We start from the raw sequence: 72,089 nt of genomic DNA, 5'->3' as shown, positions 1-72,089 counted from the left end.
GGGTTCACCTTCCTTGGCACCATCAATGTCAATTGGCAATCAACTGCCACTGACAGGAAGATAATCCCCACAAACTCCTGGAGCAACATCCTCCGTAACACTGGCCCTATGTCCTTCATGGAACCCAAAACTATTGAACAACCTCTGTGATAATGGAATTGGCAATTGCTTCTGCACATGGTTCAGCCCCAACCTTCTCAGCAGCCATAGGTACTGAATATACAGAAAATAAATAAATAAATAAACAAACATGTAATAACAAAGTTCCTGGAGTTTCAATTGAAACACAGTCCATAAATCCTTGAAAACAAGGATTGTTTCTGCTTTTCTATTTGTATCTTCAGAGCTTACTTTGAACTACTTTGCACTTAAGAAAAAATTAACTAAATCATCTTCTATTCATTTATAGTGTCAATTGTCAGGAGAAAAAAAAAAAAACAAGAGGATATTCTGAACTTAACTAATTACAACCCTTAACTCACTATGTAATGCCAGACAAATCATTTTACCTTTTGGTCCTCAATAATACAAGAAAACTTCCAGGGTTCATTCTCTTTCATAATCACGATCTCTTCATTCTCTTTCATAATCACATTTTGCACAGAAGCCACTATTTGACAGCAGCCTCCAAAATCCTAAACTATAGACATTCCATGAGAGAGAAGTAGGATAGGCTGGCCACTTTAGAGGCTTAGAAGATGATCTTTAGGAGGGAAGAAAAAAAAGTTCTTATTCTACACAATCCCCTCTACTTTTCACTTCACCTCCAGGATTACTTAATTTGTAATATTAAAAACCAATATCAACATTTATTTATGAAAAACATTTTCTATTTACGACTACAATATTGTTAATGATGAAACATATAATTAAATGTCTTATATGACTTTTCGTAAGTTTTATTTCAATACAACAAAAACAGTATTCAGATATATTCAGTATTCATAGTTTTTTGCTTAGGTGAAATGGTCAATTGCTCACAATTTTTTAAAGATGTCAAAAAGGACTTTGCTTACAACTCCACCTAACCTCTCTAGGGCTCAGTATCAATAAAATTGGCAAGATAACACTACTTATTTTATGGGGTTTTTGTGAAGATCAAATGAAATAAGTTATATTAAATAGTTTACAAAACTGAAAATAAAAATTATATATTGTACTTGTCACCATTATTGCTATTTCCAATACATCTCAATACAAATCAAAAGATTTGAAATTTTCTTGATATAGGAAACTCCCAGGTAAGAGACTCTTTGTATCAGTGCAATTTGCCTTCTTTGCAATTTATGATCCTTAAGATTTGCCAGAGATATTGAATGACTTTCTCAAGGTCAAATGATCAGTTGGTGTCAGAGGCAGAGTGTAAAGCAAGATTTTCTGGCTTCCAGACCAGCGTTCTGTCTACAGTGATACATAATAACTAGGGGTAGGGGAAGATGAAACTCAGCATATGAGACATTAAATAAACATTGAATGTGAAACCTGATTTTTACCAAATAATTAAAATTATTAGCAAATTGCATATAGTCATGATTTTATCATTTACATTCAAGTTACTCATTTTGATAACTGTCCATGCTATTCTTTATGTTCACTGAATTTCAGAATTCAGATGACAAACGGGCTGCCCAAGTATGTATGAATGACAGCAAATTTATTTTGTATTATCTGCTACTTTGGATTATCTATATTAATGGTCCTTTCCAGGAAAATAAAGAGGAAAGGTTTTCCTTTCCAATCTTACTGAAAGAAAAGTTTTTGTAGTCTACAGGAGGATTGGCTGATAGAGTAGGAAATTCAACTATAGTCTTGAGACTGAAATCTAAAGGAAATAAAGTAGAAAGAATGTAGCTAGCAGCCAAAAGAAGCTTTAATGTATACTGTGTCTACCCACACACACATACACACCCCTCATCTGTCTCCTTTCACTCTTTAAAACATTCTCCTTCCTATGCTTAAAATAACAAAGTACAAGAGAAATCACTAGAAGATTGTAGACTGAAAACTTTAATATTGGGTCTCCCAAACTTCACATTCTTGAAGGATAACAACCAAGCCAGAATGAAAAAATCCAATTCTTCTCTTCCATTTGTGGTAATCCAGATAAACAGGACAAAAACCTTCATGGAAATTCAAGTAATCCTTTCTTTAACCTCTATAGTAGCCTTGTCTAAATACATACTGAAGTATCTCCCCCCCCCCCCCCCACACACACACACACAAAATCTCCTTTCTCTTGCTTAGAAAACACAATTCCACAACTTCAAATATAACCCTGTCAATTTGCATTAGTTTATTATCTAAAGAACAAGTAGTCCTTTCACCAAAGCAAATAATGTTATGTAAGAGAGCAACTAATGCATATGAGGACTTGAAGATTCCAACCAATCTTCTGGATCTACATTAGACTTGAGAACTTTTCAAGGCTCTCTAACATCTCAAAAGTTTTTAACCCACTACCAAGAACACAATAATATTCAATAAATATTAACTGGTGTGGATGGAAAGAAGAACTGGTTAACAGATTAAAAAGGTCAATTTAAGAGACATTCTTTATGCAATCCATTATTAATGGATTGTTGATGAATAATGCAACTTATCTCTGAATTTGTAGAGTTGACAAAAATCCATCCCCTCTGGGTCACTCTCTTGATTTGAATTCTTCCTCTAACTAAACTCTTCCTTAATTTGTCACTGATGTTACACAGAAAACTACCCAGCAAAATGTAGCTTTAATTACTTCCTTCCTTATCTTTAGGCTATGCCTTTGTACCACCACCTCCATTCCAGAACAGAAATACTGTTCAAATAATATCTGTGGCTGAAAAGATTCTTTTAGGAATATAAGAAATATAATTCAGTGAATTGCATCAATCACTCACTCTGAAAAAAACAACCGAAAACTAAGGAACATGAATACAGCCATAACCATATAGCCATAAACAGATAATCTAAGAATCACAGAACCATAACTAGATAGGATCAGTAAGGCTTTGTCCCAGGATGCTAGGCAAACTCACTTGAGGCACATTTTATACCAACAGTATTTGTACCACCTAATCTAAAAAGCACAAAAGACAAAAACAGAAAAAAAAATACTATTTCCACATTCTAGATTTGTGGAGAAAGGAACCTTGCAACTCAACCTGAGTGGGGAGCAGTGAAAGAATATAATGGATCTAGAACAAAAGAGATCCCAACAGTAGCAATAGTCTGTCCCAGTCAAGATATATATATATATATATATATATATATATATATATATATATATAAAATTAAAGGACATAACATTTTCTGGTCTACTATGTGCCAAGCATTCTGCTAAGAGTGAGAAGTATATATACAAAAGCAAAGAAAGCTCCTGCCCTTAAAGAGCTTATATTCTTTTTTTTAAATTAATTTTATAATTATAACATTTTTGACAGTACATATGCATGGGTAATTTTTTACAACATTATCCCTTGTACTCCCTTCTGTTCCGAATTTTCCCCTCCTTCCCTCCACCTCCTCCCCTAGATGGCAGGCATTCCCATACATATTAAATATGTTATAGTATATCCTAGATACAATATATATGTGCAGAACCAAATTTTGTTGTTGTTGTTACTGCAAAGGAAGAATTGGATTCGGAAGGTAAAAATAACCTGGGAAGAAAAACAAAAAATGCAAACAGTTTACACTCATTTCCCAGTGTTCCTTCTCTGGGTGTAGCTGATTCTGTCCATAATTGATCAATTGGAACTGGATTAGCTCTTCTCTATGTTGAAGATATCCACTTCCATCAGAATACATCCTCATACAGTATTGTTGTTGAAGTGTATAATGATCTCCTAGTTCTGAAGAGCTTATATTCTAAAGAGAAAGTTAACCCAAATAGATGAGTGGTAGCCAAGAGTGAATATTTTGGTTTAGAAAGATAAATAATGAATGGAATCATTTTGTTGTTCATTAATTTTGTTGTGCCACAGTTCTCTTTTAGTAGCCTGACTCAGTTTCCCTAATTATCCTGACCCTTTTCCCTAAATTGTCCTGCCTAAGTTTCACTAATTGTTCTGCCTTAGTTTATAATTGTTCTGCACAATTCTGGTAAATCTTTTAAATAAATTATTAAATCCCTAATCTCCATCATGCCTCAATTCCTCTGGCATTACATTTTGGAGGCTTCCCACCAAGATTTTAGAAAATGAGAACAAAATTAAAGATTAGAAGACCTCCAAGTCTCTGCCTTGGGCCTCAGAGCAACTGGAGATCTGAGTTCTTGGCTGGAGAGGCTGGCCCTCTGGAGATTTTTTTTCCAGAGTCTCTGGGAAAGAGAGCAGTTTTCAGCCACAACCATGCCTGAAGCCGGATGGTGGACACTCCATTTCAGCCATGGGAAAGTAAGTCTGGATGTCTTAGGACCTCTTCTGTTCTGTCTGTCTGTTCTAGCATCTGGATTCTCAGAATAATGAAATGCTGATGGGCATTAAATTCTGAGAAGTAGTGTCAAACTGGATGCAGTGGGCACTACCTGGGTGTCTCCTAAGACACATCTGGTTCTGTGTGCCAATTGGCACAACCCTGGGCATTCCAGAGTATAAACCTGGGTGTCTTTTTAAGACACCATTTGGATCTGGTTTTGATGTTAATGTCTTATTGAAAGTTGAAACTGTGCAGTCTATCTGTTCTGTGTACTGTGTTCTGTGTGACTTGTCTGTTTTGTTGGTTAAAGAGCTCTCCTAAAGGTTTAAAAACAATGATTAAGAATTGTGGCTGATAAGGCCTCTGAAAAACAAAGGAGTTTATGGTTATACGTAATCATTATATCCAAAATACTTGAGCAAAGAAGTATTTTATCTGATCATCTATCTGTTACTGGATATTGGGTTTGGATATTCAAGGTTTTTTTTTAAGGTTTCTAACTAATGAAAGGACAAAAGCCTAACTGTTGTTTTATCTGTTGGGACTATGGCTGACAGACTGTCCTGTGAAGAAAACCTATTAAGCTGCTGACCAATTCATCCTGGCCTCTTCACATTTTGTATCAGTCTGGTCTAACCTTTATTTGTTAGATTTGTGTTTTTTGTTCTAGATTTTGATCAAATTACAGGTTTCTGTAATTTGATCAAATTACTTGTTTCTGGGACCTAGATCAGCTTTGATTGCCAACACGCCAGGCCATACCACATGTATCGCCTGCATGGACCGAGAGTCTCTACCAGTGCCCAGCCTGAAACAGTTTTGAATGAGGCTTTATCCCTTACCCCTTATGGAGTGATATGGGGGAATTTAGGGACCCTGATTGGGTCATCAATTACTGTGTATTTAAAATTTGGGATGGATTTGTTAAAACTGTGTACCTATTGGTGTATGTTTGAGGGATTTTTAGGAAACTTACTGTACTAGTCTGTTATGTATAGGGATTTTGATTCACTCTTGGGATTTATATGTAGTATGGTTATTTGATAATTCCTTTCCATGAGAAAAAAAAAGTGGGGAGGAAGAGAGGAAAATTGGGGAAATTTATGTATTTTTCTAGAAATCCTTTAAACAACCCTTTTTGTTTTTACTCCTTGCTTAAAATTATTGGACTATGATTTGCTGGCTATGTTTTAACTTTGAAATCCTTTATTCTGTTGGAATTGCCCTGGCAGATTCAGTTTTGGGGATTATTTTTAGGAAACCCAGAAGTCAGACAATTGTCTTGGGACTGGCAGTATCTCTGATCTATTTCTCCATTCCTGTAACTCCATTTCCTTAATTAGTATTTCTGCATTCTCAAAGGACCTTGCAGTTTGGTATGAGGAACCTAATAGTTTGGTGTTGCCTGCCTTGGTCTAACTGAATAATCTGCTCAGAAATCTGGATCCTAGTAGCAGCTCCTGTTCTATTGATTCTATCTAGGTTACAGGTGGAGCTACTCCAGGCCTCACTTTTTCCACCTGTGAAGTCGCTAACAGAATTGGGATGCCCCTCTTGGGATGTGCAGCAGGACTGTCTTGAGCACTGCTACTCCCTATATAATCAGAGGCTGAGTTAAATGCACAAATGACCACAGACCTAACTCATGGTGAACTGTCCATTTCAAACTTGATTCTCTGGCAGAGATGCCCCAATTGTAGAGAACCTGACATGATTGCAACATGGAGCCTTTTGTAATGCTGATTAACTCTGGGGTTATCAAGGAGAGACTTATCCTTGCCATAAGTCCTTACATTTTTTTTAGTTTTATTTTGATTTATTTGCTTTACAGAGGGTTGGCCAAAATTATGAAGCTAACACCTGTCTAGAGGAAGGTAATTCAATAATTTGAATATTCAAAAAAGAGAGAGCTTGGAATGTTGTGCCACAGTTCTCTTTTATTGTCCAGACTCAGTTTCCCTAATTATCCTGACTCAGTTTATAATTATTCTGCTCAGTTCTGCAAAACCTCCCCTCCCTCTTAATCAGAATATTTGATAAGGATAAAAGATCTTATGTTTTAGAATATCAGAATGCCTCTCCCCATCCCAAACTATCAGAATATCAGATACTGTCTTATCAAGATGCCTCTCCCCACCTCTAGGTGCTTCTCACTATTATGTCATCCTCATTTCTGGTGGCTCACCCCACCCCCTTCAGAGTCCCATTCCCTCTCTTAGCACCACCTCTGCCTTGGTCTACCTCCTATCTCTGAGCCATGTGTATATAGTGTATATATGTCATTGAGAACTCAGATTGTTTGTTGGATTGTTGGAGACCATAGTTTCATTCAGCCCTGAGACCAAACCATGAATCCATTTTGTCCCAGTAAATCTCTTCCTTTAAATAAATTATTAAATACTCTCTAATCTCCATCTTGCCTCAGATTCTCTGACATTACAATTTCAATTGTGTTCTGTTCTTCATGACCCCATTTGGGTTATGCCAGCTTTGGCAAAAATACTGGACAGTTTGCCATTTCCTTCTGCAGATCATTTTACAGAAAACTTAGGCAAACAGGGTTAAGGGATTTGTTCTGGGTCACATAATTAGTAGGTATCTGAAACCAGATTTGAACTCACAAAAACAACTTCTTGACTTTAGGTGCAGCACTATCTGTTGTGAAATCTAGAGGCTCTGAGGGCAACTGTTATCAGGAGAAATGACAGTGTTGATTTGATTATGATTCCAGTGCTCTAACAGCTGGTGAGTAGTAGTCTAAGAGGGGGCATAAAGTAAAGCCCTACTGGAGAGCAGATAAAAAAATCAGTGTGTTACTAAGGCAAACAACTAACAAGCCTTTCTGAATGGCACTAAAGTGTTAAGTCCTTCAAGGCTATATTTCTAAGCGGATTTCTGGAATATGTTAGATTTCTGTGCTCAGAATCAAATAAAACACATATGATTTTTTTTTCAAATCTTAAAACTCTTTTTAAATGTCAACTATTTGAATAATACTATTCAAGTCCAAAATGTTGGCTGGAACCTCAGTTTCTCATTTTAATAAATAAACTGAGGCCCAGAAAGTTGGTTCACACATACCAGAATGATTTGAAGCCAGGACCTCTGTCTCTGGAATCAGTGTGGTTTAAACTGTACAATAATATTATTACCTCACAGAATAGTTGTGAAAATCATGAGTGTATACTATTTCTAAGACTAGACTTGAAGCAAGGCTGAAAGACAAAGTTCTTATCTTGGCATTTCCCTCTCCTCACCAATTCAAGACTGAGGAAGGGCAAGAACAGGTCTGATTTCAAGGCTGATTTCTCCATGCTCATTTGGTAATGGCCTTTCCTTCCTGGACTTGGCATAACATTTTTTGTGTGTGTTTGTGTTTCCTTTTAATGCCCACATCTTGGATTTTTTTGTATTACGCTGCAGCTATCATGGTTTTTTATATTGTCTTTTATGTTGTTTTTATATTGTTTATAAATTGCAAAGTTTCTGAACAGAGGGACTCTGTTTTATCTCACTTTGTATTTTCCCTATTGCCTATCATAGAATTTTACATAGAGTAGAAATTTCATTTTTAGTTGAACTGAGTTGAATTGTAAAGTGTTATAGAAACTTAATTTATCATTATGTGTAATTCTCTACATGAACTGAATTTTCATAGTGAAATCAAGTGTTGACTATATACAACTTGCAAATAGATAAAAATATAATAGTGTTTGCTAGATGAAACTTGGGTTTGGTCATTTAACAATTAATGGAATAAATGGGTCTAGGTTTCAAATTTTGTCTAAGCCAATTCTATACCATGAAGGAGAAAAAATACCAGTTACTAAAGAGAAATATTATCCTCTTCTAGATAAGACTTTTCTAAATGCTTCCAATATTTCTATTCTAGATGTGGAGTGTAATAGTGGGGAGTAGTCAGTGCTTAAGCCTCCCTGGGACCATAGAGAGAACACTTCTAGACTAGAAATATGGAAAATGATTTAAAAAGTCTCCCAAACCAAAGCATTTTAAAATGGAGTGGTACGTAAAAAGGAAGAAAGTATATTTGAAGGATCTTCAATTGGGCCTCATGTTAGAGCATATGGAGACTTTCCCCTGATTCCTCTTGAGGCATTTGTGCCAGTTCAAATGATGGGATAGAGAATTGGGAGATTTTTTTCAGTTATTTATGACTATTGGAATGCTAGTTTGTGATGACAAAATGTCTTATTATCATATTATGAGCTAAAAGGATGCTTAAAGAGGTACTAAACTAGAATTAAGAATGATTCACTTTTCCACTGATCCCTTTTCCTTTCTTCTTTCCATGGCTGTCCTCCATACATAGAATGTCCTCTTAGAATTCGTTATGGCTCACATGAAGGCTTCCCTGATTCTCTGAGTTGGTAGAGCTTTCCCCAAAATTATTCCATGTCCATTTATGACATGGAGGAAGAGGAAGAGGAAGAACTTAATAAAGAAGAAGAAAAAAATGAAGAAACAAGTCATTATCATCATTGTAGTAGTAGTAGAAGAAGAAGTAGAAATGTAGCTAACCTTTAAATAGAACCTTCTACTTGCTAAGGGCTTTGTAAATATTATCTAATGTGATCCTCAAAACAATACTGAAAGGGAGGTGATCTTATTATTGTCATTTTGTAATTAAAGGAAACTGATGTAAACCAAGTTTAAGTGATTTTTCCAGAATCACACAGGCAGTCTTTGAGGAGAGTTTTGAACCCAGGTCTTTGACTTCAGGCCTAGTACTCTTTTTACTATGGCACAATTTCAGTGCTTCATATTTGCATATTGTAATATGTGGTTCCTTATCTCCTATCATTAGATCATAAGCTCCTTGAGGTCAGTGTCTTTTCTCTTTATGTTCCCTAAACCAGTGTGTTGAGTGGAGAATTGATTGAATAAATGATATTTGGTTGAATGGCTTACTGAACTCATATTTCTAAAGTAGACTAAGGAGCATGCATATTGAGGAACTCAGGAAAAAATTACATGCCTCTGTCAGATATAGCTAAATTTAAGAGGCTATATTCTTTGAAAAGGTCTTAGACATTTAGAAAACTCAAATGATTATTTGTTGAATTAGTACATAAATAAATGAAGTATATGAGTTTGAGTTAATAGTTGTCTGACTTGAGACCCATTCCAATAGTGGAGGTAGATGTTAGTAGGGTGAAATATGACTTTCTCATCAAAAGTGAAAGTTTGAAATGCTTATATATTTAAAAGTCATTTGTCCTTCCTTACTAGGAAATACTATTACTGCTAAGTACTAGTAAGACTTCAATCCAAAGATCTCATTGTTCTAGTGTACTGCTACATTCTATCAATTTAGAACATTATCATATAAAAATACTACTTATCCTTGAAGTTATATTTTCAACTTAAATGAGGAGTAATCAAATAGCAGAATCACTATGGAGTTCACTAAACAGATCACTAACTTTTTACTATATGTCAGCCATCTATCATGCATGGCCCACTCATATTTATTTAGCTTCCTCAGCACATCAACTTATCTTTCCAAGTCAGCACTGCATTCCTTCAGAGCTCTATTTTTCAAACAGTGCAAGCAACAAAAATTCTGTCATCAACAGACTGAACAACCGTAACTATACAAGAGCATTGACTGGCTGGTGCATTAAATTTGTGCTTTTCTCCTAGTTACTGAAATCCTTCTTGCTGACTATATATCAAATAAGTTGAATCAGGAATTCATAAGTCACTCATTGAACAAATATATGTTGAACAGAGTTTTGAATAACAAATTCAATTCCACAAATATAACTCAAGAGCCTACTATGTGTAAAACATATATATAAATTCCCAGTTAGAAATATAAAGATGAAAAATTCATATATCCCTTAACTTTCAAATGCTAATGACCAGAAAGGACATAAGTGACACGTATTCACACCATAAAAGAAGTGGAAATACAATTATAGAATCTCAGATTTGAAAAATATTCTGTATCATCTTCATAGCATTCTAGATACTGCTCACTTACTTTAAAGTAAGTCTTTAAATATCATTACTAATGAGGTCACTATAATATAATCAAAGCAATAATCAAACAAGATACATTTTATTTAACATATGATATATACTAAATATTGTGCTAAGCATTAAATAATATCTTGCATGCAATGCATTTATATTGTAATAAATTAATTCATTCTACTTCCAGATATTCAAACAATCAGAAAGTTTTCTAGATGTTGCCAAAAATCTGTCACTCTACAACTTTCACCAAGTATTCCTAATTCAACCCTTTGGGTCAGTAATTGCTAATCTCCCTTCTACATAAGAACCCCTCAAATATTTCTATAAAACTATATTTTACTTATAATATATATGTAATATATATATAACATAATACATAAAACTATATATTTATATATAATATGTTATATATTATCTATAAATTATATTGTTTTGAGGTTGAACATCCCCAGTTTAACAGATTCATGTATGATATATTTTTAGTGTTTTGATTATTCTTGTTGATGTACTTTACACAGTATTGTTTATTTTTTCAAATTTATACACATGTTTGTAAAATATTTTGCAATCCTGAAAATGTTATATAAATACTGGTTCTTATTACCAATAACAATCATAATAACAAATACTGATATTTAAATGACCTATAAAATTAGTAATGAGAAAAGTTCAGCTATAGAGAAATATACCTCTATTGCAAGTTATAGTACAGGAGATCCGCCTAGGCTATGAAAAGGCAGTGTGACTTTAATTCTTATTTTTTTAAATGCACTCAATTAATACTAAATAAAACACTAAATATTTTCATATCCTCTCAGATTGTAAGGACCTTTTGTTTCTATATCCCAGGATATCTTCTCTGGATCAGGAATGAATGAATGAATTAAAAAATGGGTTTATAAAATACTTGATATGTTCCTAGGACTGTGTTGAGCACAGGCGATACAAAGTAAAGTAAGCAAAGGCAGCCCTTATTTTCAAGGAGCTTACATTTTAATGAAGGAAACAATACTGAGGGAACTGAAAGACAGGGAAGTGAAGTAAAACAAAAGAGTAATCTATTAGCAAGCTCTTTCCAGATAATTATTTAATTATTCTTTTCAAAGAAAGGGATGGGAAAGAAAGGAAGGTGTCACTGTCGAGGTTAAGTACCTGGTAGGTAGCAGGACAAAAATTAGTCTGTGATGATGAGGACTCACGGTTCCATAAAATATAGAGAAAAGTGGCTTAGCTCCCTCTGTACTTCCCAAAGTGCTCTGATCAATGTGTGAAAAGCAGAAAATTCAGGGAGAAAAAACACATTGATTAGCCATGTTTTCAAATAAGCCCCTTCAGCAGTGCTACATTTGCAAAGATAGTATGTAAATAGCCACAAAAAGAGGGAATAGAAGGTATAAGTTTTTGCTTTTTTTTTTTTTCCCCAACAGTTGAAGCAACCTTCTTTTGCAAAGTGACTTAATAAGATGGTCATAAATTCTGATAATAAGTAACATAAATGCTGCAGCCAAAGGACAACTATAGGTAAAGAATAAATTTCTTTAAAAAAATTCCAGGTTCAGTGATTATTTTATCCATTAATCTATTGATACTTGTCTTCCAATGTCATAGGTAACATGTCAGCATAGATTTACTAACATTACACAAAATATATAATGTTTTTGATTAATGTTTTTAAGTGTATAGTTATAAAACCTGCAGGAAGGAAATATTAGATAATTTTAATCTTCAGCTGTAATTTAATAACTAACTTAAATAACTTCCTGGGAAACTATATAAAACATTACTTGATATGAATAAAAGTTAAAAATTTTAGTTACATTTAGTTAACTTTGGAAAGTTAAAAGTCTCTTTGATTTCTAGAACATCTGGAATAGATGTTTGTTAGTTTCATCTATAAATGGAGAATGAAATCATATATCCCTTTGATTATCATAACTTACTAGAATTATGTTAGAATGTGATAATTTCTCTACTTGCTGGATTCATCAATTACATATCCAGTATCAATCAGCCATAATTAAATCACTAAGCATCAGACATAAACTAAATTTTGTTTACTAAATTATATTATCACTCTCTACCACTAAACCTGATTCTTTTATAGGATATAGATTTAATCCTAGAACTAAAAGCAAAAAAACGCAAACCAAAACAACAACAACAACAACAAAGAACCTTAGAGATCACCATTATAATAAGTGCAATCATTTCTTTTTACAAATAAGGAAAGAGAAGTGCATAGTTGTTAAATAACTAGTAGTGCCCTGGCAATGAAGTTACAGTTTAAGCCAAGAACCTTTGACTTCTAAATCGACTGTTCTTTCTAGTATAATATTATTTCAATTATGGGGGGGGGGAAGAGAGCATAAGGAGGGGCTAAAGATGGGAGAAAATGCCCACTCAAATTGAAAGCAATACTAAATTTCTGAATAACAATTAAAGTGACTCACTGGAAAAGGAAAATACTGATCTATAATCTAATACTTGGCAGCAAGTGATATAATAACTACTTTCACAGCCATGTTATTATTAGTAAAATAATGGATTATTTGAAAATATGTGCATGATTTTCACAACCACATATAAAAATAAGCACTTTTGTATGATTTGCTTTTTAATTTTTTTAAGCACATGTGGTTTAAGAAAAAAAAAATACCTATGTTTAGTGTTTTTTTTCCATCTTTCCAAAACCATGGTGAACTATCATTCCAAAATTAAAAATAAAATAAAATAATGTTCAGCTTATTTTAAATCACAAATGCTTTCTCTTAAAACAAATCTAGGAAGAAATGTTATTTTTTTCCTTTTTAGTCCACTAGAGGGTAGCCTTTCTAAACTAGGGCTGGGATTCTGCTTTTGACCTGTTGATAAACTGATTTTTACATTCTATTCTTCTCTACAGAATCTTTTTTTCCTGACAAAACAACCATACAGTTTTAAATGTATTCTAATTATTGTTGTCTATTTTCAGGAAGTATGTCAGAAAAAAATTGCTAACTTTCACATATTTTTGTCTTCTAAATGAGAAATCATGTTTTCTAAACTTTCTTGCAATTTAAAAGCACTTCTTATAATCTGCTGAATTTTCCATTATGCATAAAATAAATTCATAGGTATGATGATATATATTTGTTTACATATACACCTATACACTTAGATTTGTAATATTTGCTAAAGTACTAGAGTCTACATTCTAAACATGCACATACATTACAGTTAACAGGTTCCTTATACCACAGAGGCAGAACAGGACAGGAACAATTAGAAAACAAGGTTTAAAAAATATCTTTTTTCTTATTATATGTCAGTGGTGTGAATCAAAGGCTAGAAAAGAGTGGATTACGTTAGTTGGTAAACCTATATAGGAAAGGGCAATGTTTAAAACAGTAAAAACACAAGAAAGCACAGCACTACAAGAAAATACCCGTGCTACATTAAGGAGGGTAAGTAAAGAACCAAATTCCATCCAACACAGCTTCAAGCTGTTTTTGTTGAATCAGATAATCTTTTGTTGAACTTCAGAGAGAGGTGCTCAGATGCTGTATCTATGAGGTGTTCTTTCTGTTTGGGAATCTTGATAAATTATAATTTTCCTATTTCAGAACTGGAATTCACAGTGTCTCAATGACTGATAACTTTTTTTTTTTCCAATAGAAATCTTCCCCCAAAGCCCCCATGCCAAAAGGGGAAAAAGACAAATGATCTCCAGAAAAAAAAAATGTAAACCAGTTTCATTTATTTGTGCCCTAAGCAGCAGTGTCATATAACAGACAGGTTGCTGCAGCCAACCAGACTCGAGCAGTTCCGAGTGCTACATCTTGGCACTCTGAAGCGATTGGCTCCTCTCTGGGGAGTGGAGGGTGTTCGGTTATTAATGACCGCTGAGCAGGCAGCACCATGTCAGTGTGACAACTGATCGGGTGAACGATGCACCACTAACCACCATGGAAACAAGGGGAAGTAAAAAGAGCTAGCAACATCTCTCTTTCCTGGATCGCAAGCATCCGCCAGTCTGACAGGCTAAGCGAGCTGCCTGTAAAAACCCGGGATCTCACGTGCAGGCTGCTGCTTTCCTTCATGTTGTAGGATATAGGAATAGGACGCATATGCATGTCTGTGCATGCAGTGTCTATTTGTTTATTCTCTGTCTACCCATATACATATGCACCTTTTCACACCCGGGGAAGAATGCAACTCTGTCATCATCACGCCTAAGGAACTAAGGAGTCAACGGTCCAGAGACACAAGAAGTCATCTACTTGCCGGAAACTGCATTTGCAGGGTAAGTTTTTTGTTTTGTTTCACTTTGCTTTTAAAATAAAAATCTATAGTATAAACATATACATATATATGTATATGTGTGTGTTAATGTGTGCTGTTTATCATTCATTTGGTTCTTGGTTTTGTGCTTCAAACCTCCTGTTGGAATTTTCTTCTTGCCTGCATTTCAATAAGCTTTAACACCAAATTTTACTTTTAGAGGAAAAAAATTCAATACTTCCATTCCCCCACCCCCTTTTATGTCTAGCAGTGCTTGTGGAATTCTCCAACATGCATTATACAAGCTTGAAAGCCCATCAAAGGAGATGAGAGGGAGAAAGGGAGAGGCAATGATAAGGGGAGAAAGGGAATTTTTTTTTCTTCCCTTCATGTACTTAATGTGATAAGCAAACTACACAGACACTGTCGGGAAAACAACAATAACAACAACAAAAATGGAGCGGAACCCTGCTAACCCCACCACCACTACCACCATAGATGGATTAAGGCAAATGGCGTTATATGTCAGGACCCCAAACCACTGAGCATAGAGGCTGAATGAGCATATCACAATCAGTTATTGAATTTCTGCCAGGCTACATCTTAAGGATTGTGGTAAATGACTTCCCTTTAATAACATCCCCTCACCAGTCAGAAGGGACAGTGCAAACGTCTGATTGCTAATGCAGCTGAAACTGTACAGCTTAGGTAAAAAGGATCCCATGAACCAGAAGAGTTCTCATCTTCTTTGGTAATTAACAGGGTCACAGCAGGTTGGCTCTCTGATACATTTCCTATTTGAGAAGACTGTTCCAACCAACTGTTATTATATTCCCCTGGCTCAAACCAAGCTGGAAGGCTCAATTGTATTCCAATGTAGTTATTTGAAACAAAACCAATAAACCTTTTTTTTTTTTTTTTTTTTTTTTTTTTTCCTTCAGGGACAGGTTGTATGAATAGAACACTTTTTTTTTTTTTTTTTTTTTTTTTTTTTTTTTTTTTTTTTTTTTTTTTTTTTTTTACAAAGGAGAGGGTGTTGGAATAGTCTGGGAGAGGAAAAGGAGATGGATGTTAGACAGAAAGGAAGAAACGAGTATTCAAAAATCACTACTACGGATACATAAAACACAGATAGCTAGCTATAAGCATTACTTTGTGTCTTCTATTTACCCTCTCGTATTTCAGAAGCAATGCCCCTGAGACCAAAACCATGCTCAGTCAAGTCTGTCAACAGCCCTGTAAGAATGATTCATGTAATACAGTGCTTGGCTAATTGATGCTTTTAAACACTGCAAAGGGCACCTAACTATTTAATGCATGTTTTCAAATAGACAAGACAAATTTAGGATCTTGTTAGAAACACTTTCTACTCTTTTAATGGAGCCTCTATAGACATTAACAATAAGTAAAGCATTGAAATTTGGCCTCCTGGAGCTCTTCTTCAATTCCTCCATCCTTTCACCATTCAGTTATATTCAATTCATTAATAACCAAAGGAAAATGCTTTATAGAAAAAAAATGGTTTGTTTTTACAATTGGAATTTCAGAATTTGTATTCCTTTGCAACATAAAGAAAACCTAAGGGATAATTTCCTCTCAAAGCCTGCCACTTTCCCATAAATGTGTCAAAAATCGAGTCACTTTACACTAGGTGAGGTAAGAAGTCAATTAATTCAGGTGACCTTTGTAAATGACAACAATAAAGCAGCTCTGACAATATGCCACTGTCTTCGATTTTCCCTCTGGAAAATAAATGAGCTTAAGAAGAGGTTTCCTGCTCACAGTGAAAAATGAAAGGTGCTGAAGCATTAGCTCTTGATATTGGCAAGCTTAGTTGCTCAGCTTCAAATACTACGTGCAATCTGTTTTAAAAACAACATGATTTATTATTTGGAAGAAAATATACTCCGCAGCTATTTTGTTATTCATTAAACTACTGTGTTAGCCACAGAACAGTTCTGATATTTGGTTCAAAAAAACCCAACCCCCTTCGAGTAAACCTGCAACCTTCTGCTTCCAAAGTCCTGTAGACTGTGTGGCACTGCAGTATTGATCCTAGATTACTGTGGACAGCTTTAGGGCACAGTTTTGAATAAACTTTTCATGCAAAATGTTTATTCCCCAGGTTTGCCAGCTTTTGTTTTCCAAACCTGCTTCTGTATTGCAACCTAATGCATTTAAGAATGGCAAAAATCCTGCTCTTTCATTTTTGAATAATACTTTCATACATATTCCATGTGCCCCCAAGTGCCACAATGACATGTCCAATAGATTCTGAAAAATTAAAATAATTTCAGATATCCCCATGCTTGGATTGCCCTGGCAAGCTAGAGTGTTTTGTCTGACTATGCCATTGTCAAATGATAAGAAAGCCAGCAAAATTTGAAGCCTTCTCCATAGTCTCCCCCAATAATGTAATGATGACAGGAAAAAAAAAATGATTGTCTATATTGATGGCACTCTTCGAAAGACTAACCTTTCAGAGGTAAGGCATGTCAAGCTGCAAGCCTGGTTAGAATGCCAAGTTCACACAATGTGGGTATTTTGATTATGTGGTTAGTGTCCTAATAAATTCTAGGACCTGCTTTGCATGCCGACCCGAGAACATATAACAAAAGGGCCAAACTTGGGATGCCCAGCAGGTATCTGCCTGCTGTATGAATGCTGATTAAGATGATTATTAAAAGCATTTATTTCATTAAAAAAGTCCAAATAACAAAAATTCAACACATTGTTATTGGGAAAACTAGATCCTAAAAATTATCCCCAAAAGAGTATAATATTGGTTAAAAACTTAAATAATATCATTAATGGAAACTGAAAGATTAAGTGGAGAATAAATACCTCTCTTCTTGCCTTGGTAAGGAAACCCCTATTAACCAACTTAAAACAATGTGTCTCACTATGGAAAGACACTATACAATCAGTAATATTTTAAAATGTGCTAGGTAAACTAGGTTCTAATAATTCATTCACTCTTGTGTCATACTTCATGATATTAAATACCAGAGGATATATTGCATGCATCGCATGAATGCTTTCAGTAAAAATTCTTCATAAACTTTTATGATGGTGGTTCTGCAAAGAATACTTTGGGAAAGTTGACAGTATGGTAATGAAAAAGAGAGCTTCTTTAACATCTACAATCTTAACACAAGCACACGCACACACACACACACACACACACACACACACACACACACACACAAAACTGCTTTAGTTAGTTCTTAATTAAAAAAAAAAAAAAAGTGATATTGACCCAAGAAGTTACTAGCTAAATAACAGTCATTCTTCTGGTCAAATTTTTCACAACAGATAACCTTTGGATGTGGAAAAAAGTTGAAAGGAAAGATTAAGATAATTTTAATTGAGGGAGAGATAGTGAGGGATTAAAATATGATATGAAATTGGAATTAGCATATGAATCTAACAGGTCTTTAAAAGCATTGTTATGATAGAAGATGAAATATTACTAAGCATAAGTCTTTGTGAAGAAAGACAGTGTTCCATGCCATACACTGAATCTGAATAATTGAAAAGTTTGTTAATACTACCTTGCTATTATTATAATTCATCTTTTAATATTAGGGTAATAGTTACTTTTTTAAGGCATTTTGAAATCTACTCAGGACTGCTTTAATGTGAATAAATTGAAACCAAAAATGGATTAATGAGATTTCTGTGAATCTTTAAAGTGAATGCCACCTTGTGAATTCTCAGGTTCACCCCTCTCATTTTACATGCATCACTGGTACCCCAAAAGGGTCTGTGATTTATCTGTAGTTGCAAATCTAGTTAGCTGTAGTACTTTGTTTTCTGACACTGGGGTCTAAAGCTCTATCACATATTCCTCCCCACCAAAATTTTGAATGTCAAGCTAAAATAAAATTACTGTTATTTTTAAAGTGTTTATAGATTCTCCAAAATTGGAAGAAACTTCTACTACCAGAATAAAGCACCATAATAAATGAGAACTACGTAAAAGAATAAATTCAATAACAAATTATCTCATTTCATGAGTTACATAAAGTCCTCCCTGGACTCTCAATATATTTCCCAAATATGGCATCAATTATTTAGCTATATTCTCTTACTTTGAAATGAAGTATGTCAACAATTTTACAAACCTTAAAATGCTATATACATGCTAGCTATTGTTATACTTTCAGAAAATTAAGAGTTTTGCTATTTGTAGTCAATGAATCATAGCTATTCAAATAAGAAGCTGTTGGTCTACCATTTTTAGATTTGAGCTCTGTTTTCAGGAGTAGTAATAAGGTTTACTCTCATTACTTTCTTCTATACTTTCTTGGGTAATTTCACAGAAGTCCACTTGTTAAAGGCCACACAGTCCTTCTATAAATAAGTCAATATCAGTGCTCAATTGCATATAATTTAATCTTCATGAATAAGACAATAAAAAACTATTGTAACATAGGGATTTTGTGTGTAAGTTGAGTGCTAACACTTTTCTTATGACTTTCCATCTCTTTCTGAATTTTTAAAAAATGTATTTCTAAAATCCCCACCTGGCCTGACATAATCTGGAAGGGAGACCGTCTAAAAAAAAATCATTTCTCAATTATAGCTATGATCAAGTTTATTTCACAATGTATCCATAAAAAATAAAAATAAATAAACCACATGGAGTTGAAAATGAACACAAATGGGGAAAACTGAAAATTTATTAAATTACCTACTGCTCACTTCCTTAGTCATAATTTAAATTGAATGAGAAAATATACAGAAAGCACTTTGCAAACCTCAAAGCAAGTATAAATGTGTAAATGTTATCTGTTAATCTTATTGTTGTTGTTATTGTTGTTATAAAATGCATTTGTCAGAATTAAGTTCTTTTTTTATATTGTATATAAAAAACATGGCACAGAAATCTGTCCTCAGAAGCAGGAACACCTAGATTTGACACAGCCTGCTTGTATGATACGAAGAGTCATTTAACCTATCAATGTCCCAGACAAATATCTAAACTATTCCCCTCTTCATTGGTAGAGGAGATTTATTCAGGAAGAATGTATTATTGCCCCCAAATCATGTCTGTACTAAAAAGAAATTATGTTTTAAAAGATAATTTAATAGGCACAAATGACCAATAAATCACAAGTCAGAAGAGATAAGTTAAATTTTTCTTAAAGTGTTGATGGTAATTAGGAAGCAAAGTAATGTGAGTACTGTCTCTGTAGTCAGAAAGATTTGAATTCAAATTTCACCTCAGATGTGTAGTGGCTGTTTAGTCCTGAGCAGTCCATTTAAGCCTAATTGCCTCAGTTCCTGATTTGTAAAATGGGGACAATGGCGAAGGAAATGGCAAAAACAACTCAGGATCATTGCCAAGAAAACCCCAGGGGATACCATGCATGGGGCCATGTAGAGTAGGACCTAATTGAACAATTAATGATGATAGCTTCCAATAAGAGTTGCTATTCCATGTACTAGATACATGACCTAAAAGAAATCCCTTAATCTTTCTGAGTCTCAGTGTCCTCATCTGTAAAACCAGTCCGTTGGTTTAGGTGGTTTCTAAGATCTCTTCTAGATAGTGTTCTATAATCCCACATGAAAAAAGTCCTTTGAAAACAATTTTGCTTTACAATTCACCCTATGACTATGCTTACTGGGAGGGAATAATTAATAGCACTATATTCAGCTATTTGACCATTTGTTTTTGTTGTTATTTGATGTCACTTACTAGTCAGCTTAGAATAATTTTATAAAATAGAGAGTAAAAACTTCTCCATTGTTTAGACCCCAAGCACAACAAAGTGATGAGAAATTGTCACACACACACACACAGTTTCTAGAGGCACTAAACAAGTGGCACCATGGCATCTACATAATTATAAAAAATACATATATTAAGGCAGGAAGAGAGGCTAAAACACTACAAGCAAAATCACTTCAAAATTAATTTTATTCCAAGATTCATTGAAAGGGGGAGGGAGGAATTTTGTTATCATGTCAATAATAGCTATAGTATGGAAAAATAAAAGTAAATCACTAAAAATATGTTCTAAAATGAAAACACTTGTTTTAATTTTTAAACTGTCTTTGGATGACCAACTCTTAGGTTCAGAAAGAGGAAGCTGAGGAAGTGAAGTCAACAAGCATTTTAAGTACCTACAATGTGTTAGTGTTAGTGCAATAACAGGATTATCATTTTTACAACATTACATCAGAATATCCAACAGATTCTGAAAATTCTGGCTGGCTACATTATAGACTTGCACTACAAGCAAAAAAACATGTATCTGAACATTTGCAACATTATCCTCTGGATAATTGAATACCTGAGGTCTGTAGAAGAAGAAAAGACATAGATGACAGACATATAAAATGGAAGATGCCTTCATCAGAAATCAAGTTCACTAATTATATTCACATTAGTTTACTAATAAGTGACAAGCTCATAAATGATCTTTTAGGAAGTTCCTTCAGTTTTCTGAAGATACATAAATTCCCAAAGGGTATAATACTTTTTACTTGTTTTTCCTTTTGGTAAATAGACTAGGATAGTTCCTGGAACTGGTGATTTAATTCGTATAGGGAATTCCAGGGACAGGACACTCCCTCTGTCTACATAGTTTGGTAGAGTCTTAAAGAGATACCTAGAATAGAAACATCAAAAACACAGTCTGAGGACTTTTGAATGAAGCCTGAAGCTAATGTAATTGAGAAATAGCTAACAAAATAAGTTAAAACACAATAAAACATAGATATTATATTTTTAAATGTACATTTTAGGTCACAGAGATCCTTATCCTTATTACTGGTCTTGTTTCTATTTGAGTTTGATACCACAAGCCTACATCACTGAGAGGTTAAGTGCCTTGTTAAAGTCCACAAAATCATTGTGTTTCAGATATAAGACTGAAGTAAAGATCTTTCTGGTTCAAAGGCTAGCTTGCTATCCCCCAGTGTCATGATACTTTTATACAGCCTAGATTATGACTACAGATTGATGGTGTAGTTTTGTTTTTTGTTTGGCCTCTTTTATTTATAATTATTATTATTATTATTATTATTATTATTTGCAAAATTGGTGACAACTTTTTTTTTTCTGCTTTAACTTCTACTGGGATAACATTTAGTTTTATGACACTTTTGTACATGTAAACATGTTATACTTTTCAGGCCAACAAGCTTGAAATTAAACTTCTATATCATCTGAAACTTACTTTTCAGAGAACATTAAAATATCACAAATTAAATGGAGGAAATAAATAGGTAGTAGATTTATTCAACTTTATGATTCACATTGGTATTAATATTCTCTGAACTTCTTGCTTCATCATTGACTTCAAAGGGAGATCTCTTTAATTTGTGACAAAGTTAAATCCTAGGAAAACTGAACTTAACACAATTTGTTAATAATGTTAGAAGTATAAACCACAATCCAGGCTAATCCAAACTCAGTTTCCTCAATGGCTGCAAAAGTCATATAGAAACAGCAAATCTTAGACAGAGGTATTCATTATTTTTAGAACACTGAACCCATCAACTTTTATTTTTAGGAATTTAAATAGTTATAGGGTGTGAATTCAATGTACACTCAGGGAAATGATATTTTGATTTCTGAAAGGGCAAAGAGGTTAATGGTTTTACACTGTACTTGCCTCAGGCACCAAGAACAAGGAAAAGAGCTAAAATGGTATTTAGTCTAGCTTGCAATTCTGCAACACAATAGAAAGTGTAGTCAAAGAAAAGGCAAAATGTTACCATCACTTCAGACTTAGGAAGAGGGAATCAAATCTAATACTGAACACAATTTGATGTTCTGAGTTCTATTCCTAGCAGGCCTTGAATGAAAGACTTCTGCACACAAAGTACTATATTGTTATGTAAGATTAAATTACACTCATTTGACAAGAAAATTTGTTTTGTGAATGACTGAACTGATTCACCTACCAAACATACTGTTTATATTCTTCACTATTTCTGTAGCTTGTCACCCACACATTTTTTAATATCAAACATGTCTCATATTTTAACTTCACACAAAAATGTCATGAAGTGATACAGCCTTCTACCCCACCCTTTTTAAAAACAGTGTTGTGTTTGATAACAGTGTTTTGTTAGTCAACTGTTTTACTTTAATGAGTAAGCATAATATGTGACAATTTCTTAATTCAAAGAAATTCCTTTTTTTTTTTTATGCCATGATTGTTGTCACATTTTGCTTCTGTTGGAAAAAATAATTTGCCATCCATAGCCAATTTAATAATTACAAAGAACATATACCTTAGAGTCACATCATCCATATTCGTCAACTACTTTACAGAGGAAGTGATACAGCAGACACTGATCCATCTCCTTTTTCTCTCCCCATATCCCCATAATGAATGAATGAAACAACTGAATGAACCCACTGATCATTTAAATGTTGTGTGGGACAATCCTTCTATTCATATAAAGGTAATAATACACACATATTATTCAGTTTACAATGTAATGGAATTTTTTATTTAGACTTTCTTTTCTTGCTTTTTTGAGATAAAGGCAATGAATTCTAGTGCATTTCCTTTACTCCTATCCTTCTAACTTAGTTCTATAGAAAGCAAAATGTGAAAGAAACCCCAGTATTATTCTCCACTTGATTAACTGACAAAACAATTTTTACAGTCCCTCACAAGTGGCCCTTTGAACTGGCAGCTTATATGCTCTTCTTTTCACCATTTTCCATCAAGAAAAGATGAATTCAACATGCTGCTTTGCTTGAGGTCATGCAGTGCAATCACTGATATAAAGGCATAATATATATAGTTTAACTCATAGGTCTCCATTTTCATTCTCCATAACAATCTCTGTCACTTTGGGTATACCCTTCCCTAGTCAAGCCTTTTCTTTTAAACAGGAGGAAATTGCTGACAGTGTTTCATCCTACTGTTACTAGGATCTTAAATCCTAAATGAAGAATCACTAAGTCTCCTCAATGTTAATGAGCTTCTAGCTTTGAAAACAATTCATGAGTAATATAATGTATCTTTCAAGCTTGGGATCAGGTGTAAAATTTCGGTTATGTAAATTTAAGCAAATGTAAAGATTCCACCTATTTTTACTGTAATTAAAGGATTTTTCATTGCTTGCTTTGTAGTACTCACTCACATTACATTACAATGAACATCCAGATAGTATCATTTACACACCTAGGGCAAAACTAAGAAATAGAGAGTGAGGATTTTGTAAGTAGTCACATAATCACAGAATTTTAGAAGAGAAAGGTACCTCCAAAGGTTATTAGAATGTTAGAAATGGAAAGGGACTTAGGAATTATCTAGCCTAATCTCTTTATTTTACAAATTGCAAGAGGTATTTTTTTTTTAAATTTCAGTGATTTTTTAAAAAATAGAATATCCTAGACTTCTCAGTTCTCTAAGCCAGGGGTTTTCCACACTAGCTGTTTGTTGAATTTGAGGGTTTTTAGGTTAGCAATGTCCTTAAAAGGCCATCAATAGAGCTGTACTACATGAGAAAACTCTGAATGAGGAACTAGGGTAAAAAAAAAAAATCACTGGGACACTTTTCTAATGGAAAATAAATGGACAGTAGCTTGGGGTTTATATACCACATAAGTTTCCTTTTCATGTTTAAATAATCTTTCTTTTTTCAAATAATTAATCTTTTTAAAATAAAATACAGATTTAATTCAGTGATTAAAAACTAGTATACAATATTTTAAAAGCTATACAAATGTGTATTTTCACATTTCATTTGATATTTTGCTGTTTCAAGGGTTAGATAACTAGTTCACTAATAACAAATTTTGTGTGGTTTTCCTTTTTTATCTCCAAAATATAACACATACAATACACTGATGCTATGACCATGTGATTCACTAATTCTGATTACAGTCGTTAATATCTACAAAATGAAATTTTAAGTCCCTCAGCAATTATAAGGAAATTTACATAGACTACCTTATATATTGTCATTGTATATAATTTAAATAATACAATATAATTAATAAAACTATAGAAAAGTAATGTAACTGTCAATGCAAGAATGCATGCTAATTATTATTGGATCTCTCCTCCACTTAAGTATTCCAATAATCTTTGACCATATATAGATCACATGATACAGATAGAAAAAAATCTATTTTAAATTCAAAAATGTATCTCAGAAGTTAAGAAGCATATCTCTTTCTAGCACACAAGGAAAAGACTGACATTTATTGGTTTCTATTTTCTTTTACCATAAATATCCTGCAATAGTATATATAAAAACAAGGGCTAGATTTAATTAAATCAACTATCTAGCTAAATATTCTATTATATTTAAAAATGTTGATCACCAAAATTGTATTACTCTAATCAGCAATGTAAAAATTTACTTAAATATTTCTTTCTTTGAGATGTGAAAGGAAGAAACTAAGGTTCTTCTAAATTTTTCCTATCTTCTAATAGGTTTCCAATAATCTCTGCATTCCTCTAATGTGAGAAGCTTTGCACAGGATCTTGGATCATGGAAATTTACTGATATTCTTGGGTAGCAGTAATTCACACAGGCTATATACCTCATTAACCAAGTTAATGAATTAAAGTACAATTATTTAATGAGTATAATAAATCACCATTTTCACAATCCCAAAAAATAGTAGACATTTTAGAAGAAAAAAATAAACAAAAGAATTTGTACCTTGAGTTAGTTTCCTCTCTGCTATTAGAATTAAAGTTGTGACAAATGTATATTTTAGCCCCCAAACAAGATTTTAAGTTTAGAATTATAAAGAGATTTGTAACTGCTTAACTACTTTTATGTAAACATTGAAATGATTGGAACTGGAATTCTTGACATTTAGTATGTCATAGACTCCTTAGGCAGTCTGCTGGAAGCCTATATACCCCATCTCAGAATCATGTTTTTAAAAAATAAAATTAAATGCATAGAATTTCAAATGAAATTCTTTATATTGAAATCATTGTGAAATATTAAAAACAACAAAACAACAGCAACAACATCCACATAAGATTGGAGACCCAAGATGAAGAAACCTTGATCATGGAGCACCACAGTTCTATGTAATACCAAGAAAATGTTAATGTTCAAGATAGGGACTTTTACCTTAATAAATCATTTGAAATGGAATGGACACATCCAATGGAAAAACATAATCTCAAAATAAAGTAACAAAAATTCCAAGGACAATAGAAAAAATTTATAATGAGCCTTAACAAAGCACTTGACCAACAGCGATTTGAATGTAATGTGGTATAACATTCATTATTTAGGAAATGCATAACCAGAAAATGAAGCAGGTAACACAGTGGTGAAGCCATTGAGAGACTGTAATTTATCTCTATGGAGAGAATATATCACTGGAGAAATTATTTATTCTTTCAAAATGCCAACAAAAAATCCCTAATTTATAGTTTTTATTAAGTCCTACGATCATAGATTTCAGTTGCAAGGAGACTGAGGAGGCCTTCTAGTCTAAATTAACAGCTATATGGCTCTGAGCAAGTTAACTTTTTCCAGATTTCAGAAAGGTTAGGTGATAGTAATACATACACTTCTTAAGTTTCAGAGGAAAGATTTGAACCCAGACTATGGAACCCAAAGTCATAATTCTATCCACTATATCTTACTGTCTAAATCTATAGTATTAAGAATGATTCAGAGTAAATATAGGAAAAAACATTTCTACTTGATTTTAGACGAAAGCTTCTTAAACTGTGAGTTGTAAGTTATATAACTTATTGAGGGGGTCACAAACATTTGGCAACATTAAAATGTTTCAGAACCAAAAATTAATTCAAAATCAAACACATAAACAAACCCAAGGTGTTTCTTGTATTCTTGTCCATGTTGTATCTGATGACTTCATTGTGTAATGCCAGAGAAACTGAGGCAAGATAGAGATTAGAGAGTTTTTAATATTTTATTAATTGGAGAGTTTAATTGACTGGACAGGACTCTCATCTCAAAGTATCCAGTGATGAATGGGGGAATGACAAACCCTTTTATAGCTTTCAAAGAAAAGAAGAGCAGTAAAAGTTCTTACAGAACTCTCTCTCACATAAAGAGACTCTCTTTCTCTCCCTTTCTTTCATACACACACACTTTGTAATTGTAGAAATGCAATTCTTTACTTAAGGTAGATTCAAGTATCATGATGCAGTTCAGTTTGGAAATTCAAATTACTAACTTTTCTTGTTTATGTGAATCTATCTGGCAATCAAGTGCCCATTTTAAGAAGGAAATATATACTACCACTACTACTAGTTAACTCTTTTTCATCTCTTTGATGAGGATTATGGGTGAAAGGAGCCTGATTGAGTCAATCCAGATAAGAGGAATTAATGAGGATCAATTCTAAATGCTTTAAGAATAAGATGAGGTTCTTATCAATGTCTTCTCACAGATACCTGGAGTACATTTAACAATTATCATAAAAATATACAATCATTATTGTTGTTGTTTTTCCTTCCAGCATTCTACTGATATTTGGGTTGATTAGTCTAGAGTCCATGTGTGCTATCTAATCCTAAGAAGAACTTTTCTTAGACATAGACAAAATGCCTATAACTCACACATCTGTGACTTCAAGGAATTACAAGAGCACTAACATTAACATACTATCTATGTGACACTGGGCAAATCATTTAATTTTCCTCTGCCTCAGTTTCTTAATTTGCAAAATGAAGTGGTTGAAAAATATGGTTTGAGGAGCCTCTTCCAGTTCTAGATCTGTGATCCCATGAATTAATAAACAATTTTTCTTATAAAGGAATCTGTGAGAAGACCATTCATAAACCATAGCTGATGAAGAATGCAGAAAATTAACTAAGTATGGCAAAAGCTTATTATAATATATTTAATTTACTACTGGAACAAGTCATTAACCATCCCTGGACCTCAGTTTCCTCATCTATAAAATGAGAAGGTTAGATAAAATTATCTCTTAAGTTCCCTTTAACCTTTAAGTCCTATGACCCCAAATATGCTCATTTCCAAGTAATTCAATGAACCAAAATGTTACAAATGCAAATATATACTTTTTTCATAGCTAGAAAAGACATTTAAAAATTATTCCTATAATCCATTTACTACAGGTCAGACCAGTCTATGCAGATTCTGATGAAATAGCCCACCTGCCAGACTACTTTTTTTGTCTAAGTACCATCCTAACAATTAAGAACAGATGACAGTTTCTAAATTCAAGTGATTGGGAATAAAGGCAGGCTATTTTCTATGAAGGGCTCTCATTTACATAACTCCCTGACTGCTGTGATTTGGCAAGGGCTCAACTTCCTGGGCCCCTGCCAAATGTTATCATCCAGTCACATATCAAGGTGTAGCTTTATAAATTGGCAGTTTATTTAAAGTAATATGTTTGTGTTGCTGTTAAGCATCATGCATGTTAATTACTTGGGATCAGTGGGGTTTTTTTTTTTAATATTTTGTGCTTGAAGGTGACTTTTGTTAAAGCTTACAAACTAAAAAATAAATGAAAAAAACTAAGTAAAATATTAAAAGTGAAAAAAAGCAGATTTAGAAATAGCAGATTTCAATTATTTTTTCAAATCATAAACACAAATGCAACATCACTACTAACCTCTCCAAACTGCTAAGCAAGCAATTTTTATGATTCTAGATTAATACAAAACATGGGACAATTCAATCTTGGGCCAAAAATAATCCTTAAGACATTTAACTAAAAATGCTAAATTAACTCATCTCACATATGTGTTAAACAGTGAAATTCATTTTACTATTTAGTTTATAAGTCTAATTTTAAATACAATCTGCTGAAATTAATGTTATTAGCATTTTTCCCATTTTCATGCATAATGACAAAGGGAATAGCTTGAGAAAGTTGTATATAGTGACTCTGAGTTGATGAGTTTTTTTGTGACATCACATTACTTTTTTTTTTTTTCTCCTGAAAAGTTCACTGATAATATTAACTGATTTTTTTTTAATTAGCTTGCTTTTGTGGAGTTTTTTGGGGGGGTTATTTGTTTTTGTGTGAGGGGATAACTAAAGTTTAAATAATTTGCCAAGTCATCACATTAACCAAATTTTTCTTAGATTTTATTAAAACATAAAATACATTCTCCACTTTATTTTGTTTTGTTCCCTAATCTTATGAGAATGTATAGTTTAGAAAATTCCTTCAAAACTTTTATGAACTCATAATGATTAGCAAATGGTCTCTGAGTCAAAAAGATATGGTTTTGTGCCCTACATCTGATATGTATAGACTATGTAAATGGACAAGATATTTAACCTCTCAGACTCCTTTCCCTCCCAAGTTGCCAAGTTTCAAAGCAGGTACTGATCTTCATTGCTAAAGGAAATTTTTTCATTGGGAATTTATCAATCACACACACACACACACACACACACACACACACACAGCCCCTAAAACTTCATTCTTTCTTTAAAATACAAATATATTTCATTGGCATTGCCTATAATAGTGCATTGCCATCTTAGACAATTACAATGATTAATAATACTAATAGATACCCCCAAATTTTCAATTTCTCCCAAAAAAAGTCTTCTCTCTTATTCCTTCATCTTACATCCTGGCCTTTTGTCACCAGTATACTAACATTAAAAGCAGTTCTGTAACAATCTGAGTTCTTGAAAAATTGTGCCTTTCCTCCCCTTGAAGTAGACAAAAAATGAAATAGGTAATGTTCATGTCTATAAAGCACTGTTACGTTTAATGATATTAAATATAAACAAAATTCACATTACAAGCAAATACATTGATACAAAATTATGTTTGTAAAATGAATCAATGCATTTGTACTATTTTCTTAACTTTTCTCATTTTTCCTCCTCAATACAAACTGGAAAGTAATTTCTGCACTCCAACCTTAGAGTATCACAGAGAGGAATAGATTCTTAGAAAAGAGAACAGAAAGAAAAAGAATGATGTGTGGAAAGAAACAAATGAACATGGGGAAATAGGATAAATGGGGGAGAGAGAAAACAAATACTATAATATGGAATAAGAAAGGCAAAAAAATCTATACACATTCACAAAGAATAACAATAAAACATTCATCCTATAACAACTTTATATTTAGTAACCTGATATTTGCAGTTGGAAATCTGGTGTTAGAAGAATAATGGTATTTAAAAGATTTTAAAAGTATGCTAAGCATGTATATGTATTATCTCATTTATAAAAAATGACATATCCCAAATTTCCCTCTAGCTACTGAACCACCTAGCTGCCCCCAGCAATGTGTTAATTCTTTAAAACTTCTCAAGATTCTTTTAAGTAAAATAAAAACAATAACAAAAAAAAAAAAAAAAAAAAAAAACAACCATAAGAAGAAGAATAATGATAGCTAACATTTATAAAGAATTTTCAAATTTGGAAAGATCTTTACATATAATATTTCATTTATTCCTAAAATTCTGCAAAATAGATACTTTTAATCTCCTTTTACACATGAAGAAAATTTCAAAAAAATAAAAAGTTAATGAACAATTTAGCAAATCACTTTCATAGAGTATTATGCTCCACCCTCATATGCTCTTAATCTTGTCCAAAAGTCTTAATGATGTTTTAAGTTTTAAGACTTTGGGGACACCATACTTATTTATTTGTATTAAAGCTTTTTATTTTTATTTATTTTTTATTTTCAAAACATACGCATGCATACTTTTCAACATTCATCCTTGCAAAATCTTATGTTCTAAATTTTTTTTCTTTCTTCCCCTCACCCCTCTCCTACATGGCAAGAAATCCAATATAAGTTAAATTTGTGCAATTTATATATATATATATATATATATATTTTTTTTTTTTTTTTTTTTTACAATTATCATGTTGCACAAGAAAAATCAGATCAAAAAGGAAAAAAATGCATGCGAACAATAACAAAAAAAGTGAAAATACTATATTGTGATACACACTCAGTTCCCATACTCCACTCTCTGCAGATGGCTCTCTTCATCACAATACCATTAGAACCGGCCTGAGTCATCTTATTGTTGAAAAAAGCCATGTCCATCAGAAATGATCATCATATAGTCATATTGTTGCTGTGTATAATGATCTCTTGGTTCTCCTCACCTCATTTAGCATTAGTTTATGTAAGTCTCTCCAGGCCTCTCTGACATGATCCTACTGATCATTTCTTATAGAACAATTAACATTTGTATACCATAATTTATTCAGCAATTCTCTAGCTGAGGGGCATCTACTCAAATTCTAGTTCCTTGCTACTACAAAGATAGCTGCCAAAAATATTTTTGCACAGGTGGGTCCCTTTCCCTCCTTTATGATTTCTTTGGGATACAGGCCCAGTAGAAAAACTGATGAATCAAAGGGTATGCACAGTTTGATAGCCCTTTGGGCATAGTTCCAAATTGGTCTCCAGAATGGTTGAATCAATTCACAACTTCACCAACAACACATAAGTGTCCCAGTTTTATTACCTTCTCTCCAACATTAATTATTAGCTTTTCCTATCATCTTAGCCAATCTGAGAAGTATAGAGTAGTACCTCAGAATTGTCTTAATTTGCATTTCTCTGATCAATAGTGATTTAGAGCACTTTTTCATATGATTAGAAATGGTTTAAATTTCCTGATCTATCAATTTTCTATTTATATCCTTTGAACACTTATCAATTGTAGAATGGCTTGAATTCTTATAAATTTGAGTCAATTCTCTATATACATTAGAAATGAGGCCTTTATCAGAACTCTTGAATGTAAAAATATTTTTTTTCAGTTTATTGCTTCCCTTCTAATATTGTCTGCATTGGTTTTGCTTGTACAAAAAAATAATATAATCAAAATTATCTATTTTGTATTTAATAATGTACCCCAGTTTTTCTTTAGCCACAAATTCCTTCCATCTGAAAAGTAAACTATTCTTTTTCTAATTTTCTTATATGACTCTTTGTATCTAAATCATTAACCCATTTTGACCTTTCCTTAGTATAGGGTATTGGGTATGCGTTAATGCCTAGTTTTGGCCATACTAATTTTTAATCTTCCCAGCAGTTTTTGCCAAATAGTGACTTCTTATCCCAAAAGTCTTGGGTCTTTGGGTTTGTCAAATACTGTATTACTATAGTCACTGACTATTTGGGGGGACACTTTTTTCAGCTAGTGGCTTGTAAGTTTGCTTAATGTTATTTTGTCTGTCATAAATTTAGTCACTAATTGTAACTCCTTGAAACATATTGCCAGTATTTTCTCTTAGATTTTATTTTTCTTGAATGGAAATGTGTGTGTGTGTGTGTGTGTGTGTGTGTGTGTGTGTGTGTGTGTGTGTGCGTGTGTAAATTTGGTAACATGTCATCATGAAATAAATGAAAAATAATATACAAATTTTAGTATCCCCACTCTCTAGTTAATGGCTTGTTTTGCCTTCTAGCTGCAGATACAGAAGTAATAAGGCTTTTATAATATAGGAAAAAAGGAATCTAATAATTAAGATGGAACTTTATTTTTTATCTTTTAAATTTTTTTTATTATAGCTTTTCATTTGCAAGATATATGCATGGGTAATTTTTCAGCATTGACAATTGCAAAACCTTTTGTTCCAACTTTCCCCCCCTTTTACCCCACCTCTTCCCCAGATGGCAGATTGACCAATACATGTTAAATATGTTAAAGTATAAGTTAAATACAGTGTATGTATACATGTCCAAACAGTTATTTTGCTGTGCAAAAAGAATCGGACTTTGAAATAGTGTACAAGTAGCCTGTGAAGGAAATAAAAAATGCAGGCAGACAAAAATAGAGGAATTGGGAATTATATGTAGTGGTTCAAAGTCATCTCCCAGATTCCTTTCACTGTGTGTAGCTGGTTCAGTTCCTTACTATTCTATTGGAACTTATTTGGTTCATCTCATTGTTGAAGAGGGCCATGTCCTAAGATGGAACTTTAAATACTTCATATATTCAAATGAAAATTGTATTCCCATCTTCCTATGTAGTCAGAATGTTATCTTTGTAGTAGTATTACAGTCCTACTTTTCAATTCACTTTTGGCAATAAGAGATTTCTTTGAACTGGTCTAAGGACCTATTCACCATTTTAAATTTTGATTTTATAGAAAAGTGTGAGAAAAATTTCCAAACAAATAATTCCCAAACATACCTGAAAACTACTGAATTCTTACATAATGGAGAATCTTCTCAATACTTCTTTCCACATTTTTAAGGATTAAAAAAATATTAATAGACTTAAAATGAAAGAAAGAAGATTAATGCAGATAATAGGAATTACTTCATTATCATGAGTGGTCTGTGCCTACAGAATTTATTCTAATAGAAATTGTAGCCTAATCATTTATTTTTACTTTTAACAAAGTGGAGAAAGTGGATTTTTAAAATGACGTGTTTGTTTTGATACAAAGAAAACTGCAATGATGTCAGAAGCCTAAGTTCAAATCCAACTTTCCCCAATTATTACTAGTATAAGCTTTAGTAATTATTAACTTTCTTGTGCCATTGTTTTCATTGAACTAGATAGCCTCAAAGATTCCTTCCAACTCTACTTCACCCATTCCATATATGGCTTTTAAATATGAAAAGACACTTCATAGTGGGATGGGAAAGAGATGGGCTTTCAATCAATCAATAAACATTTAAATGCTTACTGTTATAGTTACCTATGCTAACATATACATATATATGATATAATAAGAGGCAAAAACCAGTCTGTGCCCTCAAGAAATTTATACTTTTATGAAGATAAAAAGCATGCAAACAAATATGTACAAAGCAAGTTATGTTCAAGATAAATATGAAATAATTTTAAAAGGGAAAAGCACTGGAGTTAAGAAGGGCTAAGGAAGAAATTTTGTAGAAGGTAAAATTTTCTTTGTAATATAGGGGACACCATAAAGCTCAGGTGTTAGACCACAAGAGAACAGCATTCACTGTAAGATGGGGAATAGCCAAAACAATTTCCTGAAGGAGATATGAATAGTCTTTTTTTTTTTTTTTTTGTGGAACAGCCAAGAGCCTAGTCTCACTGGAACACAGAGGAATAAGGTATGATAATACTGAAAAGGAAGGGAGAGAGTAAATTCTAAAAAGTTTAGAATGCCAAAGAGAGCATTTTGTGGGGGAAAAAAAAGAATGTTAATACAGTTTATTGAGTGGGGTGAAAGGGATATTTTATGATTGATTCTTCACTTTGGGAAAATTATTTTAGTAGCTGCATGGAGGATAGATTTAAGTGGTGGTGGGGGAGAACTGAGGTAGGGTAGGCCCAAGACTTTAGGTGATGAAGGTCTGCATAGATGATGGTAGTGTTGCAAAAGAAAAAAAGGTCATATTCAAGAGAGAATGCAAAGATGAAATAGGCCTTGGCAACAGGTAGGGTATGCGGTGGGGATTGTGAGAATTAGGAAATGACATCTAGCTTGTGAGCCTGATGAATAGAGAAGATGGTGGGCAGGAGACAAGGAGAAAGTTTAGGGGATTCTTTTGTTGAATATGTTGAGTTTCAGGAGTCCAGGCAAGGAGAAATTGGAGAAAAAAATAGAATTGAAAATCATCACTATAGACATGTTCATTAAATCCATTGGAGTTGAAAAGATCACTAGGTGAAATAATATAGAAGGAAAAGAGGGCCTGGGATAGATCTGGAAGAAAGGCCAATAAAGGAGACAGAAAAAGAATTATCATATAGGTAGGAGAAAAATTAGTAGTGATCCAAAAATTTAGAAAGAAGAGTATAAAGGAATTATTGACAGTATCAATGATTGCAAAAAGATTAAAAAGGGATGAGAACTGAGAAAAGGAAACTTTTAGTTTAAAAACTAAAAGATCATTAGTCACTTGGGAGAGAGAAGATTTGGTAGGATGAAAAAGTCAGAAGCCAGATTGTCAAGTATTAAAAGAAGAATGAGAGAAAAGAAAATGGAAATATCTATTATAGAAGGTGTTTTGGGTGAATTTAGTTACAAAGAATGGAAGAAATACAAGATGATATCAGGGTTGGAAGGAACAAGTGAGAGTTTTTTCAGAATAGGGGAGAGATGTGCATATCTGTAGGTAGTATGAAATGAGCCTGCAGAGAGGGAGAAATTAAAAATAATTGAAAGAGTAGAGAGGACAGAGGTGACAATCTGTTAGAGAAAGTGGGACAGGATGGAATTGCTTAAACAAGTAGAGGGATTAGTCTTTATAAGATCTAAGTCTAGTTCATCATGCAAGACAGAAGTGAAGGAGAAGAAAGCAAAAGGCACCTGAATGATAGGAAAAGAGAGAGGTGGGAGTCCATGGTCTCATTTTTTTCAGTAAAACATGAGGCAAAGTTCTCAGCTTGAGAGCATAAAGGGCAGAAGAGACAATGGAGATTGAAGGAGTATTAGAAAGGTTTGGGAAAGTTGCTATGGAGAATTGCTTAGGGAGATATAGGTTGTTTGGCCAAGCTTCAGGAAGGACCCAGTTGAGATGTGTCATTTTCCCCTCCTTTGTTCAGCAGAACCTGTGAAATCAGTGAATGTGAAATCAAAACTGAGGCTTGACTTGGTATAACAAGCAATATGATAGGGGACAGGATTACAAAGAAAAGAATAGTAGACAGTTGAATTGGTTCACTAAGGTGTCAAAATAAAGGAGGAAAGAGTGACTAGTTCAGAAGAGGTTATCTGGGAGAGAATTGATGGGTCAAAGGAGAGGTGACTAGTTACTTTCAAATTTCTTGACCATGGAGGTAATTCATTTGTGAATGATGTCTAGATCAAGAGCATGGCTATGACTGTGTGTGGTAGAGTTGGAATGGAGTAGTAGTTTATGAGGGGTTAGTAGGATGAGAAACTTAATGACTAGGGCATTTGAGAGAGAGAATGAATATATCTGATGAAGCCCTCTAATATAACAGGAGATGAGGAGGAGAGGGAAATTTTCAGCCAGTTGAGGAAAGAAGAAATATGTCTAGGGGAGTCTGTAGACAACAGCTGCCAAGAATTTGATTGGGTTGTAGATCTGCATAGCATGAAGATCAAAGGAAGAATTGTTACTGAGTGGTGAAGGAAGGAAAACAAACCTAGAAGTATCATCAATAGGGAGCAAAGATTATTCCAAAAATCCTGCCTTAACCTGTGAGCCAAGGATAATAAATGAAGATGTAGCCTGTATGTAGTAGTACTGGAAAGGTTGGTCAGGGAGGTAGTGTCATCAGGGGGAAGCCAGGTTTTAATAAGAGCTGAAAGATGGAAGAAGTGAGAGAGGAATATATTGTTCTTGTCCTTGAGGAGTTTTACAGATTTTCAACATATTGCAAGTTATAACTACTGATCAAATTGTAACAAAGGGTATACAAAAGATTTCCTGTTTTAGATTAAACACAATGGATTCATAAAAGACCAGGATATTTTATAACATCTTTACATTACAAGTAATACTACTGAATTAATATGCTACCAATTGTTTTATGTGAATCACTATTTTAGCTTGAATTTGATTGTCATAATTTTTAAAGTGATATTATTCCAAAAACACCAAACTTATATTGCTAACCTTTTTCAAAAAACCCTTCCCTAGACTGGCAGTTAGCCCAGATAATTTCAGAATTATGTAACATTGAAGTGTGGAATCATTATCCAGGACTGTCTACTGAAAACAAGAGATGAGAATAATCTATAATAGAAGTATACAAATTGATCAAATTAGGCTGCATATGTTACCATTTTCCATGACAACAGTAACTTATTGACTGACAATTTACATCTGGTTTACTCTCTTATTCTGCAAAAAACAAAAAAATAGGTTTCCCTAGCAACTACCACGTTTTACTCAGCTTACTAGAGACACCCACACAAACACACACGCATACACACACACACACACAACCACTCATACTCATACAAATACCTCCTTCTAAGAGACAAATACAGAATATACTTTTCTTGTTTCTCCTACCTCAGGAGAACAGATCTCATGATGGTAGTTCATTTACTCATAGTTATAAAATTGAATTTCTTTTTCTTTTTAATGCCCTTTGCATTTATATTATGTATCCCACCATTTTGAGTAGAATTGAGAAAAGGAAAGATCCATGCCACAAATGGAATGGAAATAGATTATGTAAGTCACAGGTATCTGAACTTTTGATGTAACTATTGTATTTTATTATATATTCACATTTTAAATTACTATCTTATCTAAGTATATTTGCCCTTTGTTCAGATTAAAACCCAATGATTTTGATGTTTACTGAATTCACTGAGGGTTTTTTGTTTATTTAGTGTTTCTGTTTGTTATTTTAGATATACCTTACTTGCCTAGGCTACCACCATTTCTCTGTCTCTCTGTCTCTCTATCCCTGCCTCTGTCCATCTCTCTTTCCCTTCCCTTCCACTGCCCCTCTCCCCTTCTCTCTCTCTCTCTCTCTCTCTCTCTCTCTCTCTCTCTCTCTCTCTCTCTCTCTCTCTCTCTCTCTCTCTCTCTCTCTCTCTCTCTCTCCTTCCCTCCCTCTCTTTCTCTCTCTCACACACACACACATACACACCTGAACACTGAAAATGCTAAATACAAAATAAAACTATGGATCAATATAAAGGCAGTGCCTAAGCATATGATTTATTAAAAATGAAAAATAAAATTATAAGTGTTTTTGAAAATAAATTGAATTCATAAATAGTCCTATATCCCATAGTAGCTGATAACATAGTCTATTGGAAAGAGCACAGGTTGGAAATCAACAAATACATATCTCCTGTCAGTATCTATCTTTGTGACTCAAGGAAAGTTATTTAATGTTCTAAAAGATAGCATAGCACAGGGGAAAAGAAGTTATAGGACCCATCTTGGATTTTGAAAAGGCTGAATTCAAAGCCTTCCTCTAAAATACTATGTGACCAGGGACAAATCTTTTCATCTTTCAGTAACCTCAAATAGCACTCATAGAGGATGGATTAATGGGTTGTTGATCTGCACTAATAAAGGAAGTCCCTATAGCAAGAGTTCCTGTATCAGTGAAGTCACATGTCTAAGATAGATAAATAGATGAATAGATACATACATAGAGAGATAAATAGACAGACGGATGGATAATATAATTCATTGACTTTTAGCTTGCACTGTGCCATTTAAAAGAGAACAAATATACTCAGGTATTACTTCTTGTCAATGCTGAGGAAAAAGTGGGATGATATGTGATTACATTTGTGATTAAAATATATGAAGAAACATATTGTTAGAAAAGTTTTCAGAACTGAATATAAAATAGTCTATATGTGAATCAATTATGGAGAGGTCATTTGAAAGATGGATTGTTTTCCAAAGAAACTAAATTTCTGTTCTTCTCAAAAACATAATGATAAAAATGTTCTAGGAAGAAAAATATCCCTTTTTTTGTTGCAAGTACTCTACTTACTACCATCACTGATATAATAAAACCATAATTGGATGATCTTACAAATTAAAGACTTTTAAAAACCTTATTTTTCATTCAATATCTTTTCACAGGTACAATTTATACAACATTTTAATTTTATATTTTATATAACTTTATTATTATAATTTATATAATATACAATTATAATAATATCAAATGATAATTATGTTATTAAAATTATAATTTTACATTTTTCACATAGAAGAACTCATAAAGACCTGAGTTCAAGTTTACTTGTGACAGACACCAGCTGAGTGAACTTTCACACATCACTAGACTCTCAGTGCTTCAGGTAATTCTCTAAATATTAAATTGTCAGTCAACCATTAAAAATGTATTAAGCTGACTATGTGTTAGACATTATGCTAAGCAATGGATTTACAAAGAAAGGCCCTCAAACCAGAATTAAGTAAAATAACAAAACTTCAGTCTCTGGTCTTAAGGATTATACATTCTAATTGGGGAGATAGCATTAATAGGTAGAGAGACCATGCACACATTGTAGTGATCTGGCATAGGCCACTGAGGAGACCAGAAGAGATTCCTGTGGAAGGTGAAGTTTAACCTGAGATTTGTTAGAAATCAATGAGATGGTGTTAGAAATCACCAGAGATAGTGAGGGAGCAAACTATTCTAAATGAATAAAAGGAGGATTAGAGTAGAAATAAGCTTGTAGTAAACTGGTTAAGGAGGAATGAGGGAAGGAACTAAGGTGGTGGGTTTACACGTGGATGACCCTAAGGTTACAGGTCTGTGTGGGGGAGAGTATTATTTTTTTTATAATAGTTTTTATTTATCAGATACATGCATGGGTAATTTTACAACATTGAGAATTGCCAAACCTTTTGTTCTAATTTTTCCCCTCCTCTCCCTCCCCCATGGCAGGTTGACCAATACATGTTAAATATGTTAGAGTACAAATTAAATACAACATATGTATACATGTCCAAACAGTTGTTTTGCTGTACAAAAAGAATTTGACTTTGAAATAGTATACAATTAGCCTGTGAAGGAAATCCAAAATGCAGGCGGACAAAATTAGAGGGATTGGGAATTTTATGTAGTGGTTCAAAATCATCTCCCAGAGTTCTTTCTCTGGGTGTAACTGGTTTAGCTTATTACTGCTCTATTGGAACTGATTTGGTTCATCTCATTGTTGAAGATGGCCACATCCATCAGAACTGATCATTATAGTATTGTTGTTGAAATATATAACAATTTCCTGGTCCTTCTCATTTCACTTAGCATCAGTTCATGTAAGTTATCTCCAGGCCTTTCTGAAATCATCCTGTTGGTCATTTCTTACAGAACAATAATATTCCATAATATTCATATACTACAGTTTATTCAGCCATTCTCCCACGGATGGGCATCCACATAGTTTCCAGTTTCTGGCCACCACAAAGAGGGCTGCCACAGACATTCTTGCACATACAAGTGGGGGAGAGTATTATTGCTAAAAAGTATAATAATAAAATTATGAAGGTATTCATGTGCTTCAATTGAAGGAAGTTCATTACTTGGCACCTCCTTTACCAATAACATCACAGACCTGGTTTTAAAAGGTTAGAAAAGAAAGGGAAAAAAATACAAAATAAAAAACAACAACAATAACAAAAACCGTTTAGGAAGAAATCAGAATCTGAAATAAAAAATTCTTAATTCTGGTGCCAGACTTGCAATATCAGCTATGTTACCTTTAGGAGATCTCTCTGAGCCTATCTTCCTTTCAGGAATCACAGTGAGCCTTATACTATATGATTACAGGATCACAGCTTTAGTGATGGAAAAGGCCCTAGATGTCAAGTTCAAGCTTCTCATTTTACAGGTGAAAAAAGTGAGCTCGGGCGTGTTTGGCTCCTACCCAGGGTAAGTGGCAGGAAGATTTAGAATTTCACTCTCAGGCCCAGGACTCCAAACCCTGTAATTTCTTTTGCTTTCACTTGCTGCCTTAGCAATGGTTAAGATTTCAACCTGTTCTAATAAGTCAATAAACATAGACCATAGTTCTCTAGATCAAAGCTTCAAATAGATATGAGATATAGAAGGTATGGATAGACTCATATAAATATATATATCATAAATAACTATCTTGTTTGCAAAAATATGATACATTCACAATATAAACTCATATTCCCTCATGTCTTGGCTTTAAAAAAGTGTTTCCTCACCTCTTATGAACATAAATTAATCTGCTCTTCAACTTAATCAGACTAAATAAATGGAATGCATGACATTGGATTTTTTTTTTGGCATTTCCTTAGGCAACAATATAGAACAATCAATTCTAAAATAATTGGGGAAAATTGTTGCTTTGTTAGAACAGAAAACAAAACATTCATTCAATAATACCATATAGGATCATTTGCTTAATAGCATTTCTAATATGCTATGCATTTATTCAATTTACTTCTTTCTATATTAAAATGCAAAAATAATTATACTGGATGTAAAGCTAAGTAAAACTATCAAACATTCTATTAAACAAGTATAGGCAAAGTTAAACTATTCTGTGATTTGCCTTTTCTGATGAATAGATAGTACTATGATTATTCTCTGTGGATACAATAAAGAAAGGAAAAGTTTGGGGGTTTTAGTTTTGGTTTTTTATTGTTGCTTTTAAATAGAAAACAGGAAAAATGTTATTATTATGTAACTTTTCATCATTTAAAATCTAAATAAATAAAATCATAAAGTGAAACCTAATACAAGTAGGATTTTCCTTTGAAATTTGTAAATAATTAATATTAAAAACCATTCTGCGAATATGAATAAGGAAATTTTTGTTGCTTTCCTATTTTCCCCAAAGATCCCTTAAAATTATTTCCAACTCTCATTTTAAATATGTTTTCTTGTTTTCCTTATGCATTCTCCATTGCATCAAAGTGGCACTCTATACATGTTATTTCATTTCCTGCCTCTCTGTGTGCTTTTGCTGATACTATTTCCTCCACCTGTAATGCCCACTTCCCTCTACCTTTCACCTCTAAGGTTCTTGAATTTTCTTCAAGACAACTCACTTCTACCTACTAAATGAGGCCTTTCCTGATACTCCAAATTGTTAATGATTTCCTTGAAACCCAAAATTACTTTGAATTTATTTTATATTGATTTTGTGCATATATAATCCACCGAAATTAAAAGTTAGTTTTTTAACTAGTGAGGTTCATTTAATTTTTTCTTTGTATATCCAGACTCTAGCACATTGCCTTGTAACTTGCAAGTACTTAATAAATTCTTGCTAAACAAATTAAGTTAAAGAAATAGGTATAACTTCAATATTTTATTCCTGTATAGACCATTTATGCATGTATGTATAAAAATTACATAATCATATGGATGGTTTATAATGAATATTGATTGGTCCTCAGAACTCTCATATTAGGACTTCTCTTCATTAAAATCTCAAAGTATGTATGTTTAAGAAATGATACCAGCATGTACGAAACAAGAAAAAATTTAAATAAAATAAATATGTATTTTCAATTTTACTTCATCATAGAGAGAAGAAGGGAAAAGTGCTTTATTTGATTATTATTGAATTATTCAATTATTCAAATATGAATTATTGAATTATTAATGAAGTAATAATGTTAAATATGAAAATCAATAAATATGTTTCTTGCTCTGATTAAAACCAGAGATTGTTATTTTGGATCTAGAGAGCAATAATTTTATTGGATAATAATTAATTCACAAAGATTTATTGGCAACACTCTGCTGTCCACTTCAGAGCTTTGACTCATATTCTGTACTTCCATGCTTATGGATAATACAATTAGTTTGGGGCCATAAAACCTCCTAGACTCAGTTCAAAGCTTTGAACAAGGTATCCCCATTCTCTGGGTTCACAAGCTGAGGATCAGTACAAACAATATTGTGCAGTCTCAGATTAGAAAATGTAAAAATCCGCCTTTTTTATTTGTTTACATTAATTAATACAGCCCTCATTACTTATTTCCAAACCAGTCTTAGGGTCCAACAAGTCTTCAAGAAGAGATCGTTTTTAGGGTTCTGGTAATAAATAAACAACCTTCCTTCACCCTCAGATTTCCTAGGAAATTCTTTTCTCCACTCTAATACTTAGGCTCTTTTCCTAAATTCAATATCACAGATTGTAGTAGCAATGATTGCTTTCCATTTCAATACCATTGGGCTTCTCTCCAACAGCATAAATTAGCTAGAAACAAGCAAGGTCAGACCTGCATCTATACCAAACGTGGAGACCACAATGCTCTCTGGACACTGATAAGAACAGAACACTGCATTAAGTTCCATTGTCGATTAGTAAAACATGTCAGATTTTTCTCCAGAACTTTTCTCAAGGAAACTTATGGTTTAATTATCTTGTTGGTCAGATTTCTCTCATCTTAGATATAAGGAGAAAAATGACATTACATTCTTTCAACAGGAATGTGTGTTATGACCAACTTTCCAAAATGCCATCAGTTTTATACTATTTTCTGTATATATTTTCCAAAAGAAATGATATGAATTTTTTAAAGTAAACTTAGGACTCAATTCCTTATCTAACATAATCCATTCTTCAGATTGTATCTTTAAACAGCAACTGGCAAAGCTTATCTTAAAGTGGAAAGGTGCACACTAGTAGGGCAGAGAGGTCATATCTTCATTAGTTCCACCACAGCAGATTTATTTAAGTCTGTCTCATAAAGAAGATATTTCGTGGAGTTACTTTTATGATTTTCTTGAGAATAATCTATATTTATTATTGGATTTTTAACCATGCTGTTATTTTAAAGTGGATGTTTGTCACATTTCTGTAGTCCCCAAATAGCATATCTTTCTTCCCTTGGTTTTCAAGATTTATATATTACATTTATAGTCTGTCCATAAGAAGTGATATCAGGTGCCAGGCTTTCATCAGCAAGTCCAATAGTACTAATGATGTGAATGGCACATTACTTGGTAATCTAGTAAAGTCACAATTCACAATAAAAAACAAATGTTCACAGAAATAAATAGCATTTGCTCATGATCCCAAAAGGAGTTTCAATCTATATGTTTTTATTTCTAGTAACATTTAACATTTTAAGTAAAGTAACTGCTTTGTTCTATATCACCCCACTTCACAGGAAGCATAATTCTTGACTTAAAAAACATTTTTCCATGGTTTGTTCTACATTTTTAAGCTGTCCTGATTTCCTTTAAGTATTAGCTATAATGTCACGATCTGTAAGAAGCCTTTTTCAGTGTGCCTTAATCTTAATGTATCCTCTCTATACCATCCCCAGTTATCCTGTATCTTTTTTGCACAGTGGTTTACATGTTATCACTTCTACTAGACTGTGAGCTTCTTGAAAGCTGGGATTTGGTTTTTGTTTGTCTGTTGTCTTTCTTTGTATCCTTAATAGTAAGTATAGTGCCTAGCACTTAGAAGATGGCTATGTTTTGTTTTAATGTTAACTGACTGGAATCATACATATATGTGCACACACATGTATATTCATGCACATATACACAAATGTACATAGAAATTACAGCCTCTTTATTACTACAGGCAACTTTTAAACAACTGTCTGAGACAAGTCTCTAAATTACTGATAAATTATTACTCTGCATTAATAGAAAAAGTTTGCACAGATGGATATGAAATTACATTCTGCCTTCCCACTTTCAACAGATAATGGAAACACACATGCATATGAGACAATACCAGAAGGAAAACAGCACAGAAAAGGGAAATCCATTGTAAGCATTAAGGATGTTCTTAAGATGAAGGAAGTCAGGGCATACACAGGAGGATTAAAAAGATCAAGGAATATAGCCAAATGAAAGATAAGGCTAGAAAGGGAGGTTTGTGGTAATTTGGGCAGGACAACAAATGCCTGGAACAGGAGGTTACATTTTATTTGCTATGATGTAATATGGAGCCACTGAAGGTTTATAATTGGGAAATGATTTGAAAGGAGTGAAAGGAAATAAGCTAGTGGAAAGAAGACAAGGAGCCTTCTTGCCATGGCAAAAAGTAAGAACAAATAAGAAACTTAATGGAAGAATTGAGAGAAGAAAAGGAAAACTAGTTTAGATCTTGCAAAGATAAGATGAATAGGATTTGGCAACTCCTAAAGTATGTGGGATGGGGAAGAGGGAGAGATAGTGACAACTATAGTGTTGTAATAATGTAATAGTACAATAGTAATATAATAATAAGTGTTAAATTATAAAACTTAAAACAATCTCTTAAATAAATTTTGAATGTTGTAAAGGTCAACAATACATTAGAAATAAATTGATTCATAATTCAGAAACTTGAGTTCTGTTGCCACCATTCCCATTAACTTGCATCCTAAATTTTGGCAAATCATAACATTACTTTAAACCTCTTTTTCTACCTTTCTTAATGAGGCAGACTGAATTAGGTGGTTTTTATGCTACTTCCCAGTTGCAACACTCTAAAAATATAGACATTTTGAAAATCAACAAATAACCAGGCATTTTGCTAAAGTATAGTGATTGATAAGGTTGGATAAGTAGATTTTAGAGGTTTGAGAAATCTGGATTTTATGCTATAAGCTAAAGGGAGAAAATGTGTTTTCTTCATCAGGGGAATATGTTGAGCTGTAGTTTGCTAGCAGTTTTGTCTGATTGCAGGATGCTAGATAAATTGCAAAGAGACACTAGCAAAAAGAACAGATACAAATGTCTTAATAATATCATTGATATTTGACAAAATTTTGAACCACAGAATGTTATCACCTTATGTGTCATATAGTTCAAAAATGTCATTTTACAAATAAGGAAAGCAAGACCTCAAGAGGTAGCAATATGCCTAAATCAGACAGCAGTTTGGCAGAGGCAGAATCTAATGCCATATCATCAGCCTCTCAGGTCAGGGTTTATTCTAGGAAACTAGATGTGCAGGAAAGAGGGAGGCCCTCCTAAAGTTTATGAAGTGGTGATAGGAGAATATAATTCTCTCTTTCACAAGAAGTCCAAAATGTTCTATTATACATAACTTCAAATCTTGCCCTTATAGAAAAGGAAGGAATCAGAAGTAATAATTTATTTATCCAAATGCTGCTATGAACTCATTGATATGTTTCTTCCAACAATGTAGATCAAAATCCATTTATCCTGTCCAAACTTGTGCAGTTCTAGTATATTCCTCAGAAAAGCTTATCATATAGGCTCCATCTAGTTTCCTAAAGGTCCTACTTACTTTCTGAGCAGTACAGTGGATAAAATGCTTGCTATGAAATCAAGAAGAATTGAGTTCAAATCTGGAATCAAATACTAGTTGTGTGATCCTGGGCAAGTCATATATCATGTTTATTAGTTTCATCAACTATAACATAGAGATAATAATAGTTGACATCTCCCAAGATTGTTTTAAGGTTCAAATGAGATAAAAATTGTAAAGCACTTAATAGTGTCATGAACATAGTAAAGACTTAACAAATGTTTGTTTCCTTCCTTTTCTTTTTTCCTTCCATCATCCTGAGGAAAGGGTATTCATCTGTGATACTTTTCTCTCACTAAGTGGCAAGTCGCTCTTTTCTTATTATATACTTAATGAAATCTTCTTTTAATATTGCTCCTGGAAATACTCCTGTTCATACTCACATTTGACTGTTCCATTGCTTCTTATATGATATCCATTTTAAATTTGTTACCATCTATTATATTTGGAAACTTGGAAATTAACACCATTACCAAAAGAATGCTCACATTAAAAATATGGACTTTGATTTCTAGGAAATGGTTTGAATGTCATGAAAAGAACTTTCTAATTTCCTGAGGCAATTTATTTTGTTCTCCTTCTGTTCCAATTGTGTTTAACCTAATACACATCTCTCACAAATATTAATACTGATAAATTCTTTAGGTTATTCACAAAGATCTATGAAAAAATGATATTCTTCATCTACTTGGCCTTTACCTGGATAGCAAAGACAAGCTCTTTTGAGCAGTTATGAGTCTTTTTTAGGAAACTCTACAATATTTTGAGTCTTGATGATATTCAAATCAGGAAAAGCACAAGCAAGCATCTAGAAGAGCATATTGACAAAGAGCCCTTCAGTACCAACTCTGCCTTCAATTTCTCCATAACCAAGGCAGACATATATCTCTGGGTTTTATGCTTTGGTTGCTATTTATGAAAAGATCTCTGAATATGGGTATTAGATAGATAGAAATAAAAAAGGAATGTTGTGTTATTTTGATGTACTGATAAGAGACACCTTATTGATGCTAGCTTTTAGAGTAACATTTTATTCTAACATGACTTTTTTCATAATCTACTAAATATATGCACAATGGAATGTTATACTTATGAAATAATAGCTATGTAGGCCACTGTAGAATTTGTTGCAAAATACTTGCAGCTTAATATCCTCATTTAGGTTACAATCAATTGTTTTGTAGATTGAGTTGTTTCAATTGTATTATGTATCTATTTTCTCATTACTATTCTTTCTTTCCTTTTTTTGCAAGATCAGAAAAAATATCTTTTTATCTGACCATTGTGTTGTTATTATACAAAAAGTTGCTAGAAGGATAATATGACAATGGTTCCTTTCTTTTTTAAATAATATTATTTTATTTTCAAAAAACTTTATATTCCATATTTTTCTCCCTCCCTCCCCAACACCCTTCCTCTATACTGCAATTACTCCAATATATGTTAAAATGTACAATTCTTCTATACATAGTTTTCGCATTTACCATATTGCACAATGAGTCCTTCCCTATGTGTTTGTGTATGTGTGTGTATACTTTAAATTATTGCATGTGATACTTACCATGTCTAGTGTCTACTAAGTTATTATTTTAAAATGTTCATAATGTAAAGCACAAGGCTTCTATCAGACTTTTATTTTCCTGATTTCTTCTTCCATACTCATTCTTTCTAAAGGGTTTCTCACCATATTCTTATAGTTTCACCTTCACACAGAAATTGTTAAGTATCAAAGTTCATGGTAATTTGAATTTAAATCCCTTATGATTTCATTCATAACAATAGATGTAGATACATTTCTTCAATATTATTTCTACTCCTTGGACATTACACAAGGCTCTTATACTTAGGGTTGATATAGTCAAATTATTTTCTACAGGTAGTCAAAAATTATTGATTCTTAATATAATCTGCTCCTTTTTTCATTGCCTTCTCATTGTCACCAAAAAAGTAGAAGTCAATAAATGAAGGCCTTTTTTGTTTGGTTGTTTCATGGATATTTGTGGCAAAGAATTCATCATCAGGTGGTGAATCTACTGGTAATAAGATTCTCTGTACTTAGTGCAACTTTAGAAAGCAGATTTGGTTTATTTTTGGAGTTATAGTCTTTTCAAACATGGACTTACTAGATTCATGCTATATTATTATAGCTTTTGAGAACACAAGCTCATTTCTATGATTCAATGATATATCTTAGACTTCAGTATTGTAACTACAACAAACTATGGTAACTACCCAAACTTTTCCACATAAATAGAGACATAGGATAACAAGGTAATTTTTCTTGAAAGGTCATATTGTTTTTTAAAGGAAAGTCACCTAGTAATGCTAGAAGGCAGTTGCTTTCTTTTTTATATTATTAGTAATAGTAAATGCTCAAGACCATAGTTGCTTTAAGGGAAAAAGAATGGGAATGAAAACAAAGAGAATCAAAGGGAATGATACCTGAAGTTCTCAACAACAGGCAATTGAAGAAAGTCACTATTAAGAGGCAGTTTGTCATGGGTATTTGGCATCTGGCATGAGGCACAGATGAAAGCAGAGATAGTGAGAATTAGAGAGGTCCAGTTCTATGAGAAAGACCAGCTTGTTGAAAAATATACAAGTTATGTTTCCATAGATTTTCCTAGTCTAAGGACTAAGCACACTTTGCAATCTGAAGTTAGATGTTAAAATGACTGGAAGTGATTGACTTGTAGAAACAGATATGTGAGGGATAAGCATGAATAAGAAAACTAGGTATTTACTGTAATATTTAGTACTTTTGAGTTAAAATGATAGGTCCAGTATCAAGTAAGAAAAGAATGTGTTTGTGTGTGTGTGTGTGTGTATGTGTGTGTGCGCGCGTGCTTCTCTCTCTGATAGAATGAGGTCTAGATCCCAACAATACATTCATAGGCTGATAACATCTATTTAAAATAAAGTCAATATTTTGCCATTTGGGAGAGCTCAAATTCTCAGACAGAATGTACATTATAGCACTGTTAATTACATAAATTCTATATCTCAAACATTTTAATAAAATTAAAAAGGGAGCAAAAGTTATGACTCAATTTCTTTCTTGAAGTAGAGTTTCAAGATTTCTGCATATATGCCTACATGCAACCTGTTTCACATTTAACACAATAAAACACAACTCACACAGAAAAATACTTCTACAATGTAATTAAAAAGTAGCAGAGATATTAATTCCTCTGAATTTCTAATTGAATATTAATAGGTAATATATGTTATTGCAAACATTAAAATAAGCTCTTGGCTATTTTACAATATCTGTCGCAGTTGCGATTTTGGATACATGCCTATTCGAAGATCTTTTCTGGAGAAGCCACTTGGCTAAATGAACAGCCTTCAGAAAGTAAGTTCTCAGCTAGGGTGATAACAAAGAATTCTTTCAAATTAAATTATGAAATTACACTCTCTTTTCACCTAGATTCCTAGTTTTCACCTCATATTGTGAAGCTTTACTTGATAACAACTAGGTACCATGCAACCTGTTGAGAAGAATTCCTTATTATAAATACAGTCTAGAGATAATTTAAGGAATATACTACTGACTATCTCTTCAGGCTAGAAATTCTTACTTTTGCATAATGCAATAGCAGCCTCATTGGATAGAATTGAAATGTGTTTTTAATGGATAAAATGAGAAATATTCACTTAAGAATTGGGCCTGAGTTATGGAAAGGCATTTACTTACTGCATAGCATACTTACAGAAGAGCAGGTCAGTTTTTCATATTCATTGAGAAAGCCCAGTTACTTTATAGTTGGTGTGGAATGCTCAAGAAAAATTGATTTAAATTGCATTCTGACTCTGCAGTTAAAGCAGTACTTTTTATTCACTCAAAGCAGAATTATTTTTACTTTTATAATTTTCAAATCAATAAGGAAATCTTTCCTTGAAGGATGAAAGTTATTTCTTACATTGATATAATTGTTTCTAGTACAATAGTGTAGTATATTATAAGCAAATAAATTGAGGTTCTAGAAAGCTCAAAATCCAAATTACAAACAAAATGTTTTCTGGCTCCTCAAATACAGAATGGCAATAGTTAATAAAATTTAGAATAATTCATATTCTATTTCTAATTTTCCAACCATATTTTCCAAGCTCCATCTTTGACTTGTTTTTGCTTTTTGTATGAAAAAAAATTAAAATTCTACAAAGCTGAGGGGAAGGATTAGACTATATTAGCCTGAGGAATGAAATGTACCTGATCAACAATTGGTAACTTTCTAATTCATTTTGCTTTAATGATGAAGTCATATTAAATTAATTTGTCATGTGTGAAGAAACTGGTAATTAAAATAGTTTTAAAATTATGTAGTTAAAACATGCTTAATTTTAGAGCTGTTTATTCAGATAGCATTTGAGCTTCTATCTTACAGATAAATAGGTATCATGCTTGTGTTCTTATTCCTGTCCCTACCTTCCAATTGTCCTTTCTTTCCTGTTTCTTATAATCTAATAAAACTTGCTTTCTCTTTATCAAACAAATAAAAACATTGCTTTTCTAAAAATCAGATTTATGATTTTATTAATGTAAGAAATTCCTCTGGGAACTTAATGTTACCACTATTAATCAATTTCATGTGCTCAGCAACTTATAGACTTAGTTGCTCAGAACACTAAAAGGTTAAGTTTCTTAGGTCAGACAGACAGTATACATCAGAAATAAAGCTTGAACCTGATTCTTAGGTCAGATCTCTACACACTATAGTTTACTGCCTTTCTAGAAATTCAAAAGTATTGATTTTAGCTACGCATTAGTAGTCCAACCCCTGAATGGTATAATGGAAACTATATTATGTAGAATTAATAATTAAAGCCGTCCAAGCTTGAGATTCTGACATGTAAAGCTAGAAGGACCTTAGAGATCATCCAATCCATCTGAACCTGTGATTGTGTGTGTGTGTGTGTGTGTGTGTGTGTGTGTGTGTGTGTGTGAGAGAGAGAGAGAGAGAGAGAGAGAGAGAGAGAGAGAGAGAGAGAGAGAGAGAGAGAGAGAGAGAGACAAAAACAGAGAGAAACAGAGACAGAGAGATAGAGAGAGATAGGCTCCTTTAACAATATCAGAATCATGTTCTTAAATACACAAAACAAATATGTAGAATTATAACAGAAACAAATGATATTGAAAACTTAAGAGTTTCAAAATATTTTCCAAACAAGTTAATATATCCCAGTTCAAGAGCTCAGATGCACCCTAATCCCTTTACATTAAACATGAGGAAACTGAAGTCAACAACGAAATTTGATCATTTTGCTCAAGATCACAAAAAAGTAACAGTTGAAATTTGAAAATAGAACTTCTAATTCCATATCCATTGACTTATCAAGGGAATTTTAGTCCTCACTATCTTCAAAATCCTATTTAAATAGCATGAATTAAGCCTCTTTGTGTACCAAGTACTGTTTTGAATGCTTAACAAATATTACTTATTTAATCCTTAAAAAAGCCTGAGAGACAGTTTTCTTTTTATACCTACTTATAGGTAAGAGACTTGCCTAAGATTATACTAAGGCCAGTTTAGAATTCAGACCTTCCTGACTCTAGGCACTATTCTAGCCATTGTGTTGTATCAACTCACTGAGTCTTCTACATCAAATCTTCCTTTAAATAGCCAGTAGATTTAATGAAATTCTACAAATATGCATTTTGCCAATTTCACAAAACACCAAAACTGCCTCTAAGATTTTTTGTCTAATATTTATAAATTAGTATAAGATTTAGGAATATTATAAATAAAATTTCAAAATGTATTTTATGTTGATAAATAGGATTTTTTTTTAATAGTAATTCCATTCTAAAGCCTTCTGCATAACCTCTATAACATATGTTTAACAATATTTTTGTTGAGGGAGACAACAAGAGTCATAGCCTCTAATATGAAAATTAGAAATTAAAGCATGGAAAAAAGTATGGAAGCAGTTGCTTGTTAGTAATATTTTTGGTAGAGAACACAGAAACTTTCATCAGGACAGGTAAAAGCCAACTATCATTTTCAGGTGAAAATTGAAGCACAACAATTGCATATTTTAATAAGCTCTTAGATTTAGAACTAGAAGAAGTCTTAATAGCCAACTAGCCTAACCATTTCATTTTACAGATGAAGGAACTATGGTCTAAAAAGGATATATGACTTGGCCAAAGTCACATAGATAAGCAGAGGAAGATGGTGGAACCCAGGGCCTCTGACTCCAGATAGTTTGTCTGAAGGGATAATTCATATTGTCTCATATCTAGATCATTTCTTCTTACTCTTAGGAATATTTTCTCTTTATTTTCACATAAGGGTCACATAAGGTATTTTAGAACATATAAATATAAATGCACTTAGAAACAAAATCAAATTCATTTAGTCAAAGATCACAATTGCATGTGAAATTTAAGAGCATCATGAGAAAAATGAGGTCTTATTTGGACAGAGTAATTTTACTATACTAAGATTTAAGATATCTGCATACATATAAAGATGTCACACTCACAAAATTTAAATGTAAAATATTTGAATATATTTTGTAGAAGAAATATCTCATATCAAAAATGTAACTTTCCACAGCATTGTTAAAATTTACATTCAAATCTTTAACCAAATGAATTTATTTGATTAGGATTCAAGTACATTTATTAAAGAATTATTTTTATTTTTCTTATCCTTAATAAAAAGTAAATGGAAAAATAAACTACTTAGTAATAATATTATATTTACTAATATCTGTATACTATCTTTATAGGATATGCTAAACAGAAAGGAACAGGTCAAAAACTATCTACTTCATTTTCTCAAATGGAATTTCTAATTCTTTGTAATAACATCATAACTAAAATATTTTTCAGCCTTATATCAATAGTACATCAGTGGAATCTTGTCAAGGGGCTTCGGTATCTTCTTCAAAAAACAATCATTTTGTATTCTATTGATTAGAACAACTCAATCAAAAGTTCAAATGTGAAGATCATTTCAATCCTATCTATACTAGGTTACATTTTTTCCTACAAAAACATCTCTTCTGATAATGGTAAAGAAAGTATTTACTTGGGGCACCAATAAAAGAAAAGACAATTTTTTCCTGTAATGTCTGTGTCAGGTTGTTGCATAAAACTATCCTATATTCCATGGAGACTCATATTTGTGAAAGCTAAGAAGCAATAAATTTTGACATGCAGCTCATTTGGAAATCTTTTCTTGTTATTGTTGTTAAATTTTTATTACTTTCTTTGAATCACAAAATAAAGGTACATTTTGTTCTCAAAGACATTAGGTATATGCCTAAATGAAAAAGGAAATGTGGAGTGAAAAACAACAACTAAAATTATTTAATTGTTCTACCCAAAGTGTTACAACAGAAATGTCTTATGATTTGGGTTAGGTGTGTGTGAGACATGAATTTCCAAATTATTGTGCAATGTGATGTGAACTATGTAAATTGACAAATTGACAAGGATTTTATCAAGAAACGTAGTTGAAAGCAATTTTTAAAAAATAGTAATGTTGGTATCAGAGGTTATAGATTTAGGGTGACATCTATTCTATCACTGCATATGCATAGAGATCATTATGCTTGATCAAATGTAGAGAATTAATCACTACTTCTTCTAACATTAAAAATCAGAATTAATCAACAATGTTGGTTTTAAGAATGGTACCAAATTGCAGCATTCTATTCCTTTTAACAGAGGGTTCATTTTCTCAATTACAAACTATTATCTGGCAGATATATTCAAGAAGAAAAAAAAAGGAGAAGAAAGATGAATACAGCGAATGAGCAGCAAAGCAGTTATAGACTAAAAAAGCTTTATTTTATTTTATTTAAAAGCTTTTAATATATATATATGTATATAGAATGTTCTTGATTATGCGCCAAATTAGAGAAAAATATACACAATTATTCTACCAATTGAATCCCCTATTCATGTATCTAAATGTAGCACTTCATAACATATCAAAACTTACCCTAATACATGATTCTAATTTTTTTCATAACTTCCATGAATAAGATATAGGTTATTCTTTATCCAGGAATAATAAACGAATGATAGCTTAGTGACAAGTGCCTATATATGTTAGAATTGCCTCCTGCCATGTGCAAAGCATGTCAACTATCCTGATAAGCACTGTACATGGCAATGGACAGAAAGTCTTTGAAGCCACATTAGCAATGTTTTGGGGCACTTTACAGTTTTGCGCAAAAGTAAATCTTGAGTATGCAAATTTATCTACTTAGTGGTGCTTTATATTTTTTTCCCAAGGTAATTGCAGAAAAAAATAGAATAAATAAATTTTAAAATAGAAACAGACCTTGGATATCCAGAGATAAAAACAATTGAGGCGCAAAGAGATGACATTAGTTGCCGCAGTTTACAAGCTAGTAACAAAACTTTGACCTAGAAGCCATACCCTTTTCATTACACTCTGATGCCACATGCTGAATACTAAAGAGAAGACATCACTCCCTATTTAATTTATATATCTCTTATCACCTAAAGCAATCAAAGTTTCTGAGTTTCCAGATCTGTAAAAACAAAATGGTTACATTGATATAGAGGATAAGTCAGTGTTATAAAAAGAAAAAAAAAAAAAAAACATTGAATGGAGACTTATTTTTTACCCTGTAACAGATGGCTAATGGTTGGGATTGTAAAAAAAAAAATAGTAAATAATAAGTAAAAAATGAAAGAAAGTAAAAACAAGCAAATTATGCAATTAAACCCATTGGCTTCTAGAATCAAATGGAATAAGCTACCATAATGCTATCTTGACAGTACTTCCTGTGACATTGAATATTAGTATATTCACTCAGAGACAAAATATAAGCATCGTAGGGCAAGTTTGGATTTGGAGATAATCATATACAAAAATCAACTTTATATGTAATATTATTAATAAATTGCTCAGTTGAGCAAACATTATAATTAAAAAGAAATACAAATCAAAATGCTTTTTATAATTAAAATGAAGTATAACCCCCAAACTGGTCATTCATAAGCACACAGAAATAATTCTAAATGATGTAAAAACATTGCCAAGATTTAGACTTTTCCCTTCTTTTTATAAGGATGATTATAATTGAATAATTTCTACTGTAGTATGAAAGTTTTTAAATACTACAAAGTTGCAAATGTCATGTTAGAAATTCAAATTCAAATCTGTTTTCTCCCATGGACTATGGCCATACAGAGCTTTCAATCCTAATATAATACAATAGCAATCAAGAAAGAGGTTAAAACTGTTCCTGTACTGTGCTGCAGAGTGCTGTGAAGAAAAAAAATTTGAAAACTAATTAATATTTTAAGCCTACCTAAATTTTATACAATCCATATTATCTCTCAATTTTACCATTTTCTTTTTTTAGTCTGCTAAAATATGTCATGGTAATATTATCAATAATAAATAATATTTCTGTAGGACCTTAATATATTAAGAATGTCTTTTCTCACAGTAGCACTGTGGTGATGGAATATTGATAGAAACTGAATCTGTGACTTCATTAACATAGGAAATTCCCTCCACCTATAGAATTTAGCAACTTCTCTGAAACTGAGTCATATAAAGTTGTTGATACTATCAAGATATTAAGTGATTTGCCCACCATCACAACATATATGTGCATTAAAATCAGAACTTGAACTCAGTTCATCCTGACTTCAAATTGGTTTTCTATCAATTATATCATGGTGCTAAATAGTACTATGGAAAGGACCACAAAACTATAGGATAAAAGGATGAAAAGTATAAGGCACATAAATTGTCCAAAAAACACCTTTTGCAGATATGAAAACTGAGGATCCAAGAGGTTTAGAGAGAGAGAGAGAGATGGAGCAAAATTGATAGGGAGAGGGTGAGGGTAAAGGGATGAAATGGGGTAGAAAGAGAGAAGAAGGGAGAGAGAGTAGAGAGATATTTTGCATAACATACAAAACTAAGTTAAAGAAAGAAAAAGAAACTAGCTTTCAGAAAGCTAAAAAAAAATCAGAGGCTAAAGATTATCTTTAAAGCAAAGGTTTTAAAATCTGTATGTGCTGGAATTCCTTGGCAATTTGTAAAAACCTAAGGGTATCTTCTCAGAATACTATTTTAAATTTACAGAATACAATACAAATCTCAAAGAAAATATTATAATAAAGGGTTTTTTAATCATTCAAGTTCAAAATCTTGAAATATACCACTGAATCCAGATTAATAATCCTTGCTTTAAAGACTAATATTTTATTGAAGATTTCTGTATATATATGAATATATTCAGGTATGTATGGATTCCAAATTTCAATGTAAATAATCTGTGAACAAACTGAAGTGAAGAGAAGAAAACAAATGAAAGTTAAAATAAAACAATAAACACTTCATTAAGATGAATGCTCTTTTAGGTTTCTCTTTTTTTATTAGTTTATTTAAATGATACATCAAAGAATTCCCAAATGTTATAAAACTTCCTGATTCTTTCAACTGTAAGTTCCTTTGCTAACAAACTACCTTGTAATTAATGACTTTATGTAAATTTATATAAATATATACACATATTTGCATGTATAAATGAATACTAAATATTTGTATCTTCCTGATCTCTTTCCCATCAGAATGTTAGGTCCTCAGAGTAGAGAAAGTTCCTTTCTATGTCACCAGATGATAAAACAATACATTGTTAAAACATTTAATAAAGTCTTTTTGATTGACTTTAGAGATTATCAAGTAAAATGATGCCTTCAATTTGGAGATGGGGCATAGATTTCATAACCCATCCCAATGTCACATAATGATTTTACTAGTGGCTGAGCTGAAATTTTTTTGACTCGTTTCTTCTAATTCAATCCAAAAAATTTCTAATCCAAAGTATGGACTGACTACTCAATTCTAAACAAATATTATTTTTGCAGCATTAAGATACATTGATTAAAGTAGATAGAATACTAGATTCAGAATATGAAAGACCTAAATTCTAATGCTACCTCTGGTGCTGACTAGTTGTATTATCCTTTAAAAGTCACAACTTCTCAGCTTTCATTTTTTCACATGTAAATTGAGAATCATAATAAATCCTACTTCACAGGGTAATTGTGAGGATCAAAAGAGAAGCTATATGTAAAGGACTTTGTATATATTACTATATTGTATAAAATTAGCTATTCTTATTGACAATAATAAAACCATCTGATTAAAAGAGAAAAGGAATTGAGAAAATAGCCTTTCCCATTTATTTCTTAAGAGGTAAAAGTAATTACTATTTTTAAAGTGAAAGGCAACAGCTACTGCTTATTTTCTTTGAACTCTTCAAATCCCACATACACTAAAATTCTATTTGTAATGGTTGGCATGTCTAAAATCAGAAATAATGAAAAATAATGAGTCTATGGATGACTTTGATTTTCATTATCATTCCCTGAACAGAGAGGACACATTGGTTTCAGCACAGGTTCACAGCTACTGTAATTCCAACCTCTGGTAGATCCAGGGATGAAATGTGCTATGAAAACTTGAGAGTGACCTAAATGGATCCTAATATTCATTACATATTCATTCAATTCCTAGTTGATTTTATGGATTAGGTTTGACAGTAAAATAGAGTCAAAATGTGACATTTGTCAAGAACTTCTGGAGTCATTCTGATCTTTCTACCTCTCTCTAGAATGAATCACCAATTGGCTAATGGACCTATCACCTCATGAATATGAATTCTAATAATAAATATTGGATGTATTCATTCATGTCCAAACTCTTAACCGTGTCCTATAATAAATTCACAAGAGGAAGGACCATCTAATACTATAGAGTCTTCAACACACTTAGCACACTAAAGTATACTGTAAATAACAGGAAATAACATTCATAAATATTGATATCTGTTGCCAAAAGTATCCTGATAAGAACTAAGATTTTAATGTAAACATACACTTTTAATTATTGAATTGGCAAAAATATTTAAAAAAACCTAGCAGAACTAAATATTCATCTTCAATGATAGCTCTTTAATTAAATTGAACAAAGGAACTAGTCCCAATAGTTTATGCTCCATGATTAAATTATCTGGATATTTAACAAATTTATCTTTTATCTTGTGTATGAACATGATCATAAACTAAGTTAATTTTATCAGAAGAGTAATTTCATATAACTAATCAAAAATAATTTAAATGCCTTCATTATTCAAATTACATGATTAAAATGCAGTGCTTCAAGTTTATTTACTACATGATACTTCAGAGAAAATAAGGTAATAATAATAAATTGAGGGAGAAATGAAATCAGATATCTGATTTTATGGCTATTTTATCAATTTTAGTTGAGATTCTTTTCTCTTAAATTTTCAGTTTTTAACTTGTCCCAATTTAAGAATCATATCTGTTAGTCTATTCTGAAGTATTAACACAAAAACTTTCCTTAAGAATAATAAATTCAAATTCAAGAAATGAATTAGTACTTAGGTGAAAGAGAAAGATGGATTTCTCCTATCTTTAATATCTGGGAAAAAATAAATGGTCTTCAAGTAGACTCATCTGCTACAACTATTATGACATAGCATCCATTCAAATGGGCAACAATACTCAAGGGGTATGAAGCCTTCAATTATACTTGAAAAGAAAGACTGAATCTTATAACAAGCGAATATAAAGATAAATAATGGGAAAAGTAAATTCAAATTTTTTACACAAATGAGTTCAGATTGTAATTTACTACAGAAGAAAATTGAGCTTCTTAATGTAGTCATGGCAACTCCTTGTCTTCATTAGTTATTGAACTTAGGCCAACTAATATAATTTCTTTTCTAGTGATTTTTGAAGATATCCATAGTATATCATAAATAATGATGAAAAACACAATGGATGGGATAAAAGACCTAGGTCCTAGTCCCAGTCCTACCCCTAATCATCCCTGTATTATTTGTGGGCCTCATTTCTTTTGTCCACAAAACAAAGATGCTGACTAGGTAATCCACAATATTCTCTGTAGATCTAAATTCTGTGGCAGAATATGCTGATCTGCCCCATAGTTCCTTTGATTCAGTATTGAAAATTATTATAAAAACACCAGAGTATCAAGAAAATTTTCCTCCTTTTTTCATCTATTTCATATTCTTGGCCTTATATTTTATTTTTTCAATAAACTGGGAAAGATGACATAGAAATATTTGAATCATTGTTTGTTGAGAGAAGATCTAAAAATAAATCCCTTTAATCAATAGAAGACAATTTTTCTTATTGTTAACTTTCATATCAAACAGTTTCTAGAAATCATTTTCTTTTTTAGAAAATTAGAATATCCACAGGTATCAGGCATTCAGTGTGGTATAAGAATTCTTAATATTGCTTTCCTGTAATGGCCTCTAATTTGAGATTTTATCTTGTCTTCCTCTCATATAAAACATTTCAAGCCTTTGGCTCTCCCTCAGGCAAAATCTATGTCTGGGAGCCAAAAAGAGAAAGAAAAGATATAGCCAGAAATTCACAAAATAAAAATAGACATAAGAATTAGAGAAACTTGAAATTTTAAATCATGTCTAATGTCACTGAATAGACTTATGCAGTTAATAGACATACTTCACAGAATAATGAATCTTGCAAACCCTAAGGAAAAATCATCTTTCAAAATTGCCTATCCCAATCTAACCTGACCAGAAATGACAGATTTAGTAGTATTAGTTATATTTGTAAAATATATTTAAAACCTCTCAGAAAATTAAATTGATTCCCAATAGAGATATATTAATACTCATTCTTTTGCTGCTAAATTTGATGTTCTATGTCCTTCACTGTGACTATTGAGTAGTATATAAGAAATGCATTTCACTGAGATGCAGCATTTAATATGTCTTGAAAATTCACTCATATTGTATTAAGCCTATAGTATTATTTAATCATACTTTATTTTTGCTTTTAATTCAGTGAAAAATGTGCTAAATTCAGATTCAGATGTCTAAGATCTGAACATTGCCTCTGCCACTGACAAGCTGTATTTTCTTGGGCAAATGACTTAAACTTTGTGGACCTCCGTTTCTAAATTGTAAAAAAGAGATTGGCTTATATAATCTTTCCAACTCTAACTAGATGATCCTATGAATCAAATACCTTCAAAACTAAGAAGAGAGATAACTGTATTTTTTCTTAATAACTGTAAAGCCTAGAAATTGAAAAGAACAAACTTACAGGAAAATACGTTGTTGCTTATATTTATGAAAGTAAGGTCTTAATCAAGGAAAATGAGTTAATTTAATGAAAGTACATACATTTTTAGAGTATACCACTGTTTATAACACTATTCTCACATCTCCCTATTTTTATTTTGAAAAGAAAATACAAAATCTTTCTGTAATTTACCTCTGCTTCATAATTTCTTCCCTGGAAAAATGCCATTAGCAATAACAACAGATGTAGCAGCCTCAATTGTGAAGTTCTGAAGGCTCTGGAATGGCATACTGGATAAAATATTTGTGAATAAAGAATATAGGAAAGAGAATGAGTTAGATGGACAAATATAGTATGCCTTTTATCCAAAGATTTCCAAGATTTAAAATATATTAAGGAGCTAAATTTTCATACTCTATGCTAAATAAATAAGTATGACAAAAAGAACGGAAGAAAAAAAGAAAAAAAAAAAAGAAAGGGAGAAAAAATTCCCAATGGGGATTTAACTGAATGTTTATTGAAGATCAGACATAAAATGCATATCAGAAAGTTCTATTTTCTTGTTTTGTTCTGAAATGTTTAATGCTTTACAATGATGCACGCAAAAGCAGAGATTAAGAAAAAAGATATGAAATGTCTTTTTCCTCTTTTTTTGTCACCATTGTGGTAATATCCAGAAAAAGTTCTGAAATGATTGTAATGGCAGAAATTAAAAGCCTGTTCTATGAACAAATCTGAAAGGCAGCTTTGTAGGAGCAGCTGTGTTTTGAAAGTGCTTCCACCTCTAAATTGGTCCTTGTAAAAGTGAACTCTTTTCACTTTTGCCAGTAAGGCCCACTACAGTATAACTGCTACATTTCCACTTTTATCACTGTCTGACCACTGAAGTGGAAAAAGAAAGATTGCCAAAGTCTCATGTATTTTCTCTTTTTTGTCTTTCTGAATCTGTTCTTAGATGCCTGTTACTTCAGTGACAAGAAACAATGTTGAGGGTATTCATATTCTGTAGGCAACATCAACCCCTAAATATGGTTATAACTCTTGGTGAGTTGATCCACTGTAGGAGTGCAATTAAAAGAAATAAAATCAAATAAAACCAGACACTCTTTTTATCCCAGGGCATGTTAGTAAAAGCAACTCTGTCTGTGCCTCTGCCTTTGTCTGTCTCTTTCTCTGACATACACACACACACACACACACACACACACACACACACACACCAGATTTCAGAGAATTTTAGTAACTTACCCAAAGACTTCTTACTTTAGTTAAATTTACACAAATAGATAACATTTAAAGACAAGTTAGATCATCTGCTTATACATAATATATAATATATAACTATAAGTGAAGAGTTACTTTTCTTGTTAAATTCCTTTAGCCATTTTTACATCATAATTGCAAAAGACAAAAAAAATTTAGCCATCTATTTAAAAGATCAAAAAGATAAAATCAAATAATTTAATAGATCATGAAAAAACTCATCATCTTATCGATTTTTCATGTAAATGAAAATTATTTTTACTATACACTTTATGGAACAGAATTTTTCTGGTTTCCCTTTGTTCCTCTGAATTTCCTATTAGTGTTTCTGGAATTTCTAAATAAAAAAATATCCAATTTTTTGCCTACCCTTTCCAGAGATCAGAAAGTAGTATTTTTATTTTTATTTTATAATATGATTTCAATTACAGAAATAATGTTGAATAATTAAGATATTAAATAACTTAAAACGTTAATACTTAAAATATAACAATCATGTAAAAGGAATTATTATTTTTCAAAAAAATTAAATGATTATTCAAGTGACATTTATTTGTTGTTGAGACTGATCAATATAAGTCATTTATTCAGAACATTGAAAACATTGAACAACAGTAGACAATTCACCAACGTTGTCTTTCTCACTTTTCATCAATATCTAATTAGATATTTCTTTTACTATGACTTGAAAACACCAGTTGAATTTGTAAACAAGAGAAAAGGGTAATAGGATCTTTAGAAATAATATAGATAAGAGCTAGATAGTGTAAAGAATGGTATCACTCAAAATAACGACCCAGATACATTTATTGTCATTAAATCCTCATTTTTGTCCTACCTTTTTCATCTTTTGAGTTTTTTCATCATCTGTTCTAATTTTTTCTTTTCTTTTGTTCCTTTCCTTCCTTTTTTCTTCTTCCCTTCCTCCTTTATTTTTTTCTTCCTTCCTTCTCTTCCTCCCTTCCTTTCTACTTCCTTCCTTCCCACATTACCTCTCTTCCTTCTTTTTTTCTTTCCTTAATTCTTTCCTTTTTATGGAGATGAATGGAGTTAAATTACTTGCACAAGATGTCTATGGCTGGATCTGAAGTCAAGTCTTCCTAAACTCTTTATTTCTTTAAATAATAATTTTTTTCCTAAAGACTTTAAATTTTAACACTTTCATTTTAACACTTCAACTTTTAACAAAATACCTATTTTAGCTTTAAAAATCATTTTATTGGGTTTTGCTATGTGGATATAAATGATAGAGATTTTAAGTAATCATTTCACCTAATGACAGGAACTGAATGACAAAGTTTCTAGAGTAAGTTTTAGGCCAACTTTCTCCTACTAGATAATATATACTTTGCTAAAAAGTGGATTTGCATCCCATTGAAGTAGTAATAACATTCTTCTCCGTGGGAAAGTTCACAATCATTAACGACTAACATATTTAAAACTTAAGGAAAGGGTAACTTGAAAAGTGACAAAATCAATTTTTAAAAAAATATTTTTAAAATAATTAAATATATTTTTAAATATATATTTTTAAATAATTAAAGCAATCTAGTTATTCTGGAGTGTCTAAATTGTCTTTACATAACACCAAAAGAATTATGGAATTAGAAGCAAGCACAATTCTCATTTTCATAGACTTTATAGTCTATAGGTGACTTCCAAATCCAGTAGAAGAAATAAAGAATAACTTTGGCTTCTGTCTCTGAGATTGACTCCTTCCAAATATTTTATTAGTAAGAGAGATTCTTTATCCTTTCAGGGACCATGAAATGATCAATAAAGAATGCCAAATTTCAAACTAGTATTCAATCATGCTTTCTCTAGTGGAGATTTCGTCCAACATTCTATAGGGAAATTAGCCTTATCATTTCATCACTGATTTATACTTATTACTTACCTGTTGATGTTCTGCAACTCAAATTAGGTCAAAATGGGATGGCTATTGGTATAATCAATTAACAGATATGATCAAATGCACAAAGAAGCAAATGAAAGAAAAACGTTTTCCAGATAATAAATATATACATCATTTGCCAAAGGTATGCTAAAAATGTTTTGTTTTGTTTTCATTTGTCTTCTTTGAAAGAGGATTAAGTAGATTCTCTACATGAAAATTTACACTGATTAAATAAGAGAGCTGTAAGGAACCTTGGTGCTAGGTAGGGCAGTGCAGTTTTCTTATTTTATGAGAGGCTTCATGGTGTGGTAGAAAAAATAATGAAGTCTCTAAAGAAACTAGAGACACTTGAGTTTAAATCTCATCTCCTGCTATGTGACCACAGGCAACTCATATAACCAAAATATAAAATAAAGATAATATCAACTATTATTTATTTTATAAAATAAATATTATTTTATAAAATAAATATTATTATTTTATAAAATAAAGATAACATCAACTATCTCCTGTGGGTTGTAGGAAGGAAAAAATAATGTATGCTAAGTGGTTTATATAAATATTTCTCATGTAAATAAAAGAACTCTTGTGGAAAGGAATTTAGAGATGACGTTAGAAGCCTTGGGTTCAATTTTTCTTTTATCCAACTATTACTACCTCTTCTATAAAATGAGGAAGTTGGGCTAAATGACTTGTGCAGTTCCTTTCATCTCTTTGTGATTCTATGCTTGAGTCTATCCTTTTTTTCACAATTAAGGAATTTAAGCACAGAGAAAAAAAATTATACCTTCAAGGTCACAACACTGGTAGAAATGACTTGAACCCACGTCTTCTGATTACAAATCCAGGAATTTCTCCAGCAGAAAAATTAGTCTTACAACATTGTGATAAAGACGAAACTTTCAGAAACATAATTTGTTTTCTCTACTGTTAGTGTTTTTTGTCCAAGTCAAGCATTTCTTTTTTCCCTGTCTGATGAATCAGAATCTAATTTAAGTTTATTTTCTCTTATTTATCCCAATCATTGTCATAAAATGTATTTTCTGAATTAATAATCAAGCAATAAAAATTTTTAAGCATCTACTATAAGTCAGACATTATGCTAAGTGCTTGATGTTTCATTGGTAGGATTTTTTCTCACTAGATTAATTTGAATTGTAATTCAATGCAAATCTATACATTCTGTATTTATAGTTATCACATATATTGAGGAAAGCTGAGAATATATATGTCTTTGGCACCATGACATAAATATGTTTTTTTAATTTAAATGAATTCTTTTAAGTTGTATGCTAATAAGATGGATATATACATGATTTTAAACAAGCATAAAGGAAATACAGAAAATTAATATGGATATCAGACATAATCAGACATGAGACTCAGAGTCAAATCAAGTACTTAATGTATGTGCCCAATGAACCTCAATGGTCTCACTTCCTGACTTCAGGAACTGTAATTCAATATTACATTGATTGTAAGTCTAAAACAGTAGTTATTTGGAACTCAATAGTTATTCTTATAGATAAAACTTTAGTGACAACGTAAAAAGGAAAATGGGAAGATCTAATGTTAGTCCAAACTATGTTGTTGTTTTGTCAATTAGTCATGTCTGACTTTTGAATCCATCTAGAGTTTTATTGGCAGAGATATTAAAAGAGGTTTACCATTTAATTCTCCAGTTTACTTTGCAGATGAAGAAATTGAGACGAAACAAGTTTAAGTAGCTTTTCTAGGAACACACAGTGTCTGAGGACACATCTGAATTCAATTCTTGCTGATGTTTCACCACTTGGTTGCCCAGTAACAACCAAATAAGGGTAGTTCCATCTAAAAGATGTAAATATTTGCAAATGTGCAGTATGACATAGGATAAAGAAAATTACTTAAAGAATCAGGAATACCCAGGTTCAAATCTTGACTCTCTGTGATGCTGCACAAGTCAGGTTACATTCTAATAGCTGATGATAGCAGAAAATGATTAGCCTCCTGGGAGAAGCCCTGTGCTAATGAATTCACAAGTCCAGTTAAAAACATAGAACAAATGATTGATGGTAGAATAAAACTTAAACCTAAGCCTCTCTTCCTAGTGCACTATACTACTGTCATATGTTCTCAGTTGAACTCTCAATTTTTCTGCCATATGCCTTGGCACTTATAGGTCAGCGGTCAGCTTTTATTTTATTTCCTAGGGGGCAAAGCCTATTTATACCATTTCCTATTATTTCGATCCATTCCACAGCACACATATACATTTTCCCCTTGAATTCCACTTTTCTATTTGAAACCTTATTTTAAAGAAATAACCCTTTCTCCTCTTAAGTTAAAGGAATAAATTCTCTTTTATGTGTTTCTTTCTCCAATAAAAATACAAACTCCTTAAGGAGAGGTACTTTTCTATTTCCTTTCATTTGTGTTCCCATCATTTAGCACAGTCACTGATACACAGTAAGAACTTAATGAAGATTCCTACCTATCAACTTATCTATGTATTTCTAGAGACAATGACATAGGTTTAAGATATTTCTTTGAAGCTAAAAATATTGTTTCTGTCTATACACAGTAGCCACATTTTGAAATATATCCATCAATATTAATAAAGTAATTATGCAGTCTTACATCACCACAATATTTTCAGAAGGAGAAAGAAAAGAAAAGAGGCATGTAGTAAAATATTGATTGCTTTATATCATTGTTTCAAGACAAATTTTGAAATGAAAATAGCTCATCATCACTACAGTAATGATCTGGAAGTTGTTTCATTAAAGCAAAAATGGTTAGCAATATGATTAATTTAAAATAGTATGCCTGTAAAAAAGAAGCTGTTTTTCAGACACAGCATCTATGAAATTACAGCAGTGTATGTCAGATTAGTCATGTTTCTGTTATAAAGACATGAGTATTCATTTGAAGAAACATTATATAAGTTTGTTTTATTTACATAATAAAGACATTTACTCATTGGTAATAACTAATATAAAACATATTTAGATAAAAATGGAACACGGAGTTTAACTCTGAATTTTTGCTTTGAATAGCTTTGAGAACAAGTCAAATGATTCAAAGAATCTATCAGAGAGAAAATACAAATGCACAATATGATGACAGTCATTACTACATGATGTGTGTGCCTTGTGGGTGGTGTAACTAAAAATTATATGAGAAATGGGAGAAAAGAAGAGGGGATAAGAATGTAGTGCTAGGAAGGATTTTAGAGACCAGGTGGCATTTTAGTTATACATCTGCTTATGAAAAAATGAAGAGGTGAGCAGACATTCCAGGCATGAGGAACAACATGAATGACATGCATTGGGACAAAGCAGAACTACAGCTCATACATGGAGTAAAATGAGATAAGACCTCCAAAGGAAAGGCCAGTTGCCAGAATAATATAGAATACTAGGTAAAAAAAAATTGGTCCTATTTAGTAAACAAAGGTAGGCTGAGAAGATATTTGAATGGCAGAATTATCAAAGCACATTTATGCACAAAAATATTAATCTGGAAATGCTACACAGGGTGGGTTAATGGGCTGAACTAGAAAGTAAAAAGCAGTAAAAGGCAAATTTGGGAGCATAGTACTAAGTATATGCATTATAATCATGGCAGGAAAAATAAGATGGTTACAAAATAGATTTTTGTAAAGGAGGAATTGACAAAACTTAATGATCATTTTGAATGAGAGAAAAAGAGAAAGATACAAAAAATAAATCACAAGCTTGTGAACATTGGTCATAAAATGAATTATGGAACCATAGGGGAATTGTGAGCTCAGAAGGAATGGACTCTAGGCACCAAATGTCATGAAATATTTTGAGTTTGTCGTAGCAGTAGGGTATTAAGTATTGTCCTATACCTATAGATAGCTGGAGACTCACTCTGCACTTCAGATGAAATGTGAGGATTTATTGAATTAAATTAATGTGGGAATTGTGTGCATAAAGGTGGAACTTCAAAATTTGGGAAGAGATGAAGTCATCAGCATCATGTGATATAGCAGCTAGAAAGCTATTCTTGGAATTTGGAAGACCTGAATTCAAATGCTGCCTCAGATTCTTACTAGTTAAGTGAATTTGGGCAAGTCACTTAATATGACTTCAGTTTCTACATCTATAAAATTCAGATAATAATAATAGAAGATGGTTATGATGATCACAATAGATCACAATAGATGTTAAAAAAAAAAAAAAAAAAAGGTTTGCTACCAGAACACTGCTATGTAAATGTTAGGTGTAATTATCCAAAATACTCCATAATAAAAATCTGATAGAAGTAGAGCTGTAGAAAGAACAATAGAACATCCAATTGAAATTCAGTACTTTTTTAAAAAACTGAACAAATATGCTTCTATCATTCCTTAAGAGAATGGCATCACAATTTGAAACATAATAGGTTTATTTAATTGTAGCCAGTAAATTAGCATGTATTAACTTTTATTATGTGCCTGATACTATGCTCTGTGCTGTTTATTGAAATGATTATTTACTTCAATTCTTTTAACACAGAAAATAATCAATACAGCTTTTATTAAGAATCTAGTATGTTCACTTAGCTAGGCACTGTGATTACAAAGACAAAAGAAAACAGTCCATACCCTCAAGGAGTGAACATTTTAATAAGTAGATAACATGTAAAACATATATATATATATATATATATATATACATATATATATATATGTATATATATATATATAATAGACACATAAAGGTGAGATTACACCACTTTGCATCTAGAAAACAAAATATGAAAGTTTAGTAAAGGCAGTAGAAAGCAAGAATTATATGAGTTGTAAAGGGGAAAAATGATATCAAAAGCTACAAAGCATCAATGGCAAGCTTGGGGAAAATAATCATTAAAAAAAAGAATAATGACAACTTTTCAATGGTGCCTAAATTAATTAAAAGTCTGCAATGCCTTTTTATACTAATTATTTCCTTTGCTTAAATTGTAGGTCATGCTGCTATTATTGCAGACACTAATCAAGCATGGGATATGAAATTATTACTCCTAAATAAATGAATTGCTTAATCTTCAGTGATCATCTCTATATAGTCCATCTTCACAAAGCTTACCAATTTCATCTCATCAGGACAATAGTGATCTTCTGTTCTCCAATATGCATGGGATTTTTGGACAATGCATTTGCAGGTTTGACACTTTTTTCCAGGAAGACAAACATTATATTTCCTTGGTATTTATCATTTGACAAATGCAAGCATTTTCTTTACCAGCCAGATCTTATTGAACTTAAGAGCAGCTGCTGTGGAATGTTTAAAAGTCCTTTGTATTTCTGAAGACTGAGTGCTAAAATGAAGGACATGCCACTCAAAATTCAGGTGCTACTTGGCCTAGCTCTCATTACACTGGTACAAGCGGTAGATAAAAGAGTGGATTGTCCACCATCATGTACTTGTGAAATCAGACCTTGGTTTACTCCAAGATCCATGTACATGGAAGCTCTCACGGTGGATTGTAATGATTTGGGACTTTTTAATTTCCCGGACGGATTACCTGCTGACACACAGATCCTATTGCTGCAGACCAACAATATTGCAAAAATTGAAAACTCAGTAGATTTTCCAGTGAACCTCACTGGCCTGGACTTATCACAAAACAACTTATCCTCAGTCACCAATATTAATGTAAGAAAGATGCCTCAACTTCTTTCCATTTACCTGGAGGAAAATAAACTTACTGAGCTGCCTGAAAAATGTCTGTCCAGGCTAAACAATTTACAAGAACTCTATATTAATCATAACTTCCTTTCTACCATTTCACCAGGAGCCTTTATTGGTCTACATAATCTTCTTCGACTTCATCTCAATTCAAATAGATTGCAAATGATCAACAGTAAGTGGTTTGAAGCTATTCCAAATCTAGAGATTCTCATGATTGGAGAGAATCCAATCATCAGAATCAAAGATATGAACTTTAAGCCACTTATCAATCTCCGCAGTTTGGTAATAGCTAGCATAAACCTCACTGAAATACCAGATAATGCATTGGTTGGCCTGGACAATTTAGAAAGTATCTCATTTTATGATAACAGATTTGTTAAAGTGCCTCATGAGGCTCTTCAAAAAGTAATTAACCTCAAATTTTTGGATCTCAATAAGAATCCTATCAATAGAATACGAAGAGGAGATTTTAGCAACATGTTACATCTAAAAGAGTTGGGGATAAATAATATGCCTGAGTTAATTTCTATAGATAGTCTTGCTATTGACAATTTACCAGATCTAAGAAAAATAGAAGCTACTAACAACCCTAGATTATCATACATACATCCAAATGCATTCTACAGACTTCCCAAACTTGAATCACTCATGCTCAACAGTAATGCCCTCAGTGCCCTGTACCATGGAACCATTGAGTCCCTGCCAAACCTCAAAGAAATCAGCATACACAGCAATCCCATCAGGTGTGACTGTGTTATCCGCTGGATCAATATGAATAAAACCAATATTCGATTGATGGAACCTGATTCACTGCTTTGTGTGGACCCTCCTGAATTTCAAGGTCAGAATGTTCGGCAAGTACATTTCAGGGAAATGATGGAAATTTGTCTCCCTCTGATTGCTCCTGAAAGTTTTCCTTCTAATCTGGATTTAGAAGCTGGGAGTTATGTTTCATTACACTGTAGAGCTACAGCAGAGCCAGAGCCTGAAATCTATTGGATCACACCATCAGGTCACAAGCTCTTGCCAAATACTCTTTCTGACAAGTTTTATGTCCATTCTGAAGGTACTTTAGACATAAGTGACATAACTCCAAAGGAAGGTGGTTTATACACTTGCATAGCAACTAATCTGGTTGGTGCTGATCTAAAGTCAATTATGATCAAAGTTGATGGTTCTTTTCCCCACGATAACAATGGTTCTTTGAATATTAAGATAAAAGATGTTCAGTCTAATTCAGTACTGGTATCTTGGAAAGCAAATTCAAAAATTCTTAAATCCAGTGTTAAATGGACTGCTTTTGTTAAAACTGAAAATTCTCATGCTGCCCAAAGTGCTCGTATACCATCTGATGTCAAGGTGTATAATCTCACACATCTGAATCCATCGACTGAATATAAAATCTGCATTGATATCCCTACTATCTACCAGCAAAACAAAAAACAATGCATTAATGTCACCACAAAAGGATTGGATCTTGATCTTAAAAGTTATGAAAAGAATAACATAACAGCATTCATTGCCTGCCTAGGAGGTCTTCTTGGGGTAATCAGTGTGATATGTCTTTTCAGCTGCATCTCTCAGGAGATGAACTGTGATGCTGGACACAGCTATGTACGGAATTACCTACAGAAGCCAACATTTGCATTTAGTGAGCTTTATCCTCCTCTAATCAGCCTTTGGGATGCAAGAAAAGAGAAAAGCACAGCACTTGAAGTAAAAGCAACTGTCATAGGTGTTCCAACAAACATGTCTTAAAATGGTTGTTAAAAAGAACAATCTTAATTTCTGTGAAGAAAAGCACAAGACTACGATTGTGCTAAATCAAAGGAACAGAAATATTATCCTTTAGAAAGAAGTCTAGACTTTATCAGTGCTGCTGCTGACAAATGGAAACATGTATGAGTTCAGCATTTAAAAATGTATTTTAATTAGCTGGCTTCAAAGGGTACTGTGGCAACCAAATAAAACAACTTCATTTTCTAGACCTTTCATTTGACTTTTCTGTCTGGAATACAGCTCAAGTGAACAAGAACATTTTCTGTATTTTTTTTAAATATGTAAGAGTAGTCGAACTGAGCAATACCTCCTCCTGTGTTGCATTACACATATTAGTCACGAGTTTTTGCAGTGACCAGATAAACTTGAATTGGCACGTGGTATAACAAAATGGACAAATTATGTAGAGTAGACACAGTGAGTATGTGGAAACTTTTTTTATGAGGAAAAATACATTTTGGATTAAAATCAATTGCTTTTGTCTTGTTTTGTTTCTAAATAAAACCAATTTCTGAGAGATATTATCTGACAAAAATAATCATTTTAACGGCGAATTAAAAAAAAAAAAACATACACACCTTTCTGTTACAATGGAGTTCTGAATTCTGAAGCGACAAATTTTTCTTGGGCTATTTAATTACAATTCATGCAGAAAATATATTTTGTAGATTATTTTATAATTCTGTGACATAAAAATAGCAACAGTGTTTTATACTTTGAATATAGAAAAAAAATCATAAGGGTATTATGTATTTAGAGTGTGATCCCAGATTTGTTTTTGTGTTTTCCTTTTCCACATAGTAACTTGAAGACAAGATTTAATTATGGTATTCAAACAATGTAAATCCAATATCTGAATTAAAGAAAATGCTTAATTTAATCTTCAGTTGCATCTCAATATTAAGGATTTTGCTTTACAGAAAATTCTGCCAAATTTTAACATTCAAAGATATTTTTTTCCTCAAAGATATTTTCCTCCCGTTAAAGTGACCCTAAACATATAACATGGTTAAATCTCATAAGAATGCACAAATAATTCAGTAATTTGGGATGTTTGCAAATAAAACCTGGAGAAATATCCTCCTTTTCTATAATGTTAAAAAAAAAGCAAGATTACATTTTAAAACACAGTTGAAAGGTGGTAGACATTTCTTAATCCAAAATACTTGCTTTTAAATCTAATGATTTCTGAAAGAAGGTAAATTGAATTAAATTATACATAACTTCAAAGTTTATGCAGTTTGTACTAAAAACTTAAGCAACACCAAAAAGACTAATTCAGATTAAAATAGTTAATAATGCTACATAAGTACCTCTGTGATTAGAATAATATGGAAAAGATATTATTATGGGGTATTTTGATACCTGTTTGAAATCTTGGAAGTTATTAATCATTTCATATATATAATTCACAATTTAGCTTCAAGAATAATTGATTTCTTTTAGACTTTTCCATGTATCAAAAATATGTATATCTCCATATATCTAACCTGGACTAGAATGATGAAAAAAATTCTCTGATATAATAAAAATACAACTGGCATAGATGAAGAACTTACTTGTGCAATGGTAGAAGACTTCTGTGTTAATCATTTCTATTCCTACTCATAATTAATTGTTTATCATTTACACACTGTCAAAATTTTATTCCACACTATCAAAATATTTTTGGCCGAAGAACATTTACAGTATAGAACTTTTATAATTTTAATTGCCATTAGGGGATATTTGCCTTCCTTACCTCCCAACTATTGACAAAATGACTTACACATATAGATATTTTATATTTATTAATTGAACTGAATTAAATTATTGAAAGAACCACAGTCTCTAATTAAAACATTGTTTTCTGAATTATCTGATGGTAATTGGGAATTCCTTCAATAGAGAAGAAGAAAAAGAAGAAGAGTATTAATTTTAAAACATTCTGAATTTGAACATTACAAATTCAATGCGTTTTGAACACACATTTTGCAACCTGATGAATCACCATCATACGCAGTCTGACATTAGAATTTATCAGTGAGACACACTCATATATCATGAGAGATTTCAGTAGCACGGACAGAGCTTTTTACAGCAAGGCTATTTGTCAAAAATACAGGAGCTGGAATATGACCTATTATG

At 32.3% G+C, this 72,089-nt stretch overlaps 1 protein-coding gene across 1 annotated transcript; it reads left to right on the top strand.

Annotated features, from left to right (window-relative positions):
- The first annotated feature begins 14,262 nt into the window (after positions 1 to 14,262).
- On the top strand, positions 14,263 to 70,567 carry LRRN3 (leucine rich repeat neuronal 3). Its single transcript, XM_074268287.1, has 2 exons — positions 14,263 to 14,686; positions 67,457 to 70,567. The coding sequence occupies exon 2, from the start codon at positions 67,815 to 67,817 to the stop codon at positions 69,939 to 69,941; it is 2,127 nt and encodes a 708-aa protein (XP_074124388.1). The 5' UTR covers positions 14,263 to 14,686; positions 67,457 to 67,814; the 3' UTR covers positions 69,942 to 70,567.
- The last annotated feature ends 1,522 nt before the right edge of the window (positions 70,568 to 72,089 follow it).

This window comes from Sminthopsis crassicaudata, chromosome 5 (genome assembly GCF_048593235.1).
Source record: "Sminthopsis crassicaudata isolate SCR6 chromosome 5, ASM4859323v1, whole genome shotgun sequence".
Lineage (NCBI taxonomy): Eukaryota > Metazoa > Chordata > Mammalia > Dasyuromorphia > Dasyuridae > Sminthopsis > Sminthopsis crassicaudata.
The sequence above is the reverse complement of the archived record's forward strand: the minus strand, read 5'-3'. Positions and strand labels throughout refer to the sequence as shown.

What these genes read in the sequence shown, in the direction of transcription:
- LRRN3 (XM_074268287.1), top strand. Translation starts at nt 67,815, where the DNA reads ATGAAGGACATGCCACTCAAAATTCAGGTGCTACTTGGCCTAGCTCTC.